At 41.7% G+C, this 60,948-nt stretch overlaps 1 protein-coding gene across 1 annotated transcript; it reads left to right on the forward strand.

Moving 5' to 3' along the window:
• Positions 1-40,401: 40,401 nt before the first annotated feature.
• Positions 40,402-44,032, forward strand: LOC122645194 (rRNA-processing protein FCF1 homolog). The gene is made up of 9 exons (XM_043838526.1): positions 40,402-40,545; positions 40,651-40,716; positions 40,811-40,916; positions 41,380-41,422; positions 41,902-41,974; positions 43,146-43,233; positions 43,574-43,630; positions 43,764-43,842; positions 43,956-44,032. The coding sequence occupies exons 1-9, from the start codon at positions 40,475-40,477 to the stop codon at positions 43,967-43,969; spliced, it is 597 nt and encodes a 198-aa protein (XP_043694461.1). The 5' UTR covers positions 40,402-40,474; the 3' UTR covers positions 43,970-44,032.
• The last annotated feature ends 16,916 nt before the right edge of the window (positions 44,033-60,948 follow it).

Here is a 60,948-nt window from a genome sequence, read left to right on the forward strand (position 1 = left end):
CACATTTCGTTACATGTGCATATCACACTACACACACATTGCATTCACATGTAAGAGACCCTAGGAGGAACTCATTCCCATGCCCTAGACTCAAGAAACATGGCCATTAAAGTGCTAGACAAAAACCTATGAAGTCCCAAGCAAGCTGGACCAAAAATCCCCTTGACAGACAATCAAAAATAGGACAACTGTTTGTCGGTCGACCTACAGACTTTGTCGGTCGACCTACAGAATATAAAAAACACAGACCTGTTTCCAAGCCTGTCGGTTGCAACCGACATAATTATAGGTCGACCGACACTTGTAGGTCGACCGACACTTGTAGGTCGATCCATAGGTCGACCGACAATCGACCTACAGCCCCAAACTTGGCCTTAACGGCTAGTTTTTCAACAGCTAATTTTTTATGGTCGACCGACAACCTTTATAGGTCGACCGATAGTCTAAAAATATGACAGTTTTATATCCGTTGGAGAACAAACAAACTCCAACTTTTGGCTTTATAAAACACATCCAAACAAGAAACAAAACACATCTTTTGATAGAAAAAGTGCATAGTACATTTGTGAAAATAAAAAAGTGAAAATTTGTCATTGAGCTAAATTATTCAATTCAAGCTCTTCAAAGAGATCTTACCAAGCTCTTAACTCTCCACTCTCTCCAACTCATGCCATCAAGGAGAATCATCTAGGAGACTCAAGGTGCATCACTCTCATTCATATCATTGAGCACCATCACTCAAAGGGTAAAAGTGTCACTACTCTTTGATAGGTATTTATACCAAACTTTTATTGTATTTACTTATTTATGCTTTTGATTTGACAAAGCATTGTTGTATTAATCTATACCGTACTTAGATTAGTACAAGGACCCTCTCATCCTTAAGAGATTGAAAGGATACTCTTGTCCTGGAACTAAGATTGTAAGGATCCTCTTATCCTGTTAAAAAGAGTTGTAAATGTGTCATTTCTCCACTTATTGTATTGAAAGGAAAATACTAATGGAATTCTCTCAAGGTTGAGAGGAGTGGATGTAGGCTAATTTAGCCGAACCACTATAAATCTTGTGCCTCATTTACTTTTGCTTTTTATATTTAATATAAGTGTGCAACCAATCGAAAAAGAGTCAAAATCCACTAGTGGTAACCTATTCACCCCCCTCTAGGTTACCCAACAATTGGTATCAGAGCTGGAGCTCAAAACTAAGACCATATTTGTCTTTATATTGTGCTAAAAACGATCCATGGCATCATCATCATCTACACACCAAATTGAGGAGCTCAACACTTCTAGGCCACCATACTTTGATGGTGACGGATTTGCCTACTGGAAGTGTAGGTTCAAAAATTATGTTGATGTATGGACTGTGATTGAAGAAGGTCCATTCCAAATCACAAAAAAAGTTGGAGGAAAAATTATACCTAAGGAGAAATTCGAATGGACACCATCAGATAAAACACACATACAACAAAACTACAAAGCTATTGCATTCCTACAATGTGCTCTTAGTGAAAAGGAATTTAATAGAACTAGTATGTGTAACACGGCTAAGGAGATGTTTGATACTCTTGTGGTTACCTATGAAGGAACATCATAAGTTAAACAACTCAAAATTGATAAGCTTATTCATGAATATGAATTGTTTAAAATGCTTGATGATGAAAGTGTTTCTAACATGTTTACTAGGTTTACTAACATTGTTAACAAGTTGAAAAGCCTAGGAAAGGAATACACCAAAGCGAAGAATGTAAGGAAGATCTTGAGATCACTACCCTCCAAGTGGAGACCAATGGTGACCGCCATCAAACAAGCAAAAGATCTAGAGGTCCTACACATGGATGAATTGATGGATACTCTACAAACCCATGAAGTTGAACTCCTTGAAGATGATAAAGTCATAGAGGTAAAAGAACCAAGGAGAAAGTCCATCGCACTCAAGACCTCTTGTGAATCCGAAGAAGAAGAAAACGATGAAGAAGATCTAGAGAAAGAAATCTCTCTAATCATAAGGAAGTTCTAAAAATTCCTAAGAAAGAGAGGAGGAAGATTCTACAAAGGACAACCATCAAAAGAAAACAAAGGTAAAACATACACAAAGGAAAAATCTTTCAATACTAACAAGGACATTGTGTGTTATGAATGTAGAAAGCTCGGACACTTCAAAACTGAGTACCCCAAGCTAAAAGGAAAGAAAAGTAGAAAGAAAAAGGCTTGCACCGCCGAGATATCATGGGATTCAAGTGATAGTGAAGAAGAAAATAATGAATCAGATGAAGAGACCGTCAACTTGGCACTAATGGCTCACAGCAATGATGATGATGAGGTAAACTCTCCCTATCATAGCTCCTTGTCAATTTGCAATGATGATTTAGAAAATGAAGAACTTCAAGAGGCCTTTGAAGAACTTTATAATGTAAGTCTCCAAGAGGAAGCTTCTAAAAAGGCCTTAGAAAAAGAAGTAGCCAATCTTCTACACAAAATTGATGAGTTGACTTCACATGCACACAACTTAGAAGAAGAAAATAAAAATCTAACCTCCACATTGCACACCTTTACTAAGGGTTAAAAGACCTTAGATACATTATTAGGAAACCCACAAAAGGGACCTCAAAATAAAGAAGGTCTAGGCTATGATGGTAAAAGACCACATCAAGCCAAAGGAAAGGGAAAGATGAGAACTCCAAGATGGAGAAAATCAAACCAAGGCCAAACCTCACATCCCATTATATGTGAAAAATGTCATTTACCCGGGCATGAAACTTGCATCGATGCTTATATTGATGGTAAGGTGATATATAAAGAACCGGATACAAAAAGGAAGCATCATGCATTCTATTATACTTCTCAAAAGAGGACCAACAAACCTCAAAGAGAGTTTGTGTCCCAACGGCCACAAAGGCAATATCCCAAGTCTAAGTCATTTCAACCATATAGGCAAAATGCTTCATATATGCCATATGCACCCCCAAAGACCTCAAAATCACTATAGATCAAACACATACACTAAGCCCTATGATCACCAAAGGGCCTATATCAACAATAAGTCTTACACATAGCAAAATTACTATGTTCCATATAGACACTATGAATTTCAAGGGCCAAGAAGAACCCAAAGATCATATGGACATCGAAAACCTACATCTATCACATCTACAACACAAAATCAAAATTCTAGAAGAGCTTAGATACCTAAGGGTATGATCGATCCTAACCTCAATGACCCATGAGATTATGGGGACCAACATATAATTGATTGCTTTTGTAGGTATGCTTGAAGAGGAAGGACGCAATTGAATGGTATATCGATAGTGGATGCTCCAAGCATATGACGGCTAACCCCAATCTATTCACCAAGCTAAATAAGTACAATGGAGGAATGGTGACATTTGGGGACAATAGCAAAGGAAAAATCATTGGCATCGGTGAAATCACCATTGGAGGTACAATCATATCCAATGTATGCCTAGTTGACAATTTAAAGTATAATTTGCTTAGTGTGAGTCAACTATGTAATATAGGATATAGTGTCATTTTCAAAACCTCTCATTGCTTAGTGAAAAATTCAAATGATAAGACTATCTTGAAAGCAATTAGGAAAAATAATATCTATATCTGCTTATTGGATGAAGCTAATTCTAGTAATACATGTCTTATGTCAAATGATGTTGATCCCTACCTATGGCATAGAAAATTAGGACATGTTAATGTAAAAGTGATTAAGACCATTGCATCTAAGAATTTAGTTAGAAACTTACCCAAACTCAAATTTGAAAAAAACCATGTATGTGATGCTTGTGAAAGAGGAAAACAAACCAAGGTATCTCATAAATCTAAAAATGAAGTGTCTACCACTAGACCCTTAGAACTACTACACTTGGACTTGTTTGGACCTATTACTACACCTAGCCTAGGCGGTTCAAGATACACCTTTGTAATAGTTGATGATACTCTCGCTTTATATGGACTCTATTTTTAAAACATAAAGATGAAGCCTTTGATGAATTTGCATCTCTATGTAAGAGAATACAAAACCAAAAGGGATATCTCATAACAACCATTAGAAGTGATCATGGAGGAGAATTTGACAATCTCAATTAATTTGGGAGTTATTGCAATGAACAAGGCATAACCCATAACTTCTCCGCTCCTAGAACACCTCAATCTAATGGGGTGGTTGAAAGAAAGAATAGATCACTCCAAGAGACCGCTAGAACAATGATAAATGAATACTCTCTTCCAAAATATTTTTGGGTCGAAGCGGTCAATACGGCTTGCTATGTGTTAAATCGTGTGTTAATTAGACCTATATTACTCAAAACACCCTATGAACTCTATCATAATAAACTACCTAAAGTTGATTACTTTAAAGTGTTTGGGTATATATGCTATATATTGAATACTAATGATAACTTAGAAAAATTTGATGCTAAAGCCGATGATGGCATTTTTCTTGGATACTCTTCAAATAGTCGAACCTATAGTCTTTAATAAGAAAAGCTTGATTATTGAAGAATCAATGAATATAAAATTTGATGAATCTCTTCCTAAAGATAGACACAAGCCATTGGTTGATGATGATGATACATTTGTTGAGATTAGGGAGAGCATAAAAAATTTCTCTCTAAAAGAACCCGAAGACCAACCAAAGGATCTACCCAAAGAGGTTAGACCTTGGAAATACCATCCCTTGGATCACGTCATTGGAGACTTAGACAAAGGAATCCAAACTAGATCTAAAACTCAAGACATTTGCAATAATGTTGCTTTCATATCCAAAATTTAACCTAAAAACATAAAAGAAGCATTGGAAGATAGTGATTGGATAGTAGCTATGCAAGAAGAGCTCCATCAATTTGAAAGAAACAATGTTTGGGAGCTTGTCCCAAAACCCAAGAATCATTCTATTATAGGAGCCAAATGGGTGTTTAGAAACAAACTTGATGAAGATGGATCAATCATTAGAAACAAGGCTAGATTAATTGCCAAAGGATATAATCAACAAGAAGGGATAGATTTTGATGAAACCTATGCACCGGTAGCAAGACTGGAATCTATTAGAATGCTACTTGCTTTTGCATGTCATAAAAATTTTAAGCTGTACCAAATGGATGTCAAAAGTGCTTTTTTAAATGGCTTTATCATGGAGGAAGTATATGTTGCACAACCTCCCGGATTTGAGGATACAAAATATCCGGATCATGTCTTCAAACTTAACAAAGCTCTCTATGGACTCAAACAAGCTCCTAGAGCTTGGTATGAGAGATTGAGTGAATTCCTAATCCAAAGTGGATTTCAAATGGGTAAGGTTGATACAACTTTGTTTGTGAAACATAAAGGAAAAGACTCTATTATTGTGCAAATATATGTTGATGATATTATATTTGGATCCACCAATGAAAATCTTTGTGTTGAATTTAGCAAATGCATGAGTGATGAATTTGAAATGAGTTTGATGGGTGAACTTAATTTTTTCTTAGGACTTCAAATTAAGCAAACCAAAAAATGGAATCTTTATATGTCAAACTAAATACACTAAAGAACTTCTCAAGAAATTTGATTTTGATGGACAAAAGTCATCTAGCACCCCCATGAGTACCTCTCTAAAGCTATCTAAAGATGAGGAAGGTACTCCCATAGACCCTACACGCTATAGAGGCATGATTGGCAGCCTTCTATATCTCACCGCTAGTAGGCCGACATCATGTTTAGCGTGTGTGCTTGTGCTAGATTCTAAGCCAACCCAATGCAATCCCACTTTAGTGCCGTTAAAAGGATCTTTAAATATCTTAAAGGTACTACAAATGTAGGTTTATGGTACCCAATGAACCAAAATTTTGATTTAATAAGCTTTTCGGATGCCGACTTTGCAGGTGCCATCTTGATCGCAAGAGTACAAATGGCATATGTCATTTCTTAGGATCTTGCTTGGTTTCATGGTTTAGCAAGAAACAAAACTCGTTGCTCTTTCCACTACGGGCCGAGTACATTGCGCGGTAGGTATTGTGCCCAAGTCCTTTGGATGAGGCAAACTCTCATGGACTATGGGATACAGTTTGGTTCATCTCCAATTAATTGGGACAATACAAGTGCAATCAATTTAAGCAAAAATCCCATTCTCCATTCAAGAGCCAAACATATTGATATTAGGCATCACTTTCTTAGAGACACAGTTCAAAAAGGGAAATTGTTCTAAAATACATTGAAACTGAAAAACAACTTGCAGACATCCTCACCAAGCCATTAAGTGAAGAGAGATTCTGCTATTTGAGGAGAGAACTCAGGATCTGCAACCCTTTTGAGTAAAGTGAAATCCTCAAAAAGCCCAAAAATCAGGCTGTTAGAGAATTCTGGGCTAAAATCCCTATTTTTGACCTGTCGGTCGACCGACAGACTCGTGTAGGTCGACCGACACGGAAAAATTTTGTTTTTAAACAAGAATCGAGAGGATTTTTTCATTTCCCTCTTCTTTTGTTCGAGACCTCTCCTCTCCAAAACCCTTTTTCTCTGAACTCCAAGGCAAAACCCTGCAAAATCCCTTGAGATTTCACCAAATCCAAGCCCCAAATCACTCTTCCTACACAATCTACCCACTTCCAACCCAAAAATCTCTATTTCTCTCAAATCTCTAAAGCCCAAGGTTTCAAATGGCTCCAAAGCAAAGCAAGGGTAAGCAACCAAAGAAGAAAGCCAAAGTTGGAGAGAGCTCTGCAGCATATGACAAGTCTCTCTTCATCTCGGAAGAAGCCTCCATTCTCTGGGGAAGATTTGAGAAGAGAAAGGTTGACAAGGAAAGAACTCGTAAGAGTTTCTCAATTCCTTGACTATGACATTGAAGAATATTTCAAATATTTGGGTTGGGAAAATACCTTAGTTTATGTTGATCCCTGCTATCCCGACCTTGCCGTACACTTTTACCGTAACCGAGAACCCAAATAGTGGATGATAGGCTTGCCATCACATCCCTAGTAAAGGGTGTTCCCTTCATGTTCACTTATGAAGATCTAGGAGAGATCATGGGAATTCCCACCTTAGGAGATATAAGATATCTTCCTCCCAAAGGGGATGCCAAAACCTTTATGAATGTTGATGAAATTTATGGTGCCATCATGAAAGACTATGTTGGGTTTGAACCAACTGTTAAAGCTATCAAACTTCATGAACTACCCAGGATGATCGGTTTCATTGTAAGCTACAACATCTTGCCCAAAGGAGGCCATAGAGACCAAGTCAATCCCTTTCAAGCCTACATTACTTGGTGTCTTGTCACCGCCAATCCTATCAATCTTCCATATGTGATTATGAAGACCATGGAACACCGTGCGCACCTCATTATAGGGGAAACCTTCCATATGGCGGACTCATAATCGCCATCCTTAAGTTCCATAAGGTGGATCTCTCTGGGGAATTCATTGACCCCAAGATGCTTGACATTGACTCATCCACCATCAAGAAGATGAAGTTGGGTTTTGTTGTGGCTCCTTCTTCACACCAAGCCTGAAGGAAGCGAGCTACCCAACATGTCATAGGTGACGGCGAGTCACAAGAAGAGGACGACAAGTGAGGATGAAGACTATGTTGGTGAACCCTCGGGACTATGTCACCCAGAGAAGAATTTTCAAGTTTTCGCCAATAACTTGACACTCGCCTGAAGGGCTTTGATAATCACTTCACCTCTCTCCACAAAGATCAAGAAGAGATTCTTCGCATCCAACAGAGAACCAAGTGATCTTGCGGCGTCTCAATCGCATTTCTTTCCTCCTCCTCCACAAGAGAGATAGTTGACACCACTCGACTTTATATTAGAACTCTTGATCTGTACTTTTGTGGCATACTTTTAAAACATGGAACTTCTATTTTGAAGCATGTGATGCTTTTAAAATTAACACTTTATTGGGCTTCATATTATTTGCTCTCTGTTCTTCTAACTATGCAGAAGTCATTTTCTTAGGGGAGCCACCCTAAGATTGTTTTTGCTTGTCCTTGGTTACTAGCACTGGCTCAGGGGGAGATACTCATGCTCTACACCTCCTTTTTGTGTTGACAAAAGGGGGAGAAGTTATTATTATGATTCAAATATTCATATTATGTGATAATGCATATATATGCATATATGATATGCATATTTATCTCTACCGTGAATTATGATTCAAATAATCATATGATGTATGATAATGCATATTCATCTTGAGTTACATGCCCACATGAGTAATGCATATTTTGAATCACATGTTTTTCATCATCAAAAAGGGGGAGATTGTTGGAAAACACATTCCTCCATAAACTGATTTTGATGATAACAAACATAAAGATTAATAATAATATTCCAATCTTTAAGCAAGCTTCATAGTCAGATGTTGGAAGCATCAAGCATCTAGGAAAGACTTGATCAACGGAGCTCACAACAGAAGAGTTAAGGAAACGAAGAACTTTGAAGATTGAGGAACATCTTCTAAAGGAAGCCAAGAATTAACAAGACAAAGACTCTCTAAGAAGATTCAAGTACATTAGAACACATTTCGTTACATGTGCATATCACATTGTACACACATTGCACTCACATGTAAGAGACCCTAGGAGGAACTCATTCCCATGCCCTAGACTCAAGAAACATGGCCATTAAAGTGCTAGACAAAAACCTATGAAGTCCCAAGCATTTGGACCAAAAATCCCCTTGATGAGACAATCAAAAATAGGACAACGTCGTCGGTCGACCTACGGACTCGTCGGTCGACCTACAGAATATAAAAAACACAGACCTGTTTCCAGTAGCTTATCGGTTGTAACCGACAGAATTATAGGTCGATCGACACTTGTAGGTCGATCCATAGGTCGACCGACAATCGACCTACAGCCCCAAACTTGGCCTTAACGGCTAGTTTTTTATGGTCGACCGACAACTTTTATAGGTCGATCGAAAGTCTAAAAATATGACAGTTTTATATCCGTTGGAGAACAAACAAACTCCAACTTTTGGCTTTATAAAACACATCCAAACAAGAAACAAAACACATCTTTTGATAGAAAAAGTGCATAGTACATTTGTGAAAGTAAAAAAGTGAAAATTTGTCATTGAGCTAAATTATTCAATTCAAGCTCTTCAAAGAGATCTTACCAAGCTCTTAACTCTCCACTCTCTCCAACTCATGCCATCAAGGAGAATCATCTAGGAGACTCAAGGTGCATCACTCTCATTCATATCATTGAGCACCATCACTCAAAGGGTAAAAGTGTCACTACTCTTTGATAGGTATTTATACCAAACTTTTATTGTATTTACTTATTTATGCTTTTGATTTGACAAAGCATTATTGTATTAATCTAGACCGTACTTAGATTAGTACAAGGACCCTCTCATCCTTAAGAGATTGAAAGGATACTCTTGTCCTGGAACTAAGATTGTAAGGATCCTCTTATTCTGTTAAAAAGAGTTGTAAATGTGTCATTTCCCCACCTATTGTATTGAAAGGGAAATACTAGTGGAATTCTCTCAAGGTTGAGAGGAGTGGATGTAGGCTAAGTTAGCCGAACCACTATAAATCTTGTGTCTCATTTACTTTTGCTTTTTATATTTAATATAAGTGTGCAACCAATCGAAAAAGAGTCAAAATCCACTAGTGGTAACCTATTCACCCCCCTCTAGGTTACCCAACAGTTTATGCACGAAAAATAAAGTTAGAAAGTGAGGTGAGTCTAAACGCCTACGGGGGACACCAAAACTATCCCTGCCCCTGCTGAGGCACTAGTCTTGAATCCATCAAATAATAATTTCTAGGTTGTCTGCGCAACGATGTTCACCCGCTCACTCATGTCTGCTTCCCCCAACTCCAAAGGAGGATGTACTGCAAAAAAATCAACTAAGGCCTGGCCTTTGACCAATTTCTGGGGCACATACTGGAGTGAGAACTCCATAAAGACTATCATCCATTTTCCTATCCGACCCCTTATAATCGGTTTAGAGAGCATATACTTGATGACATCTATTTGACAAAGAACAAAAATCGTTGTAGCCAACAAGTAATACCTGAGTTTGGTGCAGGCGACGTATAACGCCAAACAAAGCTTCTCAATAGGCACATACTTTCTTTCCACATCGGTCAAGGCATGATTTAAGTAATAAATAGTCTGCTCAAAGCCAATCTCGTTGTCTTGAGCAAGTAGGCTCCCAATCGATGCTTCTGAGGCTGAGACGTACAGCTTCAGCGGCACCCCCTACGTGGTAGCATCAATTCAGGGGGTTCGATCAAATAGTTCTTTAGCTCTTCAAAGGCCTGCTGTTGCTCAGCCCTTCAGTGGAACTTGTCGCTTGACTGAAGCTGTAGTAATGGAGAAAAAGCCCTCACTCGGCCAGCGGAGTTAGAGATAAACCTCCTGAGGAAGTTGATCTGCCCCAAAAACTTCTGTAGCTCCTTCTTATTCTTAGGGGCCGGCATTTGCATGATTGCCTTAGTCTTGTTCTTATCGACTTCGATTCCTTTTTGATGCACCAGGAAACCAAGGAAATTTCCTGCTGACACTCGAAACGCACACTTAAGGGGGTCCATCTTAAGTCCGTGGAGCCTCATCTGCTCAAAGGATCTCCGAAGATGCTCGAGGTGCTCCTCCTGACTCATAGACTTAACCACAACATCATCAATGTATACCTCCAAGAAATGGCCAATCATGTCATGGAAAATGAGGTTCATTCCCCTTTGATATGTGGCCCCAGCATTCTTCAGGCTGAAAGGCATCAAAACCCACTCAAATGTCCCAATAACTCCAGGGCACCTAAAGGCTATTTTGGACACGTCTTCTTCGGCGATGAATATTTGATTGTACCCGAATGTCCATCCATGAATGATAGGATGTGATGCTTCATGGCCGAGTCGACCAGAATGTCAGCCATCGGCATTGGGTACTTGTCCTTGGGGGTCGTAGCATTCAGGTCTCGAAAGTCTATACAAACTCTCAACTTTCCATTTTTCTTAAGGATAGGAACGACGTTTGCCAATCACTGGACATTGTGAGTTGGCCGAATGAACCCTGCCTTAAGAAGCCTCTCAATCTCATTTTTTATCTTTGCTACAACTTCAGGCGCCATGCGCCTGGGGAGCTGTTTCACCGGTTTGCATTCTTCCAGGATGGGCAAAAGGTGCTCAACAAGTCTCCGGTCAAGACCAGACAACTCGGTATAGTCCCAAGCAAAGCAATCTTTATATTCCATTAATAAGTTTACAATAGACGCCCGAAAGTCCAGTGCGAGCAAGCTACTAATAAATGTTGGCCTCTTGACTTCCCGATGCCCAAATCGACCTCCTCGAGCAGATCCTGGACTTCGACAAGTATCTCTTCCATCTTGGGTGGTGCTGGCCGGAGATGCTTTAGCTCCAACCCTCGGCCTGAGTCTTCACTGTGGGCAAAGCGACCATATGGGCCTGAGCCGGCTCTAAATGCTGCTCCAGGCTGTAAAAACTAGCCTCCTTATTATATCAATCGCTACGCCTTCCTTCTCGGGCCTTCTATCCATCAATCCTAACTTTCTTCAGTATAGGCTCGTCAACACCTAACGGCCTGAAGAGCCCAAAGAGGGCATAGCTCAACTGCTCAGCGTCTTCAGCCACTGTGGAGGTCGTGGCCATTGTCATTGGTCTCCCATCCTTGTCTTACCCGACGAACGTGATAGGGGTGATTTCTCCACCGTAGAGCCTAGACTCGATCTTCCCTTTGTCATTTCAAAAAACCAACAACTGGTGGAGGGACGATGGGATTCAATTGTTGGCGTGGATCCAATCTCATCCCAGCAAAGCATTATAATTGACATCAGCATCCATCACAAAAAAGGTGGTTAAGGACTCCTTGCCCCCAATCTTGACATCAATTGGGAGTATCTCCTTGGGTTTAGAAGCCCCACCGAGGAAGTTGGTAACCGAGACATCTGCTGACAAAAGTTTGGCCTCATCATAGCCCAGACGCTTCATCATCCTTTAGGGGAGGATGTTGATCATGGCTCCGTTGTCAACGGGAACTTACGAAACAGACTTCCCATTCATCTAGACGTTGATGTACAAAGGCTTCAGATGCTGTGTCATCTCTTTGCTAAGCTTTTCAAAACTCACACTCAATTGGGAAGACTATTGCCCCTTGGACGCTGCCCCTGAATCGGTCACATCAATTGACAACATGCCATAAGGGACAGGGCCCTCAGCCACGCTTTTAGGGCCATCACCTATGATCATATGGTCGCAGTCCTCCTCCTCAAACTCCTCGTCAACGACGTCCACAAACTCACAATTTGACTGGTACACTTGTGGTAGTACGTAAACCATGTTGGCTGGGGCTTTAAATGGAACTAGGGTCTTTACTGGAATTGGGTTGACCATCATAGTCTAAATATACCGCTGAAGCTCAGAATCATCAATATACTCCTGCTCCGAATAGTTGGAAGTTCCCTTCTCGGAGGATGATGAATTAGACTCAGTTAACCCCTTTTCTTCTCCTGCTGAGGCAAAATACCCTGAGGTCAGCTGCTGATCCACCTTGAAACTCACTTTAGATTCTTTACCAACGGCTATAGGTTCTATCTCGGCCAACATCTTCTCCTTCCCCTTTGAGAGGGGCATGACCGTCTGTTAGCTCCTTCCTCTGCTAGCCTCTAGCTGACCTGTGGAAAATGAGGTGTCCCCTCGGTCACCCCTCTCCCTCGGGAGCCTGTGTACCTATCGCCTTTGCTCCTCCCTGGCCGGGAGCATATCTGTTTGGCCAGGCGGCCCCTCAAGCTGGCAACGCATCGTAACTTGCTGCCTCTGCCGTCTACATTTTTGAGTTCTGGTCATCCCCCTCCCTTAGTCGAAAGGGAACTTTGGGTGTCTCACCACACTCCAATGGTAATCCCTCTTAGCCATCAATCGGGGAATCACCATCTTAGTTGGATAAGGTGTGGAGAAACCTCCTGGCGGCTCGTCCCGCACTTCCTACTCTGGTACGGTGACAGTTGATTACAGACGCATCGGCACCAATGTTGACGGCCTTGCTAGCCGATGGCCGCCGCCTTGACCTTCTCTCCAGTCTGCTGGCCAAATGAAGACCTAAATTCTCTTCCATGAATCATCCTCCTGTCCTCGCTTCCGATTGCTGTGGGGATTCCCTTGACCATCCATAGTCATACGCAATGACCGGGTGCCTCAGCCTGCCCTCTCTGCTGGCTCTTGTAGGCCGTATGAGCTTCACCTCCCTGTCTCTAGGCTGATCGTCCAACAGTGGATCACTCGACTCTGCCTGGGGCTTGATCTCGGACAGTTTTTTACAATGCACGCAAACCCCCATTGAAAGCACTGGCCGGACAGCGGCTCAATGGCCTTTGGGTCGACTCCTTTCTTCTTTCCACAGATAAGTGTTGGAGATGCTTCAACGTGACCAATGGCTCTTTCCTCTTGAGCAGACGCAACTTCGACAAGTCAACATCCACCATGTTGACCGGCAAGAACGTCGTCAACCCAAATAATGCATTTTCCCTTGTCAGGGAACTTCAGGCGCCCATCATTAATAGCTTTCTACAATGCCAGGCGGAAAACAATACAACCAATAGTATTATGAGTAAAGGAACTGTGCCTTTTACAATACCTTTTCCCTTTAATCTCCTCGGTCGAGGGTATTTGATGCCCCTCCGATAACTTAATCTATTTATCCTTCAGAAGGTGGTCGAAAATTGACTCGACCTTGGATTTATCGTACTTGGATATATCGTAAGAATACCGAGCCCTACTGTCTAGATTCCTAATCAGAGTCGGCTTTGGCTTTGGGCTTGTCCCGGTACGCTCAGCCATGGGAGTCAGAGCCTTGCACACATAGGGCTTCCCCGAGACTATCTTGGCGATGCTAACTTCGAATTCCTCATCGACTTCGAAGTTCTAGAAATTAACTAGGCTTGTGCTAGAGGTTGTAGCCCCCATAATTGCCAAGGCTGGTTGCTTATAATAAATCCATGAGGACGAGGACTTTCAATCTTCCTCCTCCTTGAGGACCAACTCATAACTGGTTGCCTGAGCTACGACCTGATCAAGGTCTGGGAACTCCTAACCGGCAAAACGCTTTCGCAATTCAAATGAAAGCCCACCCAAGGCCATCTTAGCGTATTCTGGCTCTTGTAAAATAGTTGGGCACTTATATCATGCCAACTTGAACCTATTAACAAATTTTACGGCCGACTCATTCGGCAACTGGCACATGTATGCAAATCCGCTATGGAGACGAGGGGATCAATCTGGTAGAACTGGGCATGGAATTGATCCTCCGTCTCACGGCAACTTTAAATCAAGTCAGCCGACAGATTAATGTACCATGTAAACGTTGACCCAGTCAGGGAGTTTGGAAACAACCTCAATTTCATGACCTCGTTAGCCCCTAGAGTCCCACACAGGGCAACAAACCTCGCTATGTGCTCGATAGTAGACGTATTGTCTTCTCCCGAGAACTTAGCTAATTACGGAATCTTCTAAGTATACCCAATGTCCAACTGGTCATAATACTCTGGGTAGGGCTTCCTATACATCGGTCGGGTAATATGCCGAAACAAGGGGTTAATCTTCTCTTGGATCAATCGAGTCAGATCCTCCTGGTTAACAAGTACGTGATTGGCCTGCTCCGCAACCACTAGCCTCGGCCGGATCTCTGCCTGCCCCTCGTTGGGCAGTGGAGGGAAATGACCAGCATATGGCCATTTTGGCTCTGGCAGATTCATCCTGGGCACCTCCAGCTTGTGATAAAAGCTTATACTAGTGCGACCAGTGCGCTCTCCTCCTCCGACCTGAAGTCCCACCACTGGGTCAGTTGTGGTGGCCGGCATGGCTGGGTCCAAAATCGTAGCTCCATTCTGGGGAAGCGAAGCCCTAATTTCTGCATCATTTGGCCTTATCACCTGGCTAGACGAACTCCCCGCCTGACCAAACACCCCAGGGTAAGCTCCCTGGGCCGTTGGCATGATGGCTCCTATTCCCACCATGCTACCGACTTGACCAGCCAGAGTTTGGCCTATACGGAGTTGGGCAACCCAAGGGGGCCGCTGTTGGGTGAGGAAGATCGCGACTAACTCTTCAAAATGGGCTTGGGTGCCATTATAAACCTGGGCCATGGAAGCCACGATGGCTTTCATGTCCTCTACTCCTGATTGTAGGCACCCTTGTGTTACACCCGTGCCCGTAATATACCCTAATACCCCAGGGCAATTTAGAACTTACTGAAGGGTAATGCCATAGTGGCAATGGTCAACATTAATGACCTTGAACCTAGTATTTTATTATAAGTGTCCCCTCAAAGTCCTGGAAGTACGGGTCAAAACCCCACAGCTATCCTTGAAGTTTAGGCCCTGACAGCAGTACCGGAGTCACGATCGGAACCACTACTAGTGAATCCGATCTATAATCTGCCCATGCTATTACCTGCCCTTTTGGTTTATTTTCCTGTGGGACCCACATTCTCGTGTTCCGGACACTATAATCTGACCCTTGGACCAGATGGACCCCTAGCCTTCTTTTGCATTTTGAACCATGTATGTGAGCCCACAAGGCCCAAATGTGATTTTAATGAATTTTAGTGTTAAAAACCTAAACCAGACAAGCCCTAGACAAACACATTTTTGGGTCTTAAGCTAAGACAAATACACCCTAACTAATTGGATCTAAGAGCCCTAGCTAAACTAGCCCTAAGGCTTAACTTAAATCAAAATGAGTTTTGGGATTTAAGGACCTAGGCAAACAGGCCCTAAGGCCTATTTTATTTTATAGCCAATAGGTTCTTTTTAGGTTTGAGAAGTTGGGTTGGTTCAAGGACCATGGTTGGTTCAAGGACCATGGGTTTAACCTTGGCCCAATATTTGGACCATGGCTTGTTGTAGGGAAAAGAGAAAAAGACAAGGGTAGTTTAGAGAGTTTACTTTTATTATTTATTTTAGCTTTAAGAGGGTAAATAGGGGAAAGAGCTCTTAAGCTCTTTCATTTCTCCACTTGTTGAAACCGTTGAAGGGAGAGGAGAAAAGGAAAAGAAGAAGAAGAAGAAGAAGAAGAAGAAAAGGGAAGGGAGAAGAGAGCAAGCTGCTGTCCTCCTCCCCTCCTACACCTCATCTCTACCTCCCCTCTTGCTGTCCGGAGAAGGAAAGAAGAAAAGGAAAGGAAAGAAAGGAAGAAGGAGAAGAAGAAAAGAAAAGGAAAGGAAGAAGAAGGAGAAGGAGAAGAAATGGAGGTTCAAGGGGGCTCACCTAGCCCTGGGATCTTGCACTCCATTGGAGGTGATTGATTTCCAACCCTCCCTCTCTATATTTCCCTAATTTCTAGTTTATGTTTAGGGATTTTGGAGCTTGGGTTTAGCTTGGGTTCCACTTAGGACCCAATGCTCTCTTGTTGGGGAGATGATTGTAGTCTCTTTGGGATGTCTTTGCATACCCTTGCACCTCTCTTTGAAGTGCCATCCAACCCAAACCATGGAAGCCTATGGATTTCACCCAAAAACCCAAGATTGGGTTTAAGAATTGGATGTAGATCATAGATGGCTTAATGCTTTGTGTCATTAGAATGTTTGGGACCCAAATGAACCTTGGAAGTCATCCCTACAAGCCCTTGAAGCTATTGGGGGCATTGGGGGATCAATTTGGATGAAGTTCGGACTTGAAAAACCCATTCCTGCTGCGAGCGGACTAAGGACCGAAGTCACCATCGTGCATCCTCCAGTGGCTCCTCTCCCTCGGGTGTGTCTCGGGTGTGTCTCAGAGTTCAACCGGATGCACGGGTGGACTCACTCCACAGAATCCGTTCGTGGATCCGCCCGCAGTTTTACAGTATGACCATTATTTAGTATTTTGGCCATAACTTTATCTATACATATCGTATCGATGTGATTCAAGTTGCGTTGTAAAATAGACTTGAAGGGATACATTTTATATGACGGAATACTTGACCCAATCTAAACAAAAGACCCTCAAAAGTGGGGCCAAACCCAGCTAATATGTTTTGACAACAACTTAGGAACATGGTTGTAATCTAGTAACCTCGCCCACAGTGTGGCTGCTTATGTAAGACTTAATAAATATTAATGGGGGTTAATTATCACCTAAAGTGGTCTCCTAAATATATTAATTAATTGACCTATCGAGGTGCCAAGGTCTACCCTTGATGCCCTCAAAACCCCTTGCTGTCTTAAGGGACTTGTGACCTCAACCTAGAAATGAAAAATCCTAAGGAGAGACCAATCCATGGGATCTCCCAAGACCAATGAATGATATGAGACATTATGCCCTTAGGAAGGTTTAGGACATCCTCCCCTAGCATTTGAAGCTGTTGGACCTCAAGAAGAAGGCTGGGAATCAGACTGACCTTGTCTATAATACTTGGGGAGAAACCTTGGAGTTGGATTCAATCCCTTGAATCCTCTAAGTCCTATAAAGGAATCTGTGTTTTGGACCTCCAACTAAGGATTGGACTCACCTCCCCAACCCTAAGACCTCTATGGTTCCATGGATGAAGGGTTGGAGGTGAGGATCTTCACAGACTTCAAAAGAATAGCGACGGGGGAACGACCGGACTCACCTGACTGACTCATTTCCTTCATCCGCCCCTGTTGTCTTGACCCAAACTTAAATTAAATTGTTGGGACCCTTCATGGGACCCACCTATACACTTCTAATACTATGCTCACACATCCCTGGGTTACCTAACCAGTACAAGAGCGCGTGCACCAAGGTAAATCTTATCAAACACACCGAAAGACAAGCAAACGAACTGTAAGTGGGTTTTGGGTGATGTTTGGGCTTGTATATATATATATATATATCATATAATTGTGTATGCTTACATTCATTCTTAACATGTTCAATTCTTGCATATAAATTATGTTGGATATGAACTGATGAAATGCGAGCATGTTTGCTTTACTTTATTATGTTGGGTTACGGTGCTGGGAATGCCGGTGCTGGAACCCCTAGATTATTATTGTTATTATATTCATTATTTTCCATCCTGGTCTGTATGTACCGTGCAGTGCTGGTATCTGGGTACTAGATGGAATGGGACGTTGATGCACCCGAAATACCTCTCGGGATGATAGGATTGCATATAGTATATCTGTGGCTAGGATTTATGCTCCCTTATGCTACGACCCTTGCCAACAGGGGTTTAGGTGTTGGATAGTCGGAGCACCTAATGTCTGTGGAGGTGGGAGAGGCCAGGTCAAGGGTAGTAACGGCTATATGGGGTCTGCCACTGGGTGGTCATGATGGCTTCTACCGGTGTAGGTCCCAATGTGATAATTGAAGTTTCACTGGGGCGATAGGATAAGTGACCCTCAGTGTCTCCCGAGTTATCACAGTAGCATATACCATGACCTAGACTGTTTGTTAGGTGAAAAATATATTTAACATTTCATGCATCATGGACTATATGTGAATGTGTGTATGTGCACTCCCCATCCCCTCACTGGGCTCAGTGGAGCTTACCCCCATTGCGCAACCTTTTTAAGCTATATGCAGGTGATGTATGTTGGTGATCCTCTTTTGATGTGGACCGATCAGTGCTATGATTCTGGACTTTGATCATGGCGTGTACTCGTGGACTGTGCTAGTGGGTACAATTTACATCTTTTGTTATTTTGTTTATCATTAGTATTGTATATATGTGATAGTAAATCTGTTGGGTCCATATGTAAATTATTAAATAGTCTATCACGTAGACTTTAAATTCTTTGTATTTATAACGCTTCCACTCATTTCTGATCCTTTTGGGAATGGAATATTCCTTTACTTTTCGCGTTCTAATATTATTGTGATTTAATATTAGTGTAAGACTGTACGTTGTCCACTGCATCGAGATCCTGGTAGTGGTTAGGATGTTGGTAAGCATCCTAGTCATACCCTGTTTTTAGTATTTTATCCTTTAATGGGATGGGGGTGTGACACCTTGTGTCTCAGCGGATGTGCGGGCCTGCCCTTGCAACAATACAACCACGTAAGGGGGCACAACAACATCCAATTGTTGCTCCCCTTGCGCGACCAATTGATCAGCATTTCCACTATCAGACTCATCCGAATTGCTATCCCTGTTGTGCTAACTTGCTCTGGTTTCCACCATTGCTATCGAGGGTCCCATCGGGCGTGCCAAAAATGTTAAGATACAAATCCTTAAACCAGCGCAGTGTGGTTGGACTGGAGTGGGACACTTTGACCGATCGTGGCTGTCTAGTGTTCCACTCGTGCCTCAGTAATTCGAGGACTTCTCAGGGACAGAAAATAGACAAATGACCCAAACACTAGTAAAGAATTGCACTTGGATTACTCGATGTGAATGATCTACAGTGCAAATCAAAAGGGTGCATAAAGCACAACAAGAAAAACCTTAAGTTCACACCATCATGAAGGTAAAGGAAAGAAAAACGCAAGAAAAAGTAAAGATAAGTAAAAGCTGCAGGTTAGTTATGTGTTTGATTGATCCCCTCTCTCTGCTCCCCCTGCTTATTTATATAGCAGATGTAATCGCCGGAGACAGTTCCCTTGATTTTCGACCATGATTGTGCTGCGCCCGGCCAGGCAACCACTTCTTCTCAGTTCAAATTGTAAAGAAACTACCTATAGTGGTAACCACCTTCCACCTTGGCCGATGAAACAACTTCTGATCGAAGGTGTCACGACACACTCAATCATTCGCCTGGCCGAGCTGCCCCATGACCAAGGACCCTTTCTCGACTATGACAGGGCAGAGCGCAAAATGGGTGTAAACACTATTTGAAAACCCTTGCCTGAAATTTCCCAAAAAAAACTATGTTGAAACTGGAAAATCCAAACCCTAAGAAAAGAAACGAAGAAGAAAACCCAGCCAAACTTTCTGATTCCATCTCTCTTTCTCTCTGCATAAAAAATAGAAGATCGCAGGGTTATAGTGGAACCCTAAAAATCCAAAAAATACCATACGATTCCTTGCAATGTCATATGATTTCTTGCAATTATTTTTCTAACTTGAACTTATGGGCTTTGATTTTGCAAGAAAAACTAGACAGAAAGTTGGATCAGCAGCGAACCAAATTTAGTTCATACCTGCAATCTCCAAAAAGTGAGTCGATTTTGGGGTTTACCTTTGAGCTTTTTTTCTTATCTTCTTTCATGTTGCTTGGTTTCCATTTGAACTTCATACTTAAAATAATATCTATTGATTTCTAGTCTTACGCCTGTGGTTAATCTTTCATATATTACAAGTTCAAACAACTGCTCTGTTACTTGAAATATTCAGTTGCAGGCCTATTGCACCAACTAGAGTTACAGGAAACATAATATTTTTAGGTTTGAAAAAGTCACCAGGGTGGGACTATACTATTGTTGAAGTCCCTGTCCAGTTTACTTAATCTTTGAGAAGTTACAGCTCTTGTTTCAGCCTTCTAATTCACTATCAGTTATCCTTTATAATTTCTGAAAGTGTTTTCTCATAAATACAACCTCGGGGTTGTGTTTGGTAAATCCAGAATAATCCAATTTCTAGAAACTACATTAAATTTATGGAATCTATTAAACTTCTCAGCCTTCCTCATTCCACCCAATTGATCCAGGTTACTATTGTAGTTTCAGAACTTCATTGTGATTCTAGATTCCATCAACAGTTAGATTCAATGATCTTTGTTCAGTGTTGTGATGAAGTCATGCAGTTGTATAATCCTTATTTTGACAAAACAGTGGTGCATCTCTGTCATTTGTTACATGCATATAAGAGCTTCATCGAACTGGATTCAGTTTTGTGTTTATTGTCCACTGTATATCATCTTTCTATTTATAAATTGCTAACTGTAGTGATGAGCTAACATAATTGCAATACCATTTTAATGCTTGCCACTGGATGAGTAATGTTATTAGTATCCCAGGACTGTATAATCTAATAATAGTCCAACGTTTTATTTGTGGCACTGCTGCGCAAATTTTTTGGTGATTGGGAGGTTAGGTATGTGGTTTAGCTTGTAAGGGATGTCAGTAAACCTCTGGTCTAGTGTGTTTTTTTTCACTGAGTTAATAAACTGCCCAGAGTGGATGAGGTTTGGTGTACCACTCTCAAGCCATGGCTGCAAGGATGCCTGAATTTAGGAGGGGAAGGGTTGGTGTACCACTATGATGGGTATAATGACAGAATAGCATGAGGTTCCCTTCCTCCTATTTATCTTCCATATTTCCATTGGTCTTCATTGAGATTGAGGCACTACAAAGTTCATTCATGAATTACAGATCTGTTGTGTGATGTTTGGCGGGTGGGGAAAATGGAATTAAAATCCTCTGCAGTAACCGGCGGGGCTGCAGTGCACATCCGACTGCATAGCAGAGGCCATGTGTGCCACATGAGCTCTGTTGTGCCATCAGATGCGCACTGCTGCCCTACCGGTACTGCAGAGGATCCTGGTCCGGGGAAAATGTTAAAGGTGGAAATAAGTTTATTTGTTGTTGTTTTTCCTTGATTGTGCTTCAATACGGAGAAATACCCTTTTGTCTCCACTGATTGAATACTACTTGATGGTCTTTAGCTCAAATTGGTAGAGCACTTGGAACATGAGCATGTTTCAAGAGGATGGTGGTTCGAGTCCACCAAGGCCCTCTTTATTCAACTGTTCATAGCATAGTCAGTTATGTCACTAATCCACACAAGAACCCAATTTTAATGGCATCTTTGGAATTTGACATATTTTTATACTTTGGTTATGTTAATGAGATATTTTAATTTTATGCTAAGGTTGGCGAGAGAAAAGGATTTTACAAGTCTTTTTTTGTTATAATTGACAAAGAAATGGCATTGTTGTAATTAACATCAGATAGGGAAGAACAGGTGTTACCAAACACCATTTTCGTTCTGAACGGCGTTCTTGAGACCGTTACTAAATGGTCATTTTCGGTCTCAGAACGCCGTTCCAGACTCGAAACGCCAAAGAACGTTTCTAGTCAAGAACGGGCGTTTTTGTTCCGACATTTACCAAACGTAGCCTTAGGGTTAGATTGGGACATTGTTGGGGTTTAGCGACTAGGGTTTGGGTATTTTAGGAATAATACATTTAATTTAAGGGTAATTGAGTAAATAGGTTGAAGACAGGCTATAAGGGGGAGTAATATTTTATCCTATAATGGGAATTTAAAATTCAAAAGCGACTTGAGGCCATAATGGGGGTAATTTAAAATTCAAAAGAAGGGTTTGTGAGTTGGGAGTTTTATTTCGGTTTTTTTTATCCATAATATTAAAAACTGAAAATGAGCGTATTATATGTTCTTGTTTTTTTGGTAGGAAGCTAGTATACGTTCACTGTGAAATTGAAAAATAAATCAAACCAAATAACATCCCAACTCTCAAATATAAATCACCCAATAAAATTGAAATAGAAATCATACCAAATCATCCCTTAGGCCCTATTTGGTATTATTTTTTACTTCCATTTTTATTTTGGATTGATTTCATGAAATAGTCAACAAATAGATTTTTGGTCAAGAAATTGAAATCGTATTTCATTGAAAATAGGTGTAAATTCCAAATCAAACAATTTCCAAGATAGAAGTCACCCCTTGAAATTGAAATAGGAATCGTACCAAATCAAGCCTAAGTATGGAAAACGTCTCTTCGGAGACATCTGATAAAATAGTTCACATGCACCGAGCAAAAGAGAGAGAGTGTGTGTACAAAAACCATTCACGTTTTTTGTTGTTCACTTAGGTATAGTTCAGAAGTTAGTTTAAAAATAGTGTACCTAGTGCATGAGGCTCCTGTTATTGCGGGGAATGGAGAGGGTCATAATGTACAAATGGAGCAACCTTGCCGTTGCACTAAGCCTCGCATCTCAAACCCATGAGATTGTGACCACTTCGAAAGTTTTGTACTATAAGATAACATATGATATAATTGTATTATACACAGACCAAATCTAGAGAATTTGAATCACATATTCTTGGTTTATGGCTCGTTCTTTCTACTCGCTCTTGTTGGACAAAGAAAGGTGTCTTGCGGTTGGTCCTCCATGATGCTAGAGTTGGATTACTCATTACACTTTTGAGTGGATCAAACTATGACATAAAATAGCCACAATCTCTCTTTTGGGCAATATTGGCAAAGGCTCGTTCTCGTCAAACAAAGAAAGGTGTCTTGCGATCGGTTCTCCTTGATGCTAGGGTTGGATTACTCATTACACTTTTGAGTGGATCAAACTATGAGATTAAAATAGCCACAATCTCTCTTTTGGGCAATATTGGCAAAATGATAATGTTTTTAAAACCTTTCTGCATGATCCAAGCTTGGGTTGATTGGTTAGTTACTTAGTTATAACTTTTAATCAAAGAGGTTGTTGCGTGTGAAAACCTTCGGTACTTGGTTCGCCTGCGGATGAGCCTGCAAAAACCAAGCAATGAGCACAAGAGGGCCGGTGTGGCTCCGGCCTAGGACTCTCCGATGCTCAAGTCAGGTCTCCAATGCAACAGCGTAACTGCTAGTCAAAAAGTGAGTTGAGCAATGGTGCTCCATACCTGGGTATTTATAGAGTGAGGAGGAGATGAGGCGGTTGGAAGAGTCCTAGTATGGTAGGAGTCCTTCTTTCGGAAGGTTCTCTCGCGGGGAGCGGAGTGGAGAGTTATTTCCGAGGTCGGACTCCTATTAAGGTAAGAGTCCATGTAGAATACGATTCCGTGTTGCCCTGGGATCGTAGTTCAATCCTTATCCCGTGATTCTCGGGATGCGCTAACGTGGCCCGGAGGTCCCCGGTGGGGTGCTATGGCAGCTTCAGTGGAGGAGGACTCGGCCTTGGAGGTCGGCCCATGGGGTCGGCAAAGGAGATCGGCAAGGGAGGTTGGATCGAGAGGTTGGTCTCGGCCGCAAGCTCGGCCAGGAGTCTATGGCTGACCTGTATGAGCTCGGCCCCACCAAGCTAGCTCAGCTTGAGTCTCGGCTCGGGTGACTTATCGGAGATGGGGTCAGCCCGCTCTCCTGCTCAGCCCCAACTCGGTTCTCGGGACCGAGGTCGGGTCGGCCATGTGGCAGCCTACGATAGGAGGGGTGTTTTATGCCTCATCACAGCCCCCACTCATGTGGGTCGGCTCGGACTGCGATGAGTGAAATTTCCCGGTCCGCTTATCCGGAAGATTTTTGTGGTCGAGCCAAGCTTATTTTTTGCCACGGATTTGACGTTACACGTTCTCGACGGTTGGGTGCGATGCCACGTTAGCGAGTCATTATGGCGTGCTCGGGAATTGAAACGCCCTTTGATCCGGGCCATTGAATTATGCCGAGCTCGTCGGCCGTTGGATCAGTAAAACCCAAGGATTATAAATAAGCGACTCCTAACTATTCATTCCTCACTGCTCTAAGTTATTGACTTCTCAGCAAGCTTGGATTCTTTAGCTCGGTAGCGCTCGTTGTTTACTTGTTCGTGATCAGCTCGGCCTTTGCTTCGTTCGCACTCAGCTCTTCTTCAACCAGTAAGTCTTCTCTGCCCAGTATGTCAGTTGGTAGTAGTCCCATGGGTGAAGTCTTCGCTAGGGCGACAGAGGGCACGAGTCTGAGCCGAGAGCTCCCCGCTCGTTCTCCCACCATAAACTGTTGGGCTCGACCTCGGATGAGCCCGATGTGGTGGAGTTTCGTCAGCCGAGGTGGTCGCCTCCGTTACTCTTGGAGTTTGACCACGCGGCCCATCCTATCACCCGCGACCGAGCCGAGAACTCGGGTCGTCCTCATCCGATGAGGAATCAAGGGAGGGAGATTCATCCGAGGTGGGGGTTGGCTCGGTCAGCTCGTCTGCTGACGCCCCTGAGCCCGAGGAAGGTAGTGTCGGCACCGTTCCAAGCATAATCACGTGAGGCCGACCTCGACTATCCGAGGAAGACCGATGCCATCCCCGAGGACATTCAGCTCCGAGTTCCTAACCCCGGGAGATGGCCTGCGCTTCAGGCCCGCGAGGTGGCTTGTACGAGATGCCCTTCAAGTATGCGTTCGTGCTCCCTGTTCTCGGTCGGTTGGTGCCGAACTCTTGGCTGGCCATGTACGGCTTCTATGCCCTATTCTGTGAGATGGGCCGAGGTGCGAGCGTGGCGCTTTTCTCTCGGCTCTTCTTCTTGAAGAAGTCTCCCGAGAAGGGGTGGCACTATTTTTGCCGCCGATCGGGGAAGAGTGCGGCTCTGGGAAGCCACCAATTTCTGGTCTGCACGCCGACCTTCAATAAGTATTGGAAGCCTCATTTTTTCTTCGCTTCCATTCCTAACAGCCCTCTCCGATCCGAGTGGAAGGAGATGAACTTGAACTACGTCAATAGGGTACTACCCCTGACCGAGAACGAGATGACCTCAGTTGACCTAATCCTCCAGCATCTGCCCTTTGATGTCCTCCAGCTTCAGGACAAGGGGTTTCTTCAGAGGTGGCATATGACCCCTGGTAGGAGCCCAAGCCGAGCCTCTCTCGGTGGTCCGAGCTGACCCCTTTTACTTAGTCTTCTTTTTTGTTTCTACTTATTTTTGATGTTCTCAGTTTCTCTCGCAATGGTTGGCCATATTCCCTCAATGGATACAGCTCAACTAAGGGCCAAGACCCTGGCAGATCGAAGGAAGAAGAATATTGAGAAGAAGTCCCGGGGCGAGTCTTCCAAGGCCCCCAAGGGCAAGGCCATGATGCCGGGGCCGTCGGACGCTGTGGTCGGCCTTGAGGCCGAGAAGAATACGGGTCCAGCAGGGTCCCCGAGGAGGGGAAAGGCCGAAAAGGCGAGAGGAGCCCGCCGAGAGACATCAAGCGTCAGAAGCTCTCGGTCAATCTGACGACGGGTGGTCTTTCGTCCGTGGCTTCACCCACCAACATCTCCCGATACGTCTTGGGGAGGGCCACGGCCAACAACATTCCTGTAAGGCCGACCTGGCGCCTCTTCCCTGGGGACTCAGCTTTGACGTCGGCCGTACACGCCAAAGAATGGCTCGATGCAGGTCGGCTTCCAACCGACAAGGAGAAGCTCGAGGTGCTGTCTGACCCCAAGCTCCTCTCTACTCTGTTCCAGGATTTCAACATGGTAAGTTTCCTTGTTGGCTCTTGTGATTAGATATGATCTCAGTGTAGTCTATCTTGATTTTTGTTCTCGTGCTTTTTGTAGGGCTTCGCCAAGGCGTGGAGACCATGCTCCGCTTTGAGCGGCTCTTGACCGAGAACCATTCCTTAGGCGTCCAATGCAAGAAGGCCTACCAGGATGCCCAGGATGCCATTCAGAGGCGTCGAGAGGCCCAAGAGAAGCTCACTACCATCGAGGCCGAGGTGGAGAGCTCTGCACCGAGGTGGTCAGCAGAGAGAAAGGTCCGGGCTCTGCAGCTCGCCTGCCGAGGTGAGGGAGAAGGCCAAGGAAGATCTGGTTACGGCTCGGAACAAGGCGGTCGCGACTATCTTCAATCGGAGGAGTACGCTGATGTCGCCATGAGATCGGGAGGCCTCCATACGCCGAAGGTTTCGAGGCGAGCCGAGTGAGCTTTGGCCGAGATCAAGGCGTGCACCGGATCTCAACCTCTCCCGTTTTGATGATGATGCGACTACCTTGCTAGGGAGTTGGGAGATGAGGAGGGAGCCGAGGTCACCCGTGCTGCCCCTTGAGGAACCTACTCCGGCCGACGTCTTCCCTCTAGAAGCTGGACCACAAGACCCTCCTGCCGAGCCTACTACCGTGGACACTTCTGAGGTCGCCTCCAAGTCCAACCCCGAGGAGATCGAGATGTAAAAAAAAAAAAAATTTTTTTGTGGGGGCCGGACTGCCCTTTTGTAACCGTGCCGATCAGTCGGCTTATAATGAATGAAAAAATTTATTTTTGCCAGAATCTGTCTAAGTGTTTTAGCTCGGCGGTCTTCACCTTCTTTTCCTTGTGTACTTTGTTCTATTTGTGGCCGAACTGCCGAGTCATTTTGCTAGCCGAGCTTGGAGCTTGTCTCTTTTTTGCCCATTCCTCACGTGGTCGACGGCTCGGCCATGCCATGCCCGAGGTCAATGTGATCCTCACCTTAGTTGGTTAATTCGCCATTCCCTTTGGTCCGATTGGACAGGCTATCATACAAACGGATGCGTGACCGAGCATCCTTCCTGGCCGAGCTTTATACCTTAGCTTAGTTTTGAACTTTGTTAGGCTCGGCCAAAAAGGGGGATGTTTGCTCTTGAGAGGTCGGCCGGGTCTATGAGGGCCAGTCTTACGACTTGGCTACCGACCTAGGAGGGTCGGTCTTTGAGGTCGGCCAGGTTTATGAGAACCGGTCTTACGACTTGGCTGCCGACCTATGAAGGTCAGTCTTTGAGGTCGGCCAGGTTTATGAGAACCGGTCTTACGACTTGGCTGCCGACCTATGAGGGTCGGTCTTTGAGGTCGGCCAGGTTTATGAGAACCGATCTTACGACTTGGCTGCCGACCTATGAGGGTCGGTCTTTGAGGTCGGCCAGGTTTATGAGAACCGGTCTTACGACTTTAATTTAGGAGCTTGCAAAGCACGTTAAGTGGTGGAGAAAGACTTTATTAAATCAAATGTCGGAGTCAAGCCGAATACAAGCATTCTCGAGTTATTGAAAAAACTTCTTCAAATTTTCGAGTTCCAAGGTCTCGGTACCTTCTTGCCCTGAGTCTACAAGCGATATGTGCCAGGCGAATTTGCTTGGAGACTATGTACGGGCCTTCCCAATTTGGTGTTAACTTTCCTTGCTGCCTCGGTTGGGATGCGCTAAGCTTTCGAGAACAAGGTCCCCTTGACGGAAGTGCCGCTCTTTTACTCTTGAGTCATAGTACTTTGCCGCCCCTCTGTTGGTATGCCGCGTTCGGAGTAGGGCATTTGCTCGAACTTCATCGAGGAAGTCAAGGTTGGCTCTCACCATCTTGATAGTCCTTCTCATCGGTTGAGCACTGCACGACGAGGCCATAATTTCAATCGGGTGACGGCCGGTCCCATAAGCGATGCGAAAAGGACTCTCCCGGTTGGAGTTCTTACGTCGTCCGATATGCCCATAGGACACTTGGGAGTTCATCCACCCATCTCCCCTTGGCCTCATCTAGCCTTCTCTTAATGCCGACGAGTAATGTTCGGTTGGACACTTCTACTTGTCCATTTGCTTATGGATGAGCTACTAAGATGGGTCGAAAGTCAATGTAGAAGTGTTCGCAGAATTCTCGAAAGGCCGGGTTGTTGAATTGGGTGCCATTATCAGTGATGAGCACTTTCGGTAGTCCGAACCGGTAGATGACCTTGTCTCGGAAGAATTTCTCCATGTTCTTCTTGGTGATGGTGGCAAGGGCTCGGCCTCGACCCACTTGGTGAAGTAATCGATCTCGACTACCACATACTTTACGTTCCCCGATGCCGGGGTGAAATCTCCGAGAATGTCCATTCCCCACATAGCGAATGGGATTGGGCTCAGCATTGAAGTCAACTTTGTTAGGTCGGTTTGGGATTGGTGCGAACAGTTGACACTTCTTGTACGTCTTCACATACCTCATGGCCACTTCTTGCATTCTTGGCCAATAGAATCCTTGCCGAAGTATCTTGTATGCAAGAGCTCGACCACCCATGTGACTCCCGCATATAACTCATACACCTCGGCCAATGCATACTTGACCCCCTTTGGTCCAAGGCATTGGAGAAGAGGGGCCGAGATTGCTCTTTTGTAGAGCACTCCGTCGATCATGGCGTACTTGGCAGCTAGGATCTTGACCTTTCTTGCTTCGTCTCGGTTCTCCAGGAGCAGGTTATTCTCCAAGTAGTTGACAATGGGGTCCAACCAGGTCGGCCTGTCCTCTTCAATGTGCTTTACGCTTTCTTCTTGTAAGGAGGGCTTCTCCAAGATTTCTATGTATACTGACCGGCTCAGATATTGGAGGTCAGCCTCGGCCAACCTGGACAGGGAGTCAGTCATGGCATTTTCTTTTCTCGATATTCGAGTCATCTTAAAGTGCTCGAGTTTGGAAATCAGATCTCGGGCTCGGTTCAGGTAAGCTATCATCCTTTTGTCTTTCGCTTCATAGTCTCAGTTGACCTGGTTGACCACGAGTTGGGAGTCTCCTTGCACCTTTAACCACTTTATGCCCATTGCTTTGCTGACTCGAAGTCCAGCTAGAAGGGCTTCATACTCGGCTTCGTTGTTCGAGGCGGGAAACTTGAACCTCGGGCATATTGGATCGAAACCCTTCGGGCTTACCGATGCAGGCAGCCCTGCTTCCTCCGGGTTGCTTGAGCCGTCGACATTCATGGTCCATGTCGGGTCGGCCGTAGCCCGACCTCTTCTGCCTGTCTTTTCCTCCCCGACCTCAAGGTCGGGTCCTGTGCATTCGGCGATGAAGTCGGCAAGGGCTTGTCCTTTTATCGGCGTCCTCGGACGATAGCTTATATCGTATTCACTTAGCTCAACCGCCCAGGTAACCAGCCGTCCCGAAACATCGGGTTTGTGCAATATCTTCTTGAGTGGCTGGTCGGTCAGTACCGCGATCGGATGAGCTTGAAAGTACGGCCTTAGTTTCCTTGCAGCCGTAACAAGAGCGAATGCTACTTTCTCGAACCCGGAGTACCTTATCTCAGCATCGACAAGAACGTGGCTGATGTAGTATATCGGCCTTTGAGTCTGACTCTCTTCTCTAATCAACACCGCACTGACCGCTATAGGGGTAGCGGCTAAGTAGACTTGAAGCTCCTCTTTTGGTTGGTCGGCTGAGGAGAGGTGAGTTCTCCAAATATTTCTTGACTCTTCAAAAGCTTCCGGCATTCGTCCAGGACAGATAAAGTCCTTTGGGTTCCGGATATTCTTAAGGGCCTTAAAGAACGGTAGGCACTTGTCGCCCGATCTCGACATGAATCGCGCCAACGCCGTCACTCGCCCGTTTAGCCTCAGACTTCTCGGATCGTCCTTGGAGGACTCATCTCTTGGATGGCTCGATTTTTGCCGGGTTGGCTTCGATGCCTCGACGAGACCATGAAGCCGAGGAACTTTCCCGAGGTCACGTCGAATGCACATTTGGCGAGGTTCACTTCATTTGGTTCTTCCTCAATACGCCAAAGGCTTCTTCCAGGTCGGCCAAGTGGTGTTCGGCCTTCAAACTTTTCACCAACATGTCATCCACGTAGACTTCCATGTTCCTTTCGATCCGCCCGCTGAATATATAGTTCACGAGGCGCCGGTATGTCGCTCCGACATTCTTCAATCCGAATGGCATGACCTTGTAGCAGAAATTTTCTTGGTCGGCTCGAATGCCGTGTATGACTCGTCCTCCTCATGCATCATGATTTAGTTGTAGTCGGAGTACGCGTCCATAAAACTCAAGATCTCGTGACTGCCGTGGCATCGATTAGGAGGTCAATCCGAGGTAGTGGGTACTCATCTTTTGGACAAGTCTTATTGAGATCGGTGTAGTCAACACACATTCTCCACTTTCCGTTCGGTTTGGGGACCATGACAACGTTAGCCAACCAAGTCGGGAATTTTTCTTCTCGGATGAACCCCGATCGCGAAGCTTCTCCACCTCTTCTTTGATCGCAGTTTGTCGATCAAGTGCATAGTTCCTTCTCTTCGTCGGATTGGTTTTTGACCTGGATCTACGTGGAGCCGGTGCTCACTATATGCCTGGGTATGCGTCATGTCGGCACGACCAGGCAAAGACATCGGCGTCGCCTTCAAGAAAACTCGATGATTCCTTTGATTTCCATTTAATAATGATCCGAGCCGACCACCTTTGTTGGTTCATCTTCGCCGAGATGAAATGGGGTCAGGTCTTCCACGGTCGTCCTCTCCTCTCGATAAGCTCATCCCGATCCTCGGGAGATGCTCGACGACATTGCCATTCCTCGAACATTACCCTTGTTTTGCTTGACGAAAGTAGCGTAGCATTCCCGTGCCTTCTTCTGGTCACCTCGAACCTCACCGACACCGTTCTCGGTGGGGAACTTCATCTTCAAGTGTGTCGGGGAGATGATGGCTTAGAGGGCGGTCAATGAAGGACGGCCGAGTATGGCGTTGAAAGCCACTACCGACCGTATCACCATGAATTTGACTTGAATCGTCGCCTGGCATGGAGCTTGCCCAATCGTGACCAAGCAGTCGACGAGCCTTTGATGGTCGCGCAGCTCCCGAGAACCCATGAAGTGAGGTGCCTTTTGGCTTGAGCGCTTGTCCCCAAGCCAAATTATCGTGACGCTTCTAGTGACATAAGGTCCACGGATGCGCAAGTATCGAAACCAATACACGGTGGACGGGTTCTGTTCGTAATTTCTACCGCACCACTAAAGCATCATCATGAGGTAAACTTATACCTTCGAGGTCGGCTTGGTGAAGGAGATCGCCCTGGCTTAAGTTTCTTGGCGGGCATCTCGACCACTCCGATGAACCACACGCTTGCCTTAGCCTTCGAGTAGTCTCTTGCCCGGGCCCTCCGAGGATAGTGTATATGGGAGCTCCTTGTCCGCTTCAGCCCGGATCCATCCCTCTTTCTTCTCGGCTCGACTTTATCATCGTCTCGCTCAACTCGCCTATTTTCGGCCCTAGGCTCGGCTCTTCTTTGATCTCGATCTTCAGGCCGCCGACCTCCACGATCTTCTCGGCCTCCTTTGACATATCGCTTCAAGTGGCCCGCTTTATCAACTCTTCGATTTCTCTTTTCACCGATAGCAACTCGATGTCGTGGATCGTGTCCTTATGGAACTGACAGTATTTGTTGGGATTCCGAGATGACCCCGCTTGCATTGGTTGGGGTCGGCGGATGTACCCTCCGTCTTGTATTTGCATCAAGATCTCCTTGCGTGAGGTATTCAATGGAGTGTAGTCAGGGCTCCGAGCTCGATCCGACCACGCCGCCCGCGATCCGTCCCGGGCCTTTTGTCTTCCCTACGATTGTCATTGTCGGCCTTTTCTTGTCGGGTCGGCCTTCGTTTCCCTTCCGGGCCTGGAGGACCTCGGCCATATTTGCGAACTCGTTGCACCTCTCCAAGAGCTCGGCCAGGTTTCTTGTCGACTTCCTGGCCAGGTCCTTGATGAGGTCCATGTCGATGAGTCCGTTGCTCATAGTCGTATGGGCCGTGGCCTCATCCAAATCCTTGATGTCTAAGGATTCCTTGTTGAAGCGGGAGACGAATGCTCGGATTGACTCGTCGGGCCTTTGCTTCACGCCGAGTAGGTTGACCGTTGTCTTCTTGTGTTTCATACTACTCCGGGAAGCGTGTGACGAAGGCTCGTGAGAGTTGAGCCAAGCTTTATGGAGTTCGACGGCAACCAGGAGAACCATGAAGTCGCCGCACCCTTGAGGGATGCGTGGAAGGCTCGATAAGAAACGATCTCGGTACCTCCGTGCATGGTCATCATCGCATTAAAGTAGTTGATGTGATCCGTCGGGTCGGTCGTCCCGTCATATCGATCGAATGGGGGAGGTTTGAACCTGCTTGGTAGCGGCGTGGTCATGATCTCGGGAGGATATGGGTGTCGCCCGACCAACGAATAGGCGCTCAGGGTCGCTTGTTTCTTCAACCCCTCCACTTGCTCCTTCAAGTCTCGTAGCCGCCTCTCCAGCTCGATTTCGGGTGCTCGGCCAACTGGCTCCCCTGCCCGTGGTCGATACGGTCGGCCATCCCGTTGTGGTGCGCCATTCTGGTCAGCTCGGTCCTTGCCATCCTTTCTTGTTCTTCTTTCCTCCTGGAAGTTGGACCCACGGGGGCTCCCCTACTGTTCTTCTCGGGCGGGCGAGCTTTGACGCCGGGGGTTATGACGAGATCCTTCTCCTTGTCTCGCGTAGCAGCCGTTCATTCGGTTCTTTCCCTTGTTCTCGGACTCTTCTGGCTGTTCGTCCTCTCCGAGCCGCCCGAAAAATCGACCTCCTTGCTACCGAGCCGGCTGGTTCGATTTCCTGCCTGTTCACGGACTTGGGCGATGCTCTTGCTCATCCCGCCGAGTGCCTCTGCTAGGGCGTGGAGGTGGAGTCTTCTGACGAAACGGGTGTGAGGATGCGGCTCGGCTAGGCTCGGCCCTATGTCGGCCACCATTTTGCTACAAGTTCCTCTCTGTGCGGATCGGAGCTGGAGGGGGTGCGGCCAGCGATTGGCCCATCAGCCCACCTCGGGCTATCTGGTTCATGAAGGTGCGCAGCATCTCATTGGTGTGGAGCATCTGCAACTGCAAGTCCATAACTTGTCAATTATTTGCCGGGGCTTCGGGGTCCAAACTCTCTAGCAAGGGTGGCGGCGCTGGTAGGCCCATCCCATCCAAGCTTGCCTCGCCTCGTATCCGCCAGCCGCAGCCGTGGTTAGCACCGCTCCCCATTCCCGCCATCGGGGGGAATGGTGCCCGTGATGGGCTGCGCACCCGCCCGAGGGGGTCTTTTGTTTATCCCTCGCCGAGAGGCTTCGGGGCGGGATCGCCTGTCACGCCCAACGGCTGCGGCTCGTCCGTCCGGGAAGTCGAGCCATGCCGCTCCGACCGTCGTGCACCATTATTATTGCTCTTGGAATTGGTAGAAACGACGATGCTTGCCGATGTCGTTCCCACAGACGGCGCCAAATCTGTTGCGTGTGAGAACCTCCGGTACTTGGTTCGCCCGTGGATGAGCTTGCAAAAACCAAGCAATAAGCACAAGAGAGCCGGTGTGGCTCCGGCCTAGGACTCTCCGATGCTTAAGTCAGGTCTCCAATGCAACAGCGTAACTGCTAGTCAAAAAGTGAGTTGAGCAATGGTGCTCCATACCGGTATTTATAGAGTGAGGAGGAGATGAGGTGGTTGGAAGAGTCCTAGTATGGTAGGAGTCCTTCTTTCGGAAGGTTCTCTCATGGGAGCGGAGTGGAGAGTTATTTTTGGTCGGACTCTTATTAAGGTAAGAGTCCATGTAGAATGCGATTCGTGTTGCGCTGGGATCGTAGCTCGATCCTTATCCCATGATTCTCGGGATGCGGACGTGGCCGGAGGTCCCGGTGGGTGCTATGGCAGCTTCGGTGGAGGAGGACTCGGCCTCGGAGGTCGGCCCATGGGGTCGGCAAAGGAGATCGGCAAGGAGGTCGGCCCAAGAGGTTGGTCTCGGCCGCAAGCTCGACCAGAGTCTATGGTCGACTGATGAGCTCGGCCCCCACACGCTAGCTCGCTTGAGTCTGGCTCTGTCAGGTGACTTATCGGAGATGGGGTCGGCCCGCTCTCCTGCTCAGCCCCAACTCGGTTCTTGGACTGAGGTCGGGTCGGCCATGTGGCAGCCTCTGATAGGAGGGATGTTTTATGCCTCATCAGAGGTGAAACATGGATGGTTAAAAAATGAGTATAGTTATCAAGACGTCGCCACGAGGATGGCCAAGGCAGTTTTACAAGGGCAAGGCAAGTGGACACTTTATGGAATGGCCCAAAGGCAAGGGTTTTGGTGTCTGAGGCGTCGCCTAGGGCGCCTTAGGACGCCTAGTATTCTGGGGGTTCGCATTATGCTCTTTGTTTTTTTTTTATTTCTGTTTTTTATTTTTTTAATATTGTTTTAAGGTATTCTAACTGCCATAATTTTATTGGTTTTATAGTTTTGATTCCATGCTCTGAGAAGCATGGAATCTTTTTTGGTAATAAAAAAGCATGGATTCATCTGTTAAAAAAAAACCAGAAACAAAACCTAAATTGATTTCATCAAAAAAAAAAAAAAACCGTAAATTGATTTCACCAGCCTCACCTTCTCACTCTCACCCATAGACCTTTTTGGTTTTGGTAAAAACTCTCACCCATAAGGGCCATGAGTTCCCATAACCCATCTGACCGAAAACAGAAAAGAAAAAACAAGAGGTTCTGCGAAAGAGAAAGAAGCAGCGGCGACTCACGAGTCACGACTGTCGCGACCTCACTCCTCAGTCCCTCTCAGTCCCAGAAGGTTCCACGGGCGTCCGGCGACTCCAGCGAGGCGGCGACATCTCCGGCCTTGTAACGTGTAAGTATTGTGCTTTTTTTTCTTTTTCTTTTTCTTCTTTTTTTCCTTAAACCTAAACCCCTTCTAACTTCTCCACTCTCCATCGACGTCTCCATCTCCAGCGGTCCAGCCTCAACCTCCACCGGCGTCCGGCGAGACGGCGACATCTCCAGCCTTGTAAGTATTGTCTGTTTTTTTCCCTTCTAAATCTAAACCCCTTCTAACCTCTCCACTCTCCACCGGCGTCTCCAGCCCTGTATGTTCTTCTGTTTGTATATACAGAGGATTTTGGAGTAACAAACAGTTCCTTTATCTTCTTTCAATCTTGTTTTCTTTCTGTTCCTCCTTTTTTTCACAGAATTGAATGATTTCTTTATTGGATTAAAATGAAGTGATCACAAGCCGAGAACTTGTAAATATTGCATATTTATGAATGGTTATGAACTTTTGATTGGGCCGCTCTCTTGGCTGCATTTGGATGGACTTTGGAGAGAGGTCTTTTCTTTTCGTTTTTAACTTTTGTATATGTCTTATACAATTATATTCTTATTGTCTTTTGTAGTTTTGTTTGCTGCCTTGCATACTTTTTTTTTATTTTATGGAAAGAAAATATTTATAAAAATAGCAAAAAGGAAAACTTGTACAGTAGTCTATGTAGTAAGGGGTATGGGGAACAGTTGCTATAAAACACCGAAACCAGTTAACAAGAGAAGGATTAGTAAGCTGCTTAAAGGAGACTTAAGGAGTTTTGACCCTAATCTTCAAAACATAATCTAAAACTTCAAGGGGCCATGGGGAAAGGGATGGAGTTGGAAGAAGTCCTGGTAGCACCTCATTAGAGCACCAAACTTCTTTCAGCTTCAAACCTCTCAAGGCAGCAAAATCTAGTCCATAGAGAATCCCAGTCAGCTCAGGTTCCAAAAAATGGTTGTTTTTACTTTGGCCGGCTGTCAGAAAATGAAGATTCCCATCTACCAGAAAACCAAAGACCCATGCAGGCTTACCTATATCTTTGCAATCAAACCCTACGCATAATAAAACAGGAAAATCTAATATAGGTAAATCGATCCTAGTAGAAGAAGCAAGGTTAGTTAAATCTGAATAATCCGAATGAGGAGAAGACAAAACATCTTATTTATAAAATAAGGGTGGGGAAATATTCAAATCCAATAACCACTAGTTTATTCCTCGAAGAATCTGGCTAGGGTTAGGACGCACAGAATTAAACACATAATTTTTTCTAGCCTGCCAAATAACATAGCAAGTAATAATAAAAACAGAAAAGAACCAAATTAGGGAAGAAGGCTTGTCAAGCTGTGGGTCTAGCAAAGCAGAGATGCAGTAATATCTGATAGATGAGAATGAAATGAATTCAGTCCTCAGACTCAAAGGACCAGCTACCCAGATGTGCTTAACCCAGTCACAAGAGAGGAAGATATGCCAAAGGGTCTCATTACAAGTGCCACAGAGAGCACAAGTGGGATCGATCTGAATCCATTTCAAAATAGAATCCTTAATCGGAATCCCTGCATTTAATACACGTCAGAAGAAAAATTTAAGCTTAGGATGAAGTTTGAGTTTCCAAAAAAGTTTCCACCAAGTGATAGAAGAAAAGTCAGTTAAAGAAGTGCTAGAAATAAAAGAAGCCGCTAGTTTGGTTTTAAAGCGACCATCCCTAGCAAGCGTGTACCACCAAGAGTCGGGGGACTCAGAGTAGGGGATGTTAAGGATCTTTGTCATCAGAGATGGGGTTGTATTTCTGATAAGATCCTCATTCCACGACAGGTGTGTGAGGAACAAATTAACCTTCTCGGGGTAAACCCTTTGAGAAGAGCCAGGTTTGATGGTGAAGGCCGGAATAGAAGGTATCCATGGATCAGTCCAAAAATAGGTTTACCAATCCTTTGAAAACAGAAAGATTGGAGGGGTCGGATGATCTTGGAGATACTGTTCCAACACCAGGAACCTTTTTTCAACTTAGTAGCAGGGTCAAAAAGGGAGGTCTAAGGAAAGTACTTAGCTTTCAAAACCCTAGCCCAAATTGAGGTGTTTTCAGATAACAACCGCCATCCCAATTTGAGGTCTAAGGAAAGTACTTAGCTTTCAAAACCCTTGCATACTTGATGCTTCAAACTGAGACATTATGATGAAATTTACTAACTCTATCATTATATATAATCAGGGTCAAGAGCAGGGATAAAATCAGGGTCGGGCTGGGCCCGAGGTCTCAACCCGGACCCGACCGGACCCTGACTCAGGGTCATGAATTTCTAGCCCTAACCCGCCCTTAGTGCCAAAATCTTAAGCCTAAATTCTAAAAGAAGTGGGTTCCTAAAAAAAAAACAAAAACAAAAATTTTTAAAAAAAAAAGCAAAAAGAAAAAGGAAAAGAACCCGTTGTCCCTCTCAATCTCAATTCTCGTCTTCACTCTTCAAGATTCAAGCCATGACGCACAGACGCTCTCCTTCGGCAACCCATTCTGCTATTTCGGCATCTCCTCCAATTCCAACCGACGGTAAGTTTATTTTTTCTTCATCTTCTCTTCCTTCTTTGTCTTCTTCTACTTCTTGACGTACAGACGTACTATTTTGCACTGTTCCCCCTGGATTTCTGTAGTTCTCTGGATTTCGTTACTAGGAAGCTGTAATCTTTTTATTTTCCCCTCTTTCTTTTCCTTCTTCCTCAAGTTCCAACTCCCAAGAGTTCCACTATTGGTAGATTCGAGTTGAGTTTCGGTCACTGTTTCAGTTCTGAAACTACAGGTGCCTCCACTTCCAGTTCAGATTCCAGGAGTTTTTGGTTGATCAAAGACTTAATTTCTGTTTCAGGTCTGAACCTACTGGTACAGTCACTTGGGCCACTTCAATTTAAATTCCAAATTTCTATTGTAAAGCATATTGTAAGCTATTATTTCTTATGGATTATTATTGTTGAATTTTCCTAGTGGTTTATTGGTGTAAGTTGTATCGGTGTTCTTTTTTCCTTTTCCAAGAGGTTTATTTTTCTGTCCTGTTTAATTGGTGATTTCAAATCATTGAAGAGAATTTTCTGATCAGTGGAATGAATTAGGATATAGAGATTTGAGAAGAATTATAATTTGCTAGCATAATTAGACCAGATTGCATTGATATGATTCTTGACGTAGCATATAAGTAGAATTATATCATTGCTAATATGTTATTTGGCTATTTGTTATGCTAGCCTAGTAGATATAATGGATGCATATATATTAAATAAAAATAAAAAGAATACTAGGACGTGTAGGTCATCTAGGCGCCGCCTTATCGCCTAAGTGGTTAGGAAGGCCCTCCAACACCTTGGGTCACCTAGCACTTTAACAACCATGGAACAAACCATCAAAGTTGCTCAGTCCAAAGGCCAGATTTAAAGATATAGAAGACTCCCACTTTTAGCAGGTTACCAAAACCTTGACAATTTGAGTAATCGAGGGAAAGGGTTTGAGGTTCTGAAACTGAAATCAATAATGGGTTGAAGTTAAAGATTAAACAATAACTGAACCTCAAACAGAATTATTGAATATCAGATTGAGAAAACCAGATTTGAAGAAGTATAACTGTATTAGGAAACCTGAAATTCGATTGGGAAAACTGAGTTGAAACCAGAATCTGTTATTAGCAACAATAAGGCAATTCGATAGCAGATTTTATGCAACAATCAATACAACAACAACAATTACAACAATATAGCCTTATCCCAACTAAATGGGGTTGTCCTTGTGCAAGAATCAATGTTGAACAGAATTAAAGTTACGCATAATCTTGCAATTCACAAATTCCAGCAAATAGGTAAATTGCAGGGTTTAGAAATGATAAAATTATGACCTGCTGTTTGATGGAGAGAAAGAATAGAGAAGGGAGAGATTAAGTCAACCAGTAATCTACCATTTGGCTTGGAATCCACCAGATCGCCACTACTGAATCCACATCAGTATACTCAGAGTCCACTGAGCAAAACACCGTTGAATCCACAAAGCTGGTTTGAAATCCATAGAACCAAACAAGCTGCGATCTTTCTTCATTCATAAAAAACGTGTGTAGGCTGTTAGTCCTATTCATTCTTATATAGACTTGTGCTATACAGATTTGTGGGTTTTTATGCTTATAAAAAACGTGTGTAGGCTGTTAGACCTTTTCAGTCTTATATACACTTGTGCTAAACAGGCTTCGGCTCTGAAAAGGAAAGATAGAAATCAAACCTGGAAAAGGAAACTTTCTACGGAATTGAAAAATAGAAACCACTCAAGAAGAAAACTGTTTGGAAACAGGACTGAAAATATAATTAGGGAAAAGTGTCTCTGAACCCAAGGCATTTCCTACACTCTCTCCCATATAAATTTATTGTTATTTTTTCTCTCCTAAAAAATAAAAAATAAAAATTTAATTGGGGAGAAGCGAATGCTGTAGGTTCATAGAAACTTTTCCCTTATAGTTAATAAACCAGCCTTGACAAACAACTGAATAATGATAAAATATAAAAATAAATAAAGATTCCCAACTGCGCCCACAATTTTTCTCCCAAGGAGAACCATAATTGAGAACTGCGGGTTTAGTTTGACTTTGATCTAGAAAAACTGGACCAGGTTGAACCGCAGGCCATTCTTCTCTTGTAGCCTGTATACTGCATCACATATACAGGTCCCACCTCCATCTACTCCGATAACTATGATCAGACCAATACCACCTTTACCCCCTTGTCTATATTGTAAGCTCCCATTTTCACCTGATTTAAATTGGATGTATCAGAAAATTTTCATTGGTACCCTTCCAAACTTAGAGATGGTTAGGATCTAATCCATGATGCCCCCTCCAAATGATGTGTAGATGGTAGCTACTTCTCTGGTTTAGGAAGATGGAACCCTTGAAGAATCAAATCCGTTTGATGCTTGTTCCATCATTGATAGAATAGCATACTTGCTGATGTACTGTCACTTGACTGGTTGGACCAGCATGATAGGCTTTGGAGACCCAAACCCAGACAGAACTAGTCCAACCCGGGATTCCAACATGGGTTGGAAGTAGTTTATTTATATATTAGTTTACCTATTTAAGTCTCTTACTTATTTATGTTGAATACGTAGGAGTTAGAGGAGCGTGGGCCTTGGTGCAACAGTAAGGTTGCTCCATTGTGACCAAGTGGTCACGGGTTCGACTCTGGAAACAGCTTCTCTGTGAAAGCAGGGGTGAGGTTGCGTACATTATGACCCTCTCCAGATCCTGCAGTGGCGGGAGCCTCGTGCACTGGGTACACCCTTTTTTACGTAGGAGTTAGAGCTTGAATTGCAAGTTGTTATTTTCAGTTTTAGAGTTAGAATAGGGGTGCTTTGATTTCTTTTATTTATACCATGTAATTGTGCAATTAGAACTCAGATTTGAAGAATGGAATAGTGAAGTGTTTGTGAGAGCCTGCACGGCCAAAGTGATTGTGCGATCTTTTTCCTCCCCCACCCCCTCTTCTTCTTATGTGATTTCCTCTCTCCCCTGTAACTCTGATATCCCCGTCTAATATTTCTTCCCATGCTCCACCGGCCTTCCTCCACTAGCTTATCTGCAACCCCTTTGCTTAAAATGAACAATGTAAAGGCTGAAACTTGATTGTTGTTCTTTTAGGGATGGCGAGAGCAAGAAAAACCCCCAAGTTTGCAGTTATGAAAAAGCTTGTAAGCTCGAAAACACTTCAGAAGTAAGTCTTTATTTCTTTATAAATGGTCTTCACTATTTTTCTTTGTGTGATTTATTTTTTTCCCTTTCTCTGCTAATTGGTCTTACTACCTCTTGTTGGATTCAGACACAAAGAAGAAATTCTAAACCCCAATAAGAAAGATCTCGAAAAGCAGAAACTCCCAAGAAATGTGTATGCCACTTTCTTCATATTTTCTGGGAATTCACTAGTTTAATACTAATATATGCTTTACTCTTTAATGCTTTTGTCGCTTATTTATGTCTAGGCCAAATGTTTCTTCTGCACTTTTCTTCAAACACAACACTGCGCTGGGACCTCCTTATCGGGTTTTGGTTGATACCAACTTCATCAATTTTTCCATTCAAAATAAGGTGAATCCTTCAAAAGCTTTGTTATTAACCGGATTTGGTCATTTGGTAATTATTTCTATTTTAGAGGAACATTAGCGATTTATTTGATGTGAGAGCTTTATGATTGCATTGCTTCAGTTACCCTGTTGGTTTCACATTAATGTACACAATACATAACGGGTTGATGCTCTTTAGCATTTGCTAGATGGATATGAAAAAAAAATGTAAAGTTCAATCATGAAGGAATATTGCAAAATACCATTAAGAAATCAAGTGAAGTGCCTAGGAACACATCCAATATCATGATTTTGGATCGTATATGACATATTATTCCTATATGTGGAGTATCTACAAATTAAATACATTAAATCGTACATTTGCTTTTCCCCCCCCCCCCCCACTTTCTTCTTTGCGTGAACCGAGTTTCTTCAAACATCTTTACTAATTATTCGCTTGACTTGTACTTCTCTGGTTCTTGATGCAGTTGGATTTGGAGAAAGCCATGATGGACTGTTTATATGCAAAGTGTGAGTTTCCACATACATAAATCCATTCAACTGATGATCATCCATGTACTTGAACATTTGTTGTGTATTACAGTGGCGTCAATTTCAACCTCTGAATATGTTTGGAAATCTTAAGACACCTCTTTTCTGCATTGAACAGATTAACCACATTCTGGCATATGGATGGTGCCACATGGTGGGCATCAAATAGATGACCTCTATGTTCTAGTACACTGCATTCTTTTGTGCAGTTTAAGAAGAAAGCTGAGATTTAAGTGGTGTTTATACAATTGGAACATGAGACGATCTAAGTATCTAACCACATATCTTGTGGGACCTAATAATTTTAACCTGTACTAGTTGGGGTCATGAATTATCCATTATAGACTCCCTGTGGTCATTCCATGCGAACGACGACTTTTCATTTGGTTGTCTATCCAATTGCTTCATTTGGTTGCCCCATGTTTCTTTATGTATTTATTCTTTTTTACATTTTATAGGTACCCCCTGTATCACCAGTTGTGTCATGGCAGAACTAGAGAAGTTAGGTCAGAAGTACCGTGTAGCTCTCAGGTATGTTTCAATTGGATTATTTGAAAATCTCCTTTGTGGCATGAGTGCATGCATTTATGTTTCCAAGAACCTTGTACTGTTGAGAGAGGGTTTTTAGTTGATGTTAACATAGATGTCCCTTCTATTCAACTTCTCTCTCTCTCTCTCTCTCTCTCTCTCTCAAGAGTCAAAACTAAGAACAAGTTCCAAGACCGATACCCAAACTCTTCTTCATTCTTCAAAGTTTATATATTGGAGTTTGGGAGGACGGCTGAGGATGGGATCTTCTTCAGTAATGCTGACAGTGATGTACTGGCACACGCTGGTTAATTTTTGTTACTCTATTTATGGCTTACTGCAAGCATTATCTTCTGTCTCTGCAATTCCCTAACCGTCCCCCCCCCCCCCAAGCTTTCAGGCTTCATCTTCTTCTTTTCAATCAGAGGTTCACGTATTTGAGAGTATTTTTGTTAACAATAGCATCTATAGCCGATAGTCTACTTCGGAAATAAAAACCCTAAAAAGAAAAGTCAATTAGAGACATTGATAATTCTGCCTCCCACTTGATTTTGCAGAATTCTCCCTTGTTTTTCTCTCTTCGCCCCTTCAGTATGTCTTCCGCGTTGTTTCCTTCTTCTTCATCATCTTTTAAGATGTCTCCGTCTACCAAAAGAAAGCGAAGTTTGAGACTCGAATCTTCTTGACCTACATGAAAACTTGAGTACTCAAATCTTCTTGTCATGCATGAACCGCCTGGTTGTGACAAGATCTTGATCTCCCTAAGGATGAACTTCCCATCATGGATGAATAAGATCTTGTCCTCAACTTTTCGTTTTTCTTTTTCCCCGCTTCTTTGGTAGCTCTGAAAAGATTCTGATCTCTTTTTCCAATATTTCATGGGCTGAATTGATGACCTGCCATTAGTGCTTTTTTTGGGTCAACCGGTTTCAGAACATTGGATTTTAGGTTGTGAGAGTGCATGTTCTACGCACAAGGGTCAGGATAGGGTGCAAGTTGGGCTGGCTTGGCCTGGAAATTGATAAATTGTGAACCAATCTGAGTCCAAGCCAGGCCCATCAAAGGTGAGCCTGAATTTGGCCCAACTGCAATGCTTCTTGATCAGGATGTTTTGAGATCTTACCAGTAGCTGCCCAAATTTCTGATGCATCCTTTTTCTAACTTCTTTTTATAGGATTGCCAAGGATCCTCGATTTGACAGACTGCCTTGTACTCACAAAGGAACTTATGCTGATGATTGCATTGTTGATAGAGTTACTCAGGTATGATTTGACACTCAATATTTGGTGCTAAATTCTGTGTTTGATGGTTGTTTCCCAAGTTGGCAGTGCATACATTACATATAGAAGCAATAAGAACTCTCTGTTTTCGGGGAAGTATTTTATCTTTCTTGGTTTCACAACTTGGGTCCTTTATCCTGCTGTGTTTTGTCATGTTGGGGCCACTTTTTCCTTGTTCTCACCAAATTATCATTTGAAAAACTTATCTTGTTTCTCGTTCCAATAATAACATCTAATTATAGAGGCTGGTTAAATTGTGTGTTTTCTCCTGCTCATCTTCCGGAGGAATTTAGTAATATATAGATCCCATTTTGCTTCACAGCATAAGTGCTACATCGTTGCCACATGTGATCGAGATTTGAAGCGAAGGATTCGCAAGGTATAGCACATTGATTTTAATAGTATTTCAGCTTCTCATTTTAGCTGTGTCACATCATTGTTCCCCCCCACCCCCACCCCCACCCCCACCCCAAAAACAAAGCTCTTACATGAAGTCGTATGATAATAAACAGATACCTGGTGTGCCAATCATGTATATCACTAAGCGTAAGTACTCAATCGAACGGTTGCCTGAAGCAACAATTGGTGGAGGTAAGACCTCAAGCACATGAGCTTTTATTATTTAGATCTTTAATCTTGTTTCTGTGTTCCTTTCCTTGAAGCCAGCAATGGTAGAATTCTCATGCTTGGTATTTTCTGTCCAGCTCCAAGATACTGATAATGCCAGATCTGACCTTTCAGCAAGAGGAAGATCATTGGTCCTGTTCCATTTCTAGTTTCCGCAGAACATTTTCTAGCTGAGAATTTAGTGTTGAGTAGTTATTTCTCAATTTTGTTGGAAATTTCCCTGTTGGCTTTTAGTTCCATATCATGTAATCTAATTTATTCTAAAAAATTGTGATATTATTAAAGCAATGGAAGGTAATGGTAAACCATAATGTATATGCATAGGTGGAATGCTAGTATGACAATAGGGGACCCTACTAACTTGGATGAGTTTAAGTTAGTGTAAGAAGTGACCTTATTTAGCAGGTATTGGTACTACAATGTTCACATGCACAGATCTTTCGCTTTGTTGATAATAACTGGTGCATGGCTCGTTGACTGAATGGTTCAGATGCCATTAATGCCACTTGTAGGGCTATGGTCCACATGTGGGAAAACATAAAGATGTGATGTAAAAGCTTTGGGGTGGCAGGGTTTTGAAACCCTAAAGTTTAAAACCATATAATAATAATGTTTATGAACAAAAATACTGGTAAAGGCCCATAGAATTGAAAATCTTGCCCTTCAGAAGGGGCCACATCAGCAGAAGGGCCTGCCTCTCTGATCTCCAATGACCATTTTTGAAAAGCTGGTTCACCCGTTTGGTTCAACCATCTTCGTTTAGCATCATCAGGAAAACCGAACATTAGAATGGCAGGTATCGTAAGGTTCTCAATCAATGATGAAGAACCAGACGGTTAGAGTCTAGTGAGGTTGCAATCCGTAGCTATTTCTTAAATGAGAGAAATTGAGCATCCAGCCGTTGGCTGTGCTGCACACATCTTGATGGCTGATTGAGTGTGTACTAGGATGTGTGTGACACAGTTCAGCCCAGCCCAGTTTAGCCCTTGAATGCCCCCGCAGACACTCTCTGGAGGGGAGCCGGATCCCAAGAAGAATGGTAGGACAACCCACATTCGCAGCTAAAGAACAACCAGGCTCTTCATATGAAGAGAAAGAGGCCAAACAATCTCTATGGCTAGGCATAGCTGCATAAGAAAAAAAAATCCCCTTAGTGCTAAGATAGAAGCCGATTCACAACGCCTAAGTGGTGGATCACTGAGCTTGAACAAACATATGAGAAGTCATCAAATCTTGGAGGTTGGACCAGAATAGATGATGTGGTGGATTAAAATTCAATAATATTGATGGATGGGGTGTTTCAGGAAGTTCATTCTTATTATTTATTTTCTCAAGCAGCAAGAGCCAATCTTTTGGAAAATTGGAGATTATGGTTGTGAATCTTTTGGAGATTAAGAGATTAAAATCCTCTGCAGTTCGGACATCTTGCGATGCCTTGCAGTTCAGGCCTGAGAGCTCGACACGTGGAAGATGCTTCATCCAATGGTGCGAGCTCGATTGATCCAGTTTTTTCTTTTCTTTTCTTCTCACACTCGGCACCGTTGGATGTCGCATCTTCCACGTGTCGAGCTCTCAGATCCGAACTACAAGACACCACAAGATCTCTGCACTACAAAGAATTTTTTTTCTGAGATTAAGGTTGCATTTGGTATGTATTTTGAGAATGCATTCTTAGTCCATAACACATTTTGAAATGCCAAAAAAGTCATTCGGTATACGTTCTTGTTCTTAAGAACTTGGACACACCCAAGAACGAGGTCCATTCTGGAACGAGCCTTTTTATGCATTCTGCATTCACATTCTGGTGTTCTCGAAGGGTGAGATAGAAAGGATGAAACTCTTAAGCTCACATCATTACTATTACATGCGAGATAATCTACAAAATAAAATAACAAAAAGAAGAGAAATAATAGGGAGAGGAAGATATGAGAGAGAGATGATAGGGGAAGATAAGAGAGAAGAATAGGGGTTTTGGGGCTTTATGGACGAAGCCACTAGACGTCATGGCGCAATTTGGCGGCGGCCAATCCTCTTCTCAAGATAGCTCTTAAGAGATAATTTACGATTTCAAAAGTCCCTTCTTTACTCGTTGCTCTACTATTTATAAAACTCAAATTACAATAGTAATTATCCATAACTACTTACCCCTTCCCTAATTTAACTCTAAGTACCACACTTCTTTCCACTACTTATAACTATTTAACCACGTACTACAATAACTTAATTAAAACATACACAATCTTAACTAACTACTGCCTTCTAAACTGAGAATAGCCCGTCCATTACATATGTAACAATCCATCCCCCTAAAATTTGGTCTTGTTTCTTGACCACTAAATTACAAATACAAATTTTAAATACTCTACCAGGATCCCAAATCTTGCAGCATAATTCCCAAGTTGCTTCTGTTGATTGCCAATGTTATGCCCATGAATTCGTCGGTCCAACAATACTTAAAGAATCTGATGAAAATCTCGTACGGACCTGAGGCGGTCAATCTCTGTTGAACAAATCGATTACATCTAGTTAAACAGAGGAGAATATTCTCGTATGGACCCACGATGGTCGATTTCCTCCGCGGTGCTTAGCTCTAATGTCATTTGTTACATGCGAGATAATCTAGAAATAAAACAACAAAAAGAAGAGAAATAATAGGGAGTGAAAGAGAGAAAATAGGAAAAAAATAGAAATTAAGGGTGGAAAGATAAGAAATATGGGAGAAAATAGAGGGGCTTTACTGACAAAGTCGGATGTTTGGCTTGTTGGGAGGTAGCCGGCCTTTCTCAAGATAAACTCAAGAATATTTTAAGATTTTCAAAAGTAAATATTCCTTCATTTTCTTCCATTAAATAGGAATTTACAAATAACTAACTCTATAACCCATGTATTCCATTCACATAGCAAGTTAACATAACTAATAGTAACCCCACTAATAGGAACTAATAAGTAAAAATGTTATGTGTCGTACTTGATTAGGTGTAGTTATTTGTTATTGAGGTTAATTATTATTAGTTATATGTTTGTACGGGATTGTGGTTAGTTATTATATGTAGTTACTAAAAGTGGGATGAGTTGTAAGGAGATATTGTAGGAGTTGAGAGAAATTGTAAGAATGGGAAAGTGGGTAGTTAATAGTGTTTGTGTATTTATTGATGAATGAAGGAGTAGAAAGTAATGAGAAAAATCTTAGTTAATTCTTAAGTTTATCTTGAGAAGAGGATTGGCCACCTCCCAATTGCGCTGGACATCTGGAGGCTTTGTCCGTAAAGCCCCAAAACCCTATCCCTCTCTCTTATCTTCCCCTATTATCTCTCTCTCTCTTAGATCTTCCTCTCCCTATTATTTCTCTTCTTTTTGTTATTTTATTTTGTAGATTATCTCGCACGTAATAAATGGCATCAGAGTCAGGCACCGCAGAAAAAATCGACCGTCCCGGGTTTATACGGAAATATCCTCCTCTGTTTAACTAGATGGAAGAGATTTGTTCAACAGAGATTGACCGTCAGATCCGTACGAGATTTTTATCAGGTTCTTCAAGTATTGTTGGACCGACGAGATCGTGGGCGTAACATTAGCAATCGACATAAGCAACTTGGGAATTATGCCAACAAGATTTGGGATCCCGGTGGAATTATTTAAAATTGTATTTGTAATTTAGTGTTCTTGAGGACAAGACCAAATTTTAGGGGAATGGATTATTACATATGTAATGGATGGGCTATTCTCGGTTTAGGAAGTAATTAGTTCAGATTTTATATGTTTTAATTATTATTATTATTGTGTTTAATTATTGTAGTTATTATAGTACGAGGCTAAATAGTTATAAGTAGTAGAGAGAAGTGTGGTAGTTAGAGTTAAATTAGGGAAGGGGTAAGTAGTTAGGGATAACTACTATTGTAATTTGAGTTTTATAAATAGTAGAGTAACCAGTAAAGAATAGACTTTTGAAATCCTAAATGATCTCTTAAGAGCTATCTTGAGAAGAGAATTGGCCGCCTTGGTCGCCTCCCAATTGCGCCAGGACGTCCGGTGGTTTCGTCCTTAAGGCCCCAAAACCTTTATCCCTCTCTCTTATCTTCCCTTATTATCTCTCTCATATCTTTCGCTCCCTATTATTTCTCTTCTTTTTGCTATTTTATTTTGTAGATTATCTCGCATGTAACAAATTCTTGTATAGACTCGGGATGGTCGATTTCCTCCGCGGTGTCTACCTCTGATGCCATTTGTTACGTGCGAGATAATCTACAGAATAACAAAAAAAGAGAAATAATAGGGAGAGGAAGATCTGAGAGAGAGATAATAGGGGAAGATGAAAAAGAGGGATAGGGGTTTCGGGGCTTTACTAATGAAGCCATAGGATGTCTTGGCGCAATTGGGAGGTGGCCAATCCTCTTCTCAAGATAGCTCTTAAGAGATAATTTAGGATTTCAAAAGTCCCTTCTTTACTTGTTACTCTACTATTTATAAAACTCAAATTACAATAGTAGTTATCCATAACTACTTACCCCTTCCCTAATTTAACTCTAACTACCACACTTCTCTCCACTACTTATAACTATTTAGCCATGTACTACAATAACTATAATAATAATAATTAAAACATATAAAATCTTAACTACCTACTCCCTCCTAAATCGAGAATAGCCCATCCATTACATACGTAACAATTAGTATCAATGTTCAACCTCTAGAAGTCCAGTAAATTTGCAACCAAATGAAAAAATTATAAAAAATAATGGAGGTATTGAGCTTCAATGACTGTTACCCTAAGGTACCACATCTTCGGCAACTGGTACACCTTTGTGCGAGTTGTTCGAGTTGTTCATAAATTATAGCAATCACAAACAATGAACAGATGTAGAGCAACCTGCAACAATAATCATCAATGTTAATTACAAAAAGATGAGATTTGAAAGAGGGAACGAACAAAAGAGAAAAAAAAAAAAAAAAAAAAACAACAGCAATTGATTGCAAGAGAGAGAGATTATTGATGATCATAATGGTAAGGTGATCCTTTATTTCAAGATGTTCTTAGGGGTTAAGATAATTTTTGCAGCTGAGTTCGTAGGTCTCATGCATGGTATTCTTAAAGCGAAGGAATTAAATGTGTCTGCCATGTGGAATGAGTTAGACTCTACATCTGTGGTCCTCTCAATTCAGTCCAAATTAATTCCTTGGTTTGCGCTCCAAGATTAGACCATTTTTTAGATTCATTCCATGGAAGATCACAATCTGCTACAAAGAGGCAAATCACATTGCTTACTACTTGACGAAAGATGCTGCAAAATTAGGGATTCAGGTGATATGGTTGAATTTCCAAGCCACATTGCTAAGGAGCTTGGGAGGTTTACATTCTATTAGTCGGGGGAGGTAGTTCTTGTTGATGGCTTTGCTGTAGGTGGGCTGCTTCTTAGTCCTTTGCCTGGGAATGCCCAAGTCTTTGTTTCTATGTATTTATTTTTATTTTCTTTGCATTAATGAATCCTCTTAACAGAAAAGAAAGATTGTCGATGATGTGACATTAAAGTAGCAAAGAACCATGCATGCGAGACCGTCATTTTTCCTCTCTCACCTCCAATTAGAATGCACAAGAAACAAAAAAAATTGTTAATGTCATTTTTGTTGAGTTTTCTCTTAAATCCAGCCCGTTTCCATTTCTTTATTGTCTCATTCATCATTGATCATAATAGATCTTCATAAAAATAAGTCTAGTTCTTGAAGATCTTGGTTTGAAGTTTGGTTACAATGGGTTTTGCTTTTCTAGTCTTTAATTCTCGTGAGGAACTCGAGATCCAATCTGGTCAGTTTTTTATTCTTTTATCCTTCTGGTTGGGACTTATCGCTAATGCTGCTACAGTATTTGTTTTAATTGATTTGGATTAGCTTCTAATTTTGCACTTTCCATGGAGCTACAAGACTGCCCATGAGTTGTTCGCTGAAATGCGGAATGCATACTAAAATCAAGAATGCATATTAGCCGGCCAACATGTGTTCACATTCTTAGTCAAGGATGCATTCTGCAATCTGAGAATGGGAAAGCATGCCAAACACAACCTAAGTCAATGTTTCAAAAGGACACAAACTTTGGCCTAGTGGTTGGCATCATTCATGATCATGGTTTGTGATCTCAGATCAGATCAGTCAAATCGGTCGGATCAGATCGGTACCAGCCATGACTGATCCCAAGATAAGTCTGATTCTGTCCAAGTTACATGGAGCGGTCGGTGAATCGGATATCCTGGTCAGATCGTTCGATCCGATATGCATGACAACAACACAAAAGAAAGGGTTCTTACCATTTTTTATTGGACAATCAATCTAAGGGACCAACTTATATGCAAAATTGAGTTTGTAGTCGTCTCCATCGCTTCCTGATCTATTTCCCTTTTTTTTTTTTTTTTTTTTTTTTTTCTGAAGCTTTAATTAGGGTCTCAGTGTGGAATTTGGATTAGGGTTTCTTCATAGTTCTGCAAAAATGTCTTCAACTTTTAATGGAGATGAAACCGCTCCCTTCTTTGGCTTCCTTGGAGCCGCTACAGCTCTCATTCTCCTATAAATCTATGTTTTCCTGGCAATCTTTGATTTTTAGGTTTATCGTTTCTTCTTTTTCTATTTTAGGTTTTTAACCTTAATTGGGTTTATTGTAGGTATGGGTGTTGCTTATGGTACTGCAAAGAGTAACGCTGGTGTCTATTGTGTGATTCAGGTTGAGGTCATCATGAAATTGATCGTTCCAGTTATTATGGATGGATGTTCTGCTCATTCATATGAACAAATCGATATTTATGATCATTTTTGGGAATTTTTTTCTCTTTTTTTTTTATTTTCTTAAATATTTAATATTATTTTGAGCGATATTTGGCCGATATTGGCAACGATCCAGTGAAAGCCAAGTTTTGGTCATTTTTTACCGATCTAAACCGATTTGCATGCTTGACATGCACCCCCTTAATGCTTTCAATTAAGTGTGTCCCTAGGCCCTTGACTCCTGATGGGTCTTGTAATGACTAATAGACCTGTGACAACTGGCACCTACAAAAAAGGTCAATGTTTCAAGAAAGAATCTCTTGATTGTAAAACAAAATTTTAGGAAGGGTTGGGTTTGTCTACATCATACATTATGGGTGTGGAAGGATCCCCACGCCCACTTCCATTGGTACCATTGGATTGGGGAAGGACATTTTCGACTTTGTCAATGGGGTAAGGAGTGTAATGATGACCCAAGGGTTTATTTATATGGTCAAATAACCGACCATTAGATTTCTCTTCTGCACAGTTAGAAAAATATTAGTCCTTTTAATAAAGCTATTTTGAAAATTGAAATAGTTTTTTTCTAATCTTTAGTCATTTTATCTTAAAAAAAAGGGATAAAAGTCTATTAAATGGAGTATATAGGTGACATGAGTCACGAGTCAAGACTAATTCTTTTTTGTAGAAGAAAAAAACTTTTATTCATGCACTGCATGTAGAGCTCATGGCAGGAGTAGTATATAGCTCCTGAATCCATGGATTGGAATTGGTCAGACTATTGTACACGATATCGATAAAATAGTCAGAGAGTCAGCCAAGCTGTTAATCTACATTTGAATAAAGTTAAATTTGCAATCATCAATAGAAGAGGATAGATACATAACATCTTCCAAAATAGATATGATCATTAGAGGAGATGTAATTCCTCTTTGGAGTCAGAAAATTACATCTTTATTATCAGATTCAACAAACATCCTCTCATAGCCTTCAGAGGTTGCTTCAAGCAAAGCAACTTCAATCGCCATTCTCTCTATTGGTTCTTGAAAATCAACCGGAATAGACATTCGAATCCCTAAAGTTTAAATCAATACCACCTTTGTTGGTACTAGACTTAAGACTAGCATCACTATTGATTTTAATATAACCAGAGGGAGGTACACACCAAGTGAGAGATGTCGAAGACATAGAAACTAGAACATGCTGGCTCATGGGAACTAAAGATTGGAACTTCACAAAAGCATTATTAGAGATTTGAATTACCTCCTCCGGTGTCCATTGGTGTCCTCCAAAGATGTTAGAGTTTCTTGCTAACTATAAGTACCAATAAATAAAGGTGCATTAAGATTTGAGTTATTTACTAGGGGAATTATTATAGTAACAAGGGTCTGTTATTTATCCAAACATACCAAGACATCTAATGCCCTCTTAAAACTACAGTTAAGGATACAGGTGGAAATAAATTGGTAAGGATACTTGAGTAAAATCACACTTAGTGCTGGAAAATAGAAGAAACCCAAGAATTTTAACTAAATTTTTTATGAAAGGGTTAAAACGTAACTCTCCCTCATTTCTCTCTCCTCTCCACTCCTCCCTCTCCGACTGCGAACGAATTCTCCCTCACTCCACTCTCTCTCTCTCTCTCTCTCTAGCTGCCTCACCCTGCCGCTGTGACCATCAATTTACGACGGATACCCATCGATTCGTTCTCACTTCCGCCTCTCACTCCTTGAACGACAGACTGAGTACTCAATTTCTGTAAGATTCTCTATCTCATCTCACCAACAAATTACCCGTGTTGCTGGTTCCCCTGCTGTGACTTGTTTTTTTCCTTTGATTTTTTCATTTTTTCTAGGTTTCCTCTTCATAGATTCAGACCACGGTAAGATCCTCCCGGGTTTGATATTCTCTATTCTATTTCTTCATTTCTTCCTTTATTATTATTCTTTTATTCTGTATTTTTTTTTACCATCGATACTCTGTTTTGGGTAGTGACTGTAACCCTCAGAAACTGAGTCGAAACTCGAAAATCCTTTGAATCTCTGCCTCTGAGTTTGTTGAATTTTGGTGAGCTGGTTCATGGTGTATGAGTTAGTTCTAAAATTTTGAATTCTTTTAGGCAGAATGAGAAAGAATTTGTCCCAGTTTAGCATATGAAATGAATCCTTAACGGTTATAGGCTAGGATTCTATTATGGAAGTATCCAAGATGTGTTAATTTTAGGATTTAACAGTTGAACTCATTTCATCTCTCTCTCTCTCTCTCTCTCATTGTAGTGGTGACTAATATAAAATGAATATGTGTGTTAATGATGTCATTTGAAAACCAAAATGGATGAAAACATTTCCATGTGATTGCCAAATTACCTTATGTCAGATTATAACTGGGCAAATATGTGAAGTTGATTTTAGCTCTTAGAGTGCATTCATTATATTTCTTCAGGAAATAGGAACAATTGGTTTGGTCTTTATCCTGCTTCTACTACCATTTTTAAAAAGAAAAGTCCTCCTTATCCTTGTCTTTAAATGCAATGTTCCTTTGGGTGGAGCATGTATAAGAAAACAGTAAGATTTCATCCCTTTGTTTCTGCCTTCTAATTAATAAATGTAGTTATGATACTGTGTTTTTCTCTATTGTGGATAGATGTAATGATTTTATAAGAAGCTAACTAGTGCTGGTGAATCTGTTTATAGGTTCTACTCTGTTGACAATTTCGTTTTGGTTCCTCTTTTCCCCTGCCTACCAGGATATACGTTCGTTGATGCAGCTATGCTTGACTTTGGACCTTAATTTATTGCTACTTATCTTCCATTAAAAGTTCAAACGACTTCAAGAAGTCTCAGTTATCTACAACCAGGAAACCCATCTTCACTCCCAATACCACCTCTGGGTTTGTTGGCTTGGTGCAAAGGAAGCCTATCATATATTTTGGGTTACCTTATGTTTGAAAAGTGATGCCTAGAGTGTCTTAGTGGGTTAGTTATACTCCAAAATAAATATATTTTCAAGCTTGCCCCTCTCAACCCCATTCCCACCCGTAACCCCAGCTTCACCTCCATTTCTGCTTCCAACCTTGACCCCAACCGCCACCATCTCATCCCCTGCAACCCTGCCCTACCCTACCTTGTAACCCCAACCCACCCTTCTGCTACCCCAACTCCTAGTTGGCACATCATCACTCATGACACGTGGTAAAACCCTACACTCTAATCAAATGGACCCATCAAGGTCGAATTTTCGGATCGATAACTCTTATAGTCTAGGGTTATAAGGGTATAGGGTATAGGTCTATAGGATTTTCAGCTATTTTTTCTTTCAAGTAAACCCTATTCCTGGGTATAATGTATATATGTTTTCACGGTTTCATTTTTAATGGTTCGGTTTGGTTTCGGTAAACAGTTTTTGTTTGATTACGACACATTTATGTACATCTAAGAGTGTTAAACAATCCGGTTCAATTTAAATCGTTTAATTAAACGGTTTCAATTTTGGACCCATAATCGAACCGTTTATTAAATATTTTCACGGCTTCGATTTTAATGGTTCGGTTTGGTTTTGGTAAACGGTTTTTGTTTAATTTTGACACATTTTTTGTACTTCTAAGAGTGTTAAACGATCCGGTTCAGTTTAAACCATTTAATTAAACGGTCTCAATGTTGAAACAATAATCGAACCGTTTATTAAATGTTTTCATGGTTTAGATTTTAATGGTTCGATTTGGTTTCAGTAAACGGTTTTTGTTTGATTTCGACACATTATGTACATCTAAGAGTGTTAAATGGTCTGGTTTGATTTAAGTCGTTTAATTAAATGGTCTCAATTTTGAAACCATAATTGAACCGTTTATTAAATGTTTTCACGGTTTCGATTTTAATGGTTCGGTTTGGTTTTGGTAACGGTTTTTGTTTGATTACACATTTATATACATCTAAGAGTGTTAAACAATCCGGTTCAATTTAAATCGTTAATTAAACGGTTTCAATTTGCCATAATCGAACCGTTATTAAATATTTTCACGGCTTCGATTTTAATGGTTCGGTTTGGTTTTGGTAACGGTTTTGTTTAATTTTGACACATTTTTGTACTTCTAAGAGTGTTAAACGATCCGGTTCAGTTTAAACCATTTAATTAAACGGTCTCAATGTTGAAACAATAATCGAACCGTTATTAAATGTTTTCACGGTTTCGATTTTAATGGTTCAGTTTGGTTTTGGTAAATGGTTTTTGTTTGATTTTGACACATTTATGTACATCTAAGAGTGTTAAACAATCCGATTTGATTTAAATTGTTTAATTAAACGGTCTCAATTTTGAACCTATAATCGAACCGTTTATTAAATGTTTTCACGGTTTCGATTTTAATGGTTCAACTTGGTTTCGGTAAACGGTTTTTGTTTGATTTCGACACATTTATGTACATCTAAGAGTGTTAAACGGTCCGGTTCAATTTAAACCATGTAATTAAACGGTCTCAATGTTGAAACAATAATCGAACCGTTTATTAAATGTTTTCACAGTTTCGATTTTAATGGTTCAATTTGGTTTCGGTAAACAGTTTTTGTTTGATTTCGACACATTTATGTACATCTAAGAGTGTTAAACGGTCTGGTTCAATTTAAACCATTTAATTAAACAGTCTCAATGTTGAAACAATAATCGAATTGTTTATTAAATATCTTCACGGTTTCGATTTTAATGGCTCGGTTTGGTTTCGGTAAATGGTTTTTGTTTGATTTCGACACATTTATGTACATCTAAGAGTGTTAAACGGTCCTGTTCGATTTAAATCGTTTAATTAAATGGTCTCAATTTTGAAACCATAATCGAACCGTTTATAAACTGTTTTAACGGTTTCGATTTTAATGGTTCGGTTTGGTTTCGGTAAACGGTTTTTGTTTGATTTCGACACATTTATGTACATCTAAGAGTGTTAAATGGTCTCAATTTTGAAACCATAATTGAACCGTTTATTAAATGTTTTCATGGTTTCAATTTTAATGGTTCGGTTTGGTTTCGGTAACCGATTTTTATTTGATTTCGACACATTTATGTACATCTAAGAGTGTTAAATGGTCCGGTTCGATTTAAATCATTTAATTAAACGGTCTCAATGTTGAAACAATAATCGAACCATTTATTAAACAGTTTCGTGGTTTCGGTTTAAACAGTTTTCGTTTGATTTTGGCACATTTATATATGTACAAGAGTGTTAAACGATCTGGTTCGATTTAAACCGTTTAATTAAACGGACTCAATGTTGAAACCATAACTGGTTCATTTATCAAACGGTTCGGTTCGGTATTGGTTAACTTGGAAACTAATATGGTATTTGATCGGTATGTACAAGGATCGACCATATTGGACAAATTTGCCTTTAATCTTCCTTTAAAAATAGATTTTTTGACAAGTTTACTCCTTGTCCATACCGTGTCACTAGTACGATATTGGGATATTGTATCGGCAAAGTGCAAAACCAGTACGGTACTTTGAACCATGATTTTTTTCTCACTTTGATTTCAATTTATATGAGATAAGAATGACACGAGAGAGAGAGAGAGAGATTGACATTATTTATTTAACGGATTTAGATTGAGAGTGGAAGGAGTAGAGAGAGACAGAGAAGTGCGGGACAGAGGGGAGAGAGAGGGTGGATGTTAGGGAAAAGTGAAAAAACTTTTCACTTAAAAAATGACCATTGGATGAAGGTACAACATGTGTCAATCATCTAGTGTATGTTATGAAATGACAGAAATGCCATTTAATATGTTATTTTACAATATAAGTATTAGCTTTTAATAAAGAAAATGAAATGTCCAAATTGTCCTATCTAATTGATACTTAAATGTTATATTCTTTATTACTTATCAGTCTTTTCACCTTTTTGTTATATTTGGAAAAATAACCCACCCTTGTTATGCTAATAACAACCCTATTTACTAACAACCCTCCCATGAGAATTAAAAATCTTCCAACCTTGGATACCTGAGGTGATGCAAGGATACTTCTATATTGATGCATAATCCAATGAACTCCCGAACCAAACTATGTGAGAAAAGGGGCAATCCAAAAATAATAAGATATGGGAGATAGTTTCCGTACCTCTGCACTTGCTACATAACAAATCCCCAAGAAGACTTCTACGATGGAGCTTCTCAGAGATTGCAAGTCTAGAAGCACAAGATCTCCATAGAAACCTCTGAATTTTTGGTAAAGTTGCAACCGACCATATACTTTGTAAACTCTCAGGGACAGTCCGCTAGATATAAGTATGTAAAGAGGAAGCCACTACTTTCTCCATATCAGCTTTGAGATTTGTTAAAATTTGATAAGCACTCTTAATGAAAAAGAGTCAATTCTTTGAAAAAGTCCAAGCCTCCTTAACCTCCAGTGGAAAGAGAGATAGATGTATTATAAGAATCTCCTTAATATCTTATACATTGAAATCTTCTTCCAATAGGTTTCTTCTACAAACCTGATTATCCTGATTAATTAAATCATTGACTTTTTGTTAGTAAAGGGGACTTTACTCCTCTTAGGTTCTCTGTCCGGTCAGGTTCGTAGGTTCCTCTCATATGGGGTCAAAAATGACGACTTCACCCCCTGCCCAAGCACACTGATCGGGTAGGGTGAAGTCGTCATTTCTGCCCTTCCTATGAGAGGAACCTATGAACCTGACCGGGCAGGAAACCTGAGAGGATAAAAATTCGGGGAGATAAAGGGTTTATATCCCTTTAAAGTAGGAATCCAACAATCATCCCAAATTTCAATTTCTGCCCCTGTATCAACACCCCAACATAAGCGTTTCTCAAGCACCTTTTTTCCTTCTACAATGTTTCTCCAACCCCAACAAGGTTGATGTCCCTCATTAGCTGCAGGAAAAGAGAAATGTGGAAAATATATGGCCTTCAAGAAACGAGCCAAAAAAACATCTAAATCAGGGCAAACCCGTCAAGTAGCTTTACAAACTAGAGTTTTATTATGTAATGCAAGGTCATGGAAACCCAAACCTCCTTTCTCCTTTCATTGACACATATAATCCTATGAAATCCAATGTAACTTTGGGTGCCCCTCCTTATCCCCCCAGAAAAAAATGGTTGTCACTTGCCATAAGTGTTTATGTTGAGAAGATGTCAATTTAAAATGCACGTATGCATAATTTGTCATAGATGAGATAATATAATTAACAACACCTCTTTTCCAACATGAGATAGAACTTGGCTTTTCAACCTTGGACTTTATTATCAGCCTTAGTAAAAATATCTTGGAATAAGGTGGATTTTGTGACACCAAAATCCATTGGTAAGCCAAGATACTTTTAGGGCCTGATCCATATGGAATCTTCAAGATTCTTGAAAATCATCTCTTAATCTTTGGATGAGTATTAGAAGAGAAGGTCATCCATGAATTCTTCAAATTAATTGCATGTCCTAAAGCCTTACAATATATGGATAAACATTCCTTCAAAGTGCATATCTCATTAGTATGACTCTTGAGAAAAGAAGATTATCGTCTGTAAATAAAAGATGACTAATAGGTGGAACCCGATTCCTCACTTTGATCCCAGTAATCTTACCATCAGCCTCAGCTTTCATCAATAAACAACTAAAGGCATGTGAACACAGAATGAACAAAGCAGGTAAAAGGGGATCTCCTTAGCGTATATCCCTAGTAGGAATAATGGAGTAGTGCACTATTAATTAGTAGTTGATAAGACACAGAGGTTAAAAAAGCCATCACCATCACTGAATCTGCCTCAAACATTAAATTGTCAAATGATTTCTTCTCCACTGATATAGTGAAAAATCTCATGTGTTACAACATATTATCCAAAATTGAGCGATTCGAAATAAAGGCAAAATGATATGGAGAGACCTTACTAACAATTATGCATAATGCAATAGGTTGAAGTTGATTTGTTGTTTCCAGTTGAGGCACCTTAAGAATTAATCAGATCAAAGTAGCATTGAGTGGAGTAGACATAACCACGGTCTCAAAAAAAAATGTCACAAATTTGAATAAATCCACATTTACCACATCTCAATAGATTTTTAAAGAAAGCAGGTGAGAATCCATTAGTACCTAGAGATTTGAGGGGCTCATGGTAGATAGTGCAAAACGCATTTCCTCTATAGTGATAAGTCAATCAGATCTTTTTCATTTCATTCTCTTTCTCATCATTCTATCACACTATCAATCATTCATCCTTTTTTTTTTTTTTTTTTGGGTAGAAGGTCAAATTCTATTAAAAAGAAAAGAAGATTACAAAGGAGGAAAGGAGGGTATACCCTCCTTTATACCCTCCTTAATACAAGTACAGTTGATTAAAGAGAACCCACCATTGGCAATGCCATCGGCGAGAACTCTTTAAACCCAAAAGAACTACTAATAGAATTGATATCTAGGTCTTTCAGAAGCATTGACAAACATGTCTTCCATAATATGAGATGGGAGATTGAAATTAAAGTGTGAGGCTAAATTTTTTGTTGCCTCCCTAGCCAAGAAGTCTGTAATACTGTTGGTTTCTATATGATAATGGGTAATCGTCCAAGAGATAGAGTTTGTGAATGGCTGTAGAAAGTACCAATCCTGCTTTAAATACCATGGGAGATAACCTAATCAAAAGGAAACTACCACAGATGTAGAGTAACATTCTATCCACAGCTTTTCAACATTAACTTTTTGGGTCTAAGTAAGCTTGGATAAGACCTGTAAACTCCGCCTGATAATTTGTAGTGTTGCCCAGAACAAAGGTGAAAAGATCAACCACATTACCCAAATGATTTTGAAAAATTCCTCCAGCTCCTGCTCATCCATGATTGCCTAAAGAACACCCATCTACATTGATCTTGATCCAACCAATCTCTGGTTTGCACCAATGAACTTCTAAAATTCTCTCAGGCTTCTATAGACACAAGGAGAGGTCAAGTCTTCTTGAACATAATATAAGTCAGTAGCTTTAACCAAGTTTTTCATGGAAGGACTCAATTCCGCAATTGATTTCAAGACCGTACAAAGGATCTGATGTGCTGACCCTCTCCTTCATTCTAACTGACGGGAGTTCTGTTCTAACAACCATATGAAGGAATTAGAATGAAAACCGAGAGCCACATCTGGTTCAAGGAAATAGAGGTAGATTTTTATTTCCACCAAATGAAGAAATCCTGGGTAGAGATCTAATGTTGCCAATTGGATGTCAAAGTATTTCATGAATTCGGATCATACCGTCTTGCTTAGAGGACATTCCAGAAAAATATAGCATTGAGACTCAGATTCAAGATTGCAAAGATCACAGCAGGAAGTCAAGGGAATGCCTTTGCTTCTAATAGAGTCATTTGTGGCTAATTTTACCTATATAAACCTCCAACCAAAAATAGAATGTCTTAGATGAAGGTAAGAGTTTCAAATGGTGGCAGACCAAGGGACCTTAGGATTTGATTTCCAAATATCATTCCATGTTGAAAAGACTGTAAATAAACCTGAAGATGATAGATCCCAAACATAGTAGGCCTCTACATTTCCACAAGGAATTGAGATCTTTGAAATCTCATTTAAGATACCAGTAAGAAAGACGAAGGTTACTTGTGGAAAGCACCATTGATGATCAACTATGTTATACCCAAATATTACCATCCAATCAAATCAGGACATTGTAGCCCCTTGACGGTCCAGGATTCAACGAATCACTTCCATAGCCTGTTCCAATAAGGAATTGAACCTACCAAAGAACGACGTGACGCACCACGTAGGCATAGATTAATCTTTCCTTATACCAGCCTACTCCTATAAGGAAACTATTTGAGAAATGCCTATGAACCCTATGAATCAGGGTTCACACTCCTAAAGAAATTCTATTAGTAATACTCTTACCAAAGATAAAACATACCATGTTGGGACTCTTTCCTCCACCGCCTCTATCAGCCACGCTCACTATATATACTCAGGTATAACCAAGGTTTAAAGTATCGGTATCGGGTATCGTATCGACTTGGTGATTTTAAGAGATGTATCGCATCATTTCGTATTGTATCGGAGATACGTATCTTATCGTATCATATCATATCGGAGATACATATCGTATTGTATCGGATTGGAGATATGTATCGTATCGTATCGGAGATACGTATCGAACACAACATATACACATAGAAATGGTCAAGCTATGCATGGAAATTCACTTTTGGAACAAAAAAGAATATAAATAAGCAATATACAACAAATGTCATGCACTCATGTATAAACGCTAAAATGGAGAATAATGTATAACTAAACAAGTGCATTAAATTGAAATTATTTTAAAAGATGAGGTTTCTTAGATGTTGTAAT

This window comes from Telopea speciosissima, chromosome 11 (assembly GCF_018873765.1).
Source record: "Telopea speciosissima isolate NSW1024214 ecotype Mountain lineage chromosome 11, Tspe_v1, whole genome shotgun sequence".
Classification (NCBI taxonomy): domain Eukaryota; kingdom Viridiplantae; phylum Streptophyta; class Magnoliopsida; order Proteales; family Proteaceae; genus Telopea; species Telopea speciosissima.

Excerpts from the sequence above, each read along its gene's own strand:
- LOC122645194 (XM_043838526.1), top strand. The coding sequence starts at position 40,475 with ATGGCGAGAGCAAGAAAAACCCCCAAGTTTGCAGTTATGAAAAAGCTT. Across the intron at positions 40,917-41,379 it reads ATTTTTCCATTCAAAATAAG|TTGGATTTGGAGAAAGCCAT; the intron begins GTGAATCCTTCA and ends TTCTTGATGCAG. Across the intron at positions 43,234-43,573 it reads TTGTTGATAGAGTTACTCAG|CATAAGTGCTACATCGTTGC; the intron begins GTATGATTTGAC and ends TTTGCTTCACAG.